At 34.5% G+C, this 72,089-nt stretch overlaps 1 long non-coding RNA gene across 1 annotated transcript; it reads right to left on the bottom strand.

Moving 5' to 3' along the window:
- Positions 1 to 27,500: 27,500 nt before the first annotated feature.
- On the bottom strand, positions 27,501 to 55,286 carry LOC120581171 (uncharacterized). The gene is made up of 3 exons (XR_005647169.1): positions 54,994 to 55,286; positions 29,282 to 29,380; positions 27,501 to 28,073 (listed from the first exon to the last, which is right to left on the bottom strand). It is a non-coding gene; the product is annotated as an uncharacterized LOC120581171 (long non-coding RNA).
- Positions 55,287 to 72,089: the final 16,803 nt, after the last annotated feature.

The raw sequence follows: 72,089 nt of genomic DNA, 5'->3' as shown, positions 1-72,089 counted from the left end.
CTGTAAAAAACTAGAGGCTTGAATATCATCCTCCTTTCCTTTTATCACCATGTTTCTTATCTATGTTTCTCTGTACTGTTGCTATCTCATAGCTTTTGCCATCAGGCAGTGATGGATAATTTTTCCCAGTTACAATATCAAGAACTCAATGATCATTTCTGGACTAATTATGTGTGGCAATGGGAAGGAGCAGGCATCTTCTACTGTGGCCATGTACTGGGTCAGGTGAGAAGGGCACAGTTCCCAGGAGAAGGCAGGGTGATGGGCGCATAATACAATACATTTCTATTTGCTATGCCTGGCAAGCAAACCACTAGTGTTTTCAAGTCCTAGACATATATTAATATTTAGGATTCAGGAATACGAAATCAGAATTCTTAGAAATTTCCAAAATTATAAGTTTTTCTTAAAGTACATGCAATGTTCTTCATATGCTTAAAACTCATTATTATGGCTATCTAGAAATACTTGATTAATAAATAAGAAATATTAAGCTTGGAAGTTATTTACTAAGGATCGTAGTTTACAGTAAATAATCGTAGTTTACGGTAAATATTTGAACACTGAAAAATACTAGAGAGCAAAGATAGAATTCAAGTAATGTAATATTTAAATCTTCTAGCAAGGCTAGCAATGCTACACCAAAACATATGCCTAATGCAAATTTAAGGTTTTATTTTGTTTCTTGAATTTTTTGTTCATTGCAACATCTTCCATAGGATTTCCATAAAGGATATGGTGTGTCTAGGCTAGGAACACAGAGTATGGCAACAGTTACAAGCCAAAGTGACTGATTAGACTGATTATTTCTCTTATGTGGTCTTGTCCAAGTTCCTGGAAAAGTTGACCTTAACCTTCAACTTCAAGTGTCAGCTATTACTTCTCTTGCTTTCAACTTGACAACTATGAGTTTCTTAGAAACAGTAAGGTTTCTGTGTTGATTGTTAAGGTTTAATTCCTGCAAGAGAATTATAATTAAGTCCTCTAATTTTCAACTGATTTTTCTTGCAATTTAGAATTTGGAAAACCATTTTTTTTGTGTGTGAAATTCTGGGAAGGAATCTCTACCTAAACACTCTGCTATTTAAACATAATTTCTATAGGGAAATGTATTTCAAATTCTAAATGACTGATTTGCCATTGTGAAAGCTCTTAAAAACGCCCTTTATGGGCAAAGGGATTTAATAATATGAACCATGCAGTTATTCTTCCTTTCCCTGCAGCAGAGATGCAATTATTATATTATTACCAAGAAGATTGCTGACAGGCTCTGAATGCCTGATCTAAAAAGAATTTTATACATCATTCAGCAAAGTAAGGGAGACTACTATCCTTTGCGAGATTCCTAGGTAAGCTTTGTCATATGTTATGCTTTCTCATAGTTTTAACACTGGTATTAGAGTATTAGGATAAAAGAAGCCTTTTTCAAATAAGAAAGTTTGATTCAATGTAGTACATCCCACCTATTCACCAGGGAAAGTTGCAAAAGGGGTCAAACCATTACCTTCTTTTGAAGCATTCACCCCCTTTCTCACCAGGGCTTGACTGTGGACAGTGGATAGAGTCTTCTGGGGTTGACCATTAATCCTGGGCATCCAAAAGTGCTGTGATAGTTGAATGAAGAAAACAAAAATCTCTCTAGCAGAGGGCTGAAATATTTGGACTTGGGGAGATGTTCATGAGAACTGCAAAGAAAAGAGAAAGTGACTAGTTACTGACACCACAAGATGGTTCTAGTAGTTCACTTGTGTGTCTGCCAAACACATGTACTGAGTGATCCCTAAGGGATTAAACACTGCAAGATGGGAAGGCAGAAAAAGAACCCAAGTCAAATACCTGGCATGCACACATTCAGACATTTGCCACATTGAATTAAAGTCAGGGCCTTGCCTTTGAAGTGCCTTACAATATAACCTGATCAATAAACTAAAGCAAAATTGAAAAACTCTTAAAATCACATCTAAAGAAATTTATAAGCAAGCATAAATGAACATAGAGTAAATTTACCATAGCAAAACCCCAATTCATTGCAAACTTAGAAATTACAACCTTAATACCTAGAGGTTTAAAGAAAGGACAAAACACCAAAAAATGAACTGACAGCAGTGTCTACTAATAATCTAACATTCTACTGCCTTCTTGATTACATCAAAAATAGTATATGGTGAAAAGTGTGTTCGGAATGATCAGTTTTAAATACTGATATGACTCATATAATGAATAAAGTGTGTCTGTTTCATAGATTTTTTTATTAAGGTAAGCAAATGAAAAAAATTTAAAAAGCATTGAAATAAAATAAAGGGTTTGTAACCAGAAAAATTAAATGAAGTGGAATAACCAAATCTCTATATATTCTGGTTAATTGAGGTTGTTTTATACCTGGGCACACCGGGGAAACTTGGAGCCATAACATCATAGCAGTTTTTAAGCCTTCTGGATTTGTAGGTACTTATGGGGATTACTAAGATCTGACTTTTGTGACATGACCATCCATCTAAAATCCAACCCTCCAAATGATATGGCTCTCTACCAAGCCCCTCAGCATCTTGGGGAATTTCCATTTGAACCAAGCAGTTAGTGATAAATGGAGCCCTTTGGGAAATTTCCACTTAGGGGTATCTTATATCCGATTTCTTTGCTCCAGTGCATCCTCTGGGGTACTCTCAAGTGTGGCTTAGAGTTATTTGAGCCTCTGTTCGATTTATCTTCCTATTCTATCTGTCTCAGCCCCAAGCTGCCTTGGCAGGTAGTGTGGTAACCAAGATCGACTGCAGAGTAGCCAATCTTCCTCCCCGCAGCACCTTGCCTACACCTGCTGGAAATGAGTACTGTTACAGCAGTGAGGCAGCTCAACTGCAATCAGTAAGAAGCCTTTAGGAAAGGCGGAAGCCTGGAATAATCTCCATTCCAACCCTCGAGTGAAACCAGAAACCCAGGGAAGCTCAAGGATGATTTTCAATTTCCCAACTCCTTCAATCTAAATGGAAAGAAAAAAAATTGAAATAAATAAAAGAAAGAAGAAAGAAGCTAAAATAATTTATTTCCAAAGCTACAATTACAAAGCTAATTATGGAAGTAACAAGATCTAAAAATGATAACTGGGCAGCTCTTATGGAAAGAAGTAATGTTCTTCTACTGAGAAACTACCTAGGAGCTATCCTTAGCTACTTTTAAAATGTGTTATTAAATAACATTTTAATTTGTTATTAAATATTACTGTATCAACATAATTTTTTAAATGATGGTGGTAGTGCAGGAGCTATATTAGTCAATCAATAAAATAATGTTGCTTCTTTTTTATACCATGGTAGCTATTAAGATTATTATATCATAATATAATGTTATATTATCTTATACTATACTATATTAAAATTATACAGCTGACTACAGAGTTTTTCCACAGGGAAAGCCATGGGGGCAGAATGACCACAGAGAGCATATTCATAAAATAGAAAATATTAAAGGTGCGACACCATTTATTGGAGACACCTCGCCCTAAACATTTGCTTCTGTTTCTTCTCAGAATATGTGATAGGGCATTAAATCAATTCAAACATCTATTCTCAACAGAAGACATTCTTTGATCCTTTACATGCAAATGGAATATCCTGTCTGGATATCCCAGTCTTTGAGTCACATATAATCCATTCTGTGTCTTCCACTGAACCAGTTACTGTCAGTGCCTCACACGTATCACCTCAGCTCCCACATTTCTGGACACCCCAACCTCTAAGCTCTTGTGACCCTTTCTCTGAGGGTTTTCTTGGGTGATGGGAGTCTACTTAATCTATGAATGGGCAGTCCAGAAATGCCTAGGAGGACTTCCTGGGAGCCACCTTTAACTAGCCATGGAGGAAAGTTGTGGGAGAATAACTGAGCTACCTCATCCCACAGTTGGGACAATGCTGGAGTGTATGCTACACAGCTAGTCAGAGTTCCCCAAAGGGACTGGTTCTTAGTTCTCTGCAGTAATAACCTGCTAAATTGGCTCTGTGCCACGTTCCTTGGCTCAGCATGTTTTGGGGGAGCATCAAAGGCCCAATTTCACCCATTCTATCACTTTTCTCCTTACAACTCCCACCTCCAATGACCTAGGGAGCAACAAGTCTCAGAAATACTTCAGTCTAAGGTAAAAATGGGAGCATTTCACTGCCTTCTTGCTTCTGGCTTGTACTCACTATCATCCCACCTATAAAACCCCTTTCTGCCTCCACTTTCTCCCTCACCCTGTCCCAACTCCTAACCTCCCACCTGTAAGACGCCACTTCTCCTGGAAATGACAATCATTACTAATTCTTGTTCTGAAAAATGAAGCTGCATTGATAAAATAGCAGATGGAAAAGATAGGTACATATCAACTTCCTGCATACACCCTTTCTCAATTCACCAAGACCAGAATTTCCGAGGAACATCCGGAAATTCATTCATTTCCTTTGATTGTCACAGCTGTGATAAAAGTAAGCAGGGCAAATCTCTGATTCTACACCCACCACTCCTCTTCCCCACTCCAAGATAATAAATTGTTTAAAATACTTTGCTTTAACTTTTATGATGTATTGCTTCTGTTATTGCTTTCTAATTATACCTCTAGTTCAACAGTTCCTGGAACTGTTGATGCATTAAGCTTAAACCAACTGCTGCAATTCTGAACAAAACTGACATCTCTCTCTGTGTTCTCTAATTAGGAAAGTCTTTAAGGCAAAGAACTGGGTGAAAAAAAGTGTACTATTCATTTCTAAGCAGGTAATTTTTTATTAAATCAGTTAGTGCTCTCTTCCTCTGTATGTCCTATATGTTGTTTATATTCCAAGATGATCATTCTTTAAACTTTTTATTCAGTGGGGCCTATAGCTTTGCCAAGAGCTGCATTTACTCTCTTCCTTAGTCATTTTTGTCCCCAACACATGTAATTTTGGACAGACCAATGACTTTGTAGAGCTTTCCAAAGCAAAGTCCTCGACCAACTGCATCAGTGCCATATGGGGTGGTGGTTGAAAAAGTAGATTCATTGGGCCACCCTCGACTGCCTCAATGCAGTTTTGGAGAGAAGCCCAGTGATTCTTATGCACAGTTAAGTGTGAGAACAACAGGTTTGGGTGTTCAAATTTGACAAGAGGATTTAGACTGTGACACTTGAATCTAAGATTTCTTGTCTCTTCCAAGCCTGAATTCGTGGCACTGACCTCACTAGTTGGCTGTAGCTAAGTAAGCTAATAAGCTTTTACACTAGCACCTATTCCTAGGAGTAACAAAGACCCTTCTTCTGTAAAGTGGCAAAAAGAAAAAAGGAAAAGAAAACAATGAAAAAAAATTGTTTCCAAAGAATAAAATGCACCCATGTTTCCTAATGGGAAAAATATGACATGTGTAAGCATAACACTTCAGGGGGTAAGGGCAGGGTTCATATTCTTACGTTTTCAATAGACTGTTTCTCTGGGAACAGATCTTTGAGGAAAAGAGTTCTAGTTTCCTGACTTAGCTGAAGGAGAAAAATCAAGGAGATTTATTTGCATTTGTATTAAGAAAGAAATGTTCTTATTTTCCTTTTTCTATAAAATCAGTGTTGTTGGTGATATCAACAATTCAAATCTCGTGTGGTCTTACGTAAATGCTCTTGATTTTAACGTCTGTCAGGACGCTATTAAATAAATTCGGTCTCTTCAGAAACAATCATTGTTTCCTGGACCTGGTTTTGGAAGGATTTCCAAAGAAGATGACAACAGTTTGGAACAGAATCTCACTTGGCATTGTCTGACAGGATTCATTATGGGCATATAGAATATAGCTCGGCTCAAGAAGGAGGGAGATTTAACTTAGGAATTCAATAATGAATGTGTCTGTGGTTGTCAACAAACCATTGTAAGAAAATGTACATGACTCTGGTAAGTAAACCAATACCTTCTTCCTGGAGTAGAGAACTGGTTGTGAGATCAGTGGATCCGTGGAAGAACAGAACAATAGCAATGTCTTTTAAAAGCTCTCAGCTTTCAGAGCAATGTGCAAAGTACACATCTTCTGATGAAGAGGCTCACATTTGCTACTGATGAGAGATGGTGGTATGTGATGTTTTCCCATAAAATGTTTGTACTGTTCTTTGGATATTGCAGTCTGTTCTTACACCCATGTAAGGACATCACAAAACGATAATGTCTGTGGCTCAGTCTTACTGACTCAAGTCTTTATGTCAGCTCTGGTTCTCTTTCAGAGATGTTTATTACAGGAGTTTATTAATAAAAATGTGGCTGATAAAAGGAGTATGAGCTCTTGCACCCTAAATGGTTTTATTAACTACACTATCTTTCCAACCCAAGTTATATACTCCTTTTGCTCCAGCTCTCTAATTCTTTATACCTAGCCAAGAATTTCCCAAGACAGAAGATCTGGAAATGCTTCTTTATCACTTGACTACATGAATGAATAATATTTTGCACAGCTTTTCTGTTTATGAATCATTGACTGGAGGAACATAAACCAATTTTTCAGTTTTTAAATTATTTGAACCTTTTGTTAGTCTCTTTCTAATTAGTGTCCATTGTGTTTCAAACCTATTTTATATATTTGTTAATAGCAAAAGTATTAAATGAAACCATAGAAACCTCTAGAGAAGAAGTGGCCCTATTTCTTTTTTAAAAAATTTAAAAAGCAAGCAATTCACTCAACTTTTTTTCTAGGCAAATCAAAAGCTTTAACAATTGGAAATTATCATTTGGTAACTTTGTTTTTTTTTCATCTTTTTAGTAGCTTTGCATTTCCACCACTGCACATAGTCTGCCAGCACCTTGAAAATAATTATTTCAATCAACCAACCAAAGGTGCTTTTTAATATGTTTATACATCATATGCTTTAAATTGTCTGCCTTATTCAATATTTGGGTTTCTTACCATTTTTGGAAAGCAGTTTCCACTTCTCCATCATGAATATCAAAATTGAACTGATTTCATTTGTTTGTTTTGGCTTTGATTTTTAAAACATTGACTTTTAGGTTTTCTCCTTCAATTTCATCCTAAACTCAGTCTTCAAACCAGAGCCAAATTTGATGACCTATAAATCCTTGCCACTCAAGATGAATCAGCCTCTCCTGGCTGATTCAGAATTTAAGTGTGCCACCCTAGATCTCCTAAATCAGAATTCACGTTTTAGATTTCCTTGGCAATTCTTGTGCACATTAAATTTGAGCTCTGTTCTGACCTAATCCTTCCACTACATGATAGCATTTCCAAATTAAAGGAACTTAGTAGCTCAGTCTTATAAATTATGGTATCTACCATAGTAACCTGATGATAGTGATTTCTCACCTTAGAAGACATGTTGAAGGTTGCATTTACTGCTGAGTATCCTGCTGGTAGCTCAATCTGTGCTTAAGGTTCTAAGTGCTCGGTGTTGACATGGCGACCCCCTGGCACTTTACTGGAACTGGAGAAAGTGTCAGAGTGTGTGTGGTGAGGATGCTCACAGTCAGGAGGAGAGACACAGAAGTAAAAGTATAAATATGACACACTATTGACAGTAAAGATATAGAAGTAGGATAGAGGAGTGATTAATTCTGTGGGTGGAAGGTGGGGCAGAGAACAGAACAAGAAGTCTTCTCAGAGAAGATGACTTGATTTTAAGCATTTCACCCCATGGGCAAGTTGGAGGCTATTCCAGGCAGACAGGTATAAAGACAATGAGACAGATAAGCATCTCTAAGGAAATTCACAAGGTTTGGTTTTGGTAAATACAAGATCTGTGTAAATAGAAGTGCGGAGGGGGCTGTAAGTGGGAGGGGACCAATGGCAGGATGGGAAGTGAGGCCCGAGTAACAGATATGAATGCCCTCCAGTGCTAAGGAGGTTGGCTTTTGTCAAAGGGAGCCTGAAAGTTTTAAACAGAGACAGGGCGTGACCAGCTTGATGCTTTTAAAATGTCATTCCGGATACAGTGTGGAGAATGGGCTGGAGGAAGACAGGACAAGAATAGAGTCAGAAAGACCAGTATGGAGGTGGCTGCAGTGGCCCAGATGAAAGATGATGATTACCTGGCATGAGGTGGTAGCAGTGGGAATGGACAGCTCAGGAGAGAATCCAAAAATAAAGAGGAAAAATTGCTTTTCTCTCTGCCATCAATCTTCTTCAAACATCTGAAGACAACAGTTCTTTGCAAGGTCTTTGTTTATTCAGAGCAAACACCTTCAGGTCTTTGAGTTGCTAAGCCTATGTCATGATTTTGCTTCCCTTTACAAATATTTAAGTTTATTTATATCCCGCATGTATTGTAGTGCCAAGAGTTAAAGAAAAAGTGAAATTGAGTGGAGAAAGGGGACTAAAAATTATTAGGTACTTAGGTATCATAAACATTAGCTCACTTAATTTCCACGACTCTGCAAAGTAAGTATCATTACCTGTATTTTAGAGCTGTAAAGAAAAAGGCCTTGGAGGCCAAGGATCTCTCCTGGGATTATTAGCTACTACCAGTAGAATCTGAATTTGCACCCAGAGACCTGAGATTCACATATTAAATTACCTGCACAGCAAGGATGCTTAGAACAGTTTGAACTATCACTTCTCCCATGGTTTGCAAGGTTATAGTCAATTACCTTCTCTTGCTACATACTTTACCTATTGAACAAGTTCACTAGAGCCACAGCAAAGCAGAGAAGACCCCTGCGTGACCAGGCAGATGACACAAAGTCCACATTCTCTATTTATAAGAAAGGACTTCACAGGCAGAGTTTGTTTACTTTGTTTGCAGATAGTTCTCTCAAGCTGAGCCATATGATTTTTGCAGCCCACAGATGATTAGAAATAGCAAACTAAGAATAAGTGGGAAGCAAGTGATAGCTAATAACTGACAAGCTGACATCAAAGGAAGAGATGAAAAAATGTAAAGAGCCATAGATGTAAAAAGTCAAGAAGCCTAAGCAATAGTTTGGTCGCTAATATACAGGCAGACAGTCCTACAGACTTTCCTAATCTCTGAGGTCATGACTGTATTGCAGCACACATAATTGACCCTAAGAGTCAGTGTAACTTTATCTCCAACTCAAAGGAGAAAGTCTCAATGTGACATCCAGGGTTAGAGGGTCTTTTTGGCCTGAGCCATTTCAGGAGTATGACAATGTGCATCTCTCTTCTGGTTAGAAATGGTTAGCAATTATAGAAGAGTTTTATAGCCTGCTAAACAAAATTACTCTCTTAGGAATGTCCACCAATCGGCTCATGTGCAGTGCTTCTTTACATGACAGTCATCCAAGTATTAGAAGACAAGTGTTCCCAGTGTGAGATGGTAACCAGAGACTCCAGCACTCAAAGTCTACAAAGAGCTGCTGCTTCTTTGTCTCCTACTTCCTTTCAAGCCTGCTCTGTGGTTTTCTCTCCTGCCAGGGCAGCCCATGACATTTCTGGTCAATCTGAGGGAATAAAACATTCTGTAGTCACTTTCCATTGTAAACCCAGACACAACCCTGTGATTTAAAGTGGTTCAAATATATTGATTGATCCTTCAGTTTGCATTGGAAGTACATCTTCTTCCTGTCCTCCACCCTCCTGCCTCCTGCCTTTGAGTGGCAGGCATTACCAATTTCTTCATTGCTCATCTACGTAATTCTGTAACTGCTGTTTCCAAACATGGAGATCTAAGTAGAGAAGGGAAGGAAAGTTAAGGGGGAACAGGAAAGTTCTTATTTGACTGGTGCTACCCTACACTGGCTCCTAAGTCTCAAAGTCTATAGTGCATATGAATTACATGGCGATCTCCTTAAAATGAAGATTCAGATTCAGTAGGCCTGACTGAGATCTGAGATTCTGCATTTCTAATAAGCTCCCAGGTGATACAGATAGTGCTAGGCCATGGATCATGCTTTGAGTAACAAGGATTTAGAGATTCCCCTTTGGGCCCACTCTCTGTAATTTCTTTAATGCAACTAATTAATGCAATTCCTTTAATTCAGCTAACTTCTTTCAAGTATAGCCCCTGGTGGTACACATCATTACCTTTTACTTATGGGGACCTTCACCCTGATGGGCCACCCGCTTGGTCAGAATACCTTTCAATATAACTTCAGGTTCAGTTTCCATAGGTAATTCATGCGGTCCCTGGGTTTCACATACCATTGACCTTTATTTCGACACACATATACTTACTTCCTAGACAGCCATTTGCTGGGCAGCCATAAAGCACTGTAACTTTTCAAATGACAGGTTAGGCACCAGCCTCTCTGTTCTTCATAGGTAGAGCATGCATATAGAACTCTCCCCACAGGGCCATGAAGCCCACACACTAGGCTTGAGATTAGAAGGAGGGAATTGCAACTGGCAGTCGACTCTCTCCAAAGAAATAGCTTCACAGTTCCTTTCTCCTTATCCAACAAGCTAGCTCTTTTAATTCTCAGTCTGGGAGAAGGGCCACATAACCTATTACCAGTTCTCCATATTTCTTTTGAAAATTTGCATCTTGCTGATTGTTCTCACAGCTAAATTTGGTATCATAAACTACAGTATACTCCTTATATTTTCTCTTCTTTGTGCCAACCATCTTGTTTCCATCTAATATAATTTCTGAATATTCATCATTTACTGGATGCCTTTTCATGTGTCGATATTCCATATAAAATAAGGTAACTAGAATCAGATATAGTACATAGTACTAGAGTATGTACTGCATAGTACACTGACAAGTACCTAGGATTAGACTCCACAGAGGGTCTGACCAGCCCAGAGTTCATTAGGGTGGTATGTTTCTTTCCTCTATGTGTTTGACTTCATTAATGCAGTCAAATGTGTATGGAAGAAAAAAAGGAAAAAAGGGAGGAATCAATAAGTGTATAATCTTGAGCTTAACTGCCTAGAAATTTGAGATACCATAAATAGGAAACAAAGAAATTAAGATAAGGAGATGTGGGGGGAGTTCCATTTCAGACATACTGAGCTTTAGTTGCCAGCAGGACACCTAGGTCGAATTTTTCAGTAGGTAGCAAGAATATGGTGCCTACTGAAAAACTGGACACTAGAATATGCTGAAGCTGAAATTTGTAGAGATTTGAGGATCATCCTTATAAAGACAATATCTGAAGTCTAGAGAAGAGAGGATATCTGCAGGCTGAGCTTAGGGGAAGGAGGTAGCCAGTTCAGGCTTAAAAATGAAAGCTTGTACAGGTTCCAAGAGAAGACAGCATAGTCTCCAGAACTGGGTAGTTATTTATGTGACCCAAAATATTGCTCCCACTGGCCTGCCACATTGTCTAAAAGTTACATAAGCTTCATTTCTTAGAATTCTCTCAACCAAGAAGTACATATGATGCCACCTAGGAGGGGGTAGTCACATATTGGTTGGCTGATACATCATAAGGAATACCTTTGCCTACTTAATAACCATTGCCACCCACCGCCTCCCAGGACAGAGTCATATGAGAATGGGACTTGGGAGTTCCGATGCTTATGAGCAATTAGAGGTGAGGTCTGGATCACCTGGGGAAAAAGGCTTGGGCACCCAGGGGTTGGGTGGGCAGGTATAGAAGGGTATCTGTAAGCATGACATGAAGTCTCCAGAATTTATTGCTTCATGGACATAGCATGTATTCAAACTGAGTTTATTATTTTGTTGAGTAATTTTATAAAAAATGTATATACTCCAGTTAAAAATCAACTTAGGTTTACTTTTTTTTTCACTTTAAAAAATTGAATTAAGTTCTATTCCTAATTATATTACATTTGTTATCTACAGTCAAAGGAGTAGGAATGGTGGTTTTACAGTAAAGCATGAATAAATGATAAAATCAAAACTTGTTTTAAAAGATATTCACAAATCTTTGTGCATTTTCCTATTTCAAAATACATGTTTTTACTTGAATCTGGCATCAAACATCTAAACTTCAAAATATAAATGCCAAATATAAGTTTTGATTATTTTAATTTCTATAAATAAAATACATGAGGCAATTATAATTTAATAATTGCATGATATAATCAGTTTACTAATTGCATAGCTAAAGAAATACACTGTTAAGTATATATGTAAAGGGTATACTATTTCCCATTTGGTTTAAACTCTTATAAGCTGTCATCTTAACTATCTAAGAAGACTAATAATATATGAATTATATATATATATGATCTGTACATTAGATATAGTGATACATTCTGAAAAATCTTTGTTCAGACCTGTTATATCTTCTTAGAAGAACTTGTTCAGTAGCATAATTTCTGGTGGAAACATTTTTAGCATTACACAAGATCCATAAATTGGTAATGTTTGGTAGCTTCTGATATTGACTGAAAATGCAAAGAGGAAAATCAGAATTATAAGGATTCTTTAAGGGGGTGTGAGGATGTACCAAAAATCTCAATAATGTACCACAAATGGATTTAAACAGCCAAATTTCTAATTTCCTAAAGTTAGTTATCCCTAAATACCAGAGTCAGGGTTAAAAACATATGGGTAAAGGCTGGGTGATCCAGTATTTAGTCAACTGGAACGAACGCTCAGCCAGCTTGCACAATCATAACATAATAATTAATATTCATAATGATGACTCTCAGGTTAAAAGTCTCAGCCACTATTTCTTTTATACACACTATATGACAGAAGCTTCAATGTAGTTTCTAATGTAGTATATTAAGTAGCAGAAAGATTCTATGAAATAAATTGTATTATCCCCATGTTACAGATGAAACGAATGAAGTTCAGAGAGTTTAAAAGTAATATTTCCAAGGTCACATGGTAAGAAATAGCTATCTTTATGTTCTCCTACATCCCAGGAGCACTTAAGTTCCAAAATTTTGTCACGTAGTAATTTTTGGAAAGCTGGCCATCCATATTTGATATGTCTTTGAGTACTTCATAAAATAGAGTACTTCATTTTCCATCATGTTTACATATACTGGTTGCTCTTTCTGTATGAATATAATGTCATTATGGTCAATAGAATACGTGCTGTAAGTTATTTTTTTCCCAGTGTTAATGATGGGATTGGTTGTAGTTATCGATCCAGTGTCCAGCCATCTCCCTATCAGACACCTCTAGTGACTAAGAGGCTTCTAATAATGGCAGTCTAGAGATGCGATTGGAGATGGTGGCCATGGCTTACATCAAAGTTAAATAATTACCTCATTGACTCCATGTTTTCTCTCTCTCCTTTTCTCTCCCTCCTTTCCTCCTTCCCTCACACACACATACACATACACACACACACGCACACACGCATGCACACACCCACACTAATGAGATGATTTAGGATTTATATATAATATAGATTTGGGATATATTTAGGAAGTGGAATCAGTAGAATCAAACATTTGACATTTGCTTCTAGTGATTTCATTTCCTAAATATATCCTAAATCCTACTTCCCTCTGTTTCCACAGTTACCACCCTAGTCCAGTTCATCATCATCTCCTTCTTGGACTTCAGTAGCATCTTAACTGGTCTCATTGTTTCTACTCATGCCTCTGCCCACCCCTTCCTACCTAAAACCATACTCTTCAGTGCAATCAGAGTGCTCCTAAAGAGCAGATCTTACCAACGGGCTTCTCTGCGTTGGCTGCCCACTTAGCAGCCGGCAGATCTGACCCCTGCCTGTCTCCACAGTTTGCCTCATCTTGAGCTTTCTTTACTCAAGATACTCTGGCTTTCTTGTTATCTCTCTTATTAATCTCTACCCAGCTTTGAGATCTTGGGGCTTGCTATTATCTTCATTTGGAACACTTCTTTTCTCCCTTTTTACTTGACCAACCATCCTTCAGGACTTAGCCTAAATGTCAATTTCTCAGAGCAACTTTCCGTGACACCCTGAGTAAGCTAAGCCCTTCAATTATACATTCTCACAGCACTCTGCCGCTTTCATAGCATTCGCTGTAACTGTACATTGTTTAATTAAACAATAATATGTTCTTTCTTATTAAAGTCTGTCTCCTACACTTAGTTGTTAACATCATAAGAGTCAGGCCTAGGTCCTTCTTTTCTTTCTTTTATTTTTTTATTTAATTAATTTTTTGTGGTGACATTGGTTAATGAAATCCAATAAGTTTTAGCCGTACACTTTAACAGTAAGGCACATATATATTTATACTGTGTGTTTACCTCCCATAGTTAGATTTCTTTCTGTCACCACATATTTGACCCCCTTTACCCTGTCTACCTCCCCCTCCCTCTAATCCCTACGCTCTGGTAACCACTAGTCTATAGACCATGTCCATGAGTCTCTGTTTGTCCCGTTCATTTGCTGCTTTTAGGTTTATATCTCACAAATAAGTGAGATCATGTGGGTTTCAACTTTTTCTGTCTGGCTTATTTCACTTAGTATGATTATCTCAAGGTCCATCCATGTTGTTGCAAATGGCAGTATTTCATCTCTTCTTATGGCTGACTAATAGTCCATTGTATATATGTACCACAACTGCCTTAGCCAATCATTTATTGTAGGACATTTCGGTTGCTTCCATGTACTGGCCACTGTGAATAATGCTGCTATGAATATCGGTGTTCAAATATCTTTTTGGATATGGATTTTCAAGTCTTTGGGGTAAGTACCCAATAGAGAGATTGCTGATCATATGGTAGATCAATTCTTAGTTTTTTGAGGAACCTCTATACTGTTTTTCATAGTGGCTGCTAGGTCCTTCTTATTCAACACTGTTGCCCCATTCTCTAGCACAGTGCCTGGTCTTTGTAAGCTCTTAAAAATTTTTGCTTATGCTTACAGATAGTAAGTTTTTCACCCTTTAATCATACAAGATGACTGTTGACCTATGTCTTAGAAATGACAGCAATGTATTATGGAATTGAATATTTTAATATCAAGAATTTGACCAAAGGGGCTCAGGAATTCATCTCTAGGGCTGATACACCATTGTCAGCTGGATCTCCTTGACTAGGGAAAAGGTAGCAAAAGGTCATGAATATAAAATGGAGATAATATAAAATACTGAGAGATAATATCAGGCAGGGGCTAAAGAGAAAGAAGATACATAGGTAGAGAGATAAAAATAAAAGATGTTTTCTGAAAATAAGAACACTGAATAGACTGAAAGGTTAGAGGTAAACTGACAAATTTAGACCAGAAGAGGTTAATGAGAAAGTTCAGGAGTTCTCCCTTCCCATCTTCCTTTCTCTCCCTCCTTCCTTTAGAAATGAATACACTGCTTGTGAGAATGGAATCACTTTATTAGCACTGGGGTAAAGGTTAAGGCAAAAGTAATGTTTATAGAGAAACAGGGGTTTCGATGAGGTAATTTGCTGATAATACTTTTGGTAAATAAATGTAAGAATAATACAGAGTTTTTATCAAGACAGTGAGTTTTTAATCAAATCTATTCACTAAAAAAGCTGTGAAATAATCTGCAAAGTACTTTCTGATGAACAACTATATAAATACAGTCTTATCCTAGCAACTGAAATTATAAAACTATTTGTTTTAAAGAATTTCAACTCTGGCTTTTATTTCCCTTGAGTGGTGACAGTAGATTGATTTATAAAACTCAATGTTTCTTCAGTTGAATTAAGTTATTCTAGATGTATTTATACTGATTAGTAGGGGATGATTACTGCTTGCAATAACTTCATATTTGCTTTTGAATGTCATTTAAAAAGTTTCAAGATTTAAAAAGTAGCTTTTTTTGCGAATCACATCTGGTGTCTGGGACATGAGTGAGATTTAAGCTTGCGCTGTTGGACTCGTGTCTATGTCAAAGCATACAAGGCACACGCAGAAACACGACATTGCTGAAGACTGTGACTGCTCCCCCGTCCCCCAAGAGTGTTAAAAAGAAAGAGCTATTGGCTTGGTAAAAATGAGAGAGAGAAAATACAAACGAAAGCCTTGGGAACATCTAAAATGTGATCATCTCACTGCATGGTATATTACTGGAGATGAGCAGAGATTTCTAACAGGCTGGATGTAATTTTTATTTCTTTCTGTAATCAGAGGAAGAGCTTCTTCATCCAGACTCACAGTTCAGTTCTCTTTTGTATAATTTATTTACTAAGGGCACGTTGCTGAACTGGAGATCCCCAAGGTTCAGAGAAACCATAAACCCAGACTGCAGTTCTGGCTATGAGTTACTATGATAAAAGTTCATAGATAACCTACCTTAGGTCCATGACTAATTTATCTGCTTGTTTACAATATGCTTCATAGGAAAGATAGCATCAAACCTTCATTTCATTTTTAACTTGATGGCTCCAACTATTTCAACATAGTCCACAGAATTAGAAATCCACTGTATGAGGTTTTAAACTGATCATCATGATGTGTTGGGAGTATCCTACCTTTAGAAAAAAAATATGCCCCATGACCTCAGTAAAAATGAAGTATCCATAGAAGTTTAATCCCATCTATTGTCCTCTAATGAGGAATGTGTCATAATATCCCAGTTTCCTGATATAATTTTAGGGGAATTAAACTGGAATAATTAGAAATTCCATCCTTAATATATTCAGTGTCAATTGAAATTACTAATTGACACAATCCTGCTAACAGCACATGAGAATGGGATACGCCATCCGTACTTTCATTGGTTGATGGGCCCTCCTAGCCTGCTCTCTCACTACATGTTAGCTAATGAGGAAACACAACACACACACACACATACACACATTTTTTTCCTCCTAAATGTCTCGGGTTAACAGTGATTTAGAGACTGGGCCCTTGCTCTTACATATTCTAAAACTTGAAGCGTTTAAGAAAATATTGATGCTGAGGCCACACTCTCACAGAGCCTGGGCTAAAACAGAACAATTGGGCTAGAATAGGGCCTAGGCATTCCTATATTTTAAAAGGCTGCCAGGTGATTGTAGTGAGAGCCCAAGGTTGAGAATCACAGAAAAATACTTTTTCATTCTATTTTCTTGATTCCAAACCCAGTAGGTTGGCTTTACAATTATAATTTTGCATATCAAGAAATTCACATTTCTTAAGACTTTCGGTGAGATCAAAGAATTTTCATAGAAAGATGCTCATAATTATTGAGAGAGAAAGGGAAAAGAAAATTCAATTATAGTGGTTAGGCTAAAAATAGAAGGTTTATTCAAGGCTTAGCAGAGTCTCTGAAGTTCTACAGGTTTGCTGTTATGGAGAGCTGAATGCATCTTACTCAGTTACATAATGTCACATTGAAAAAGCTGGCACTGATGTATCAAGTCTCTCTCATCTTCCCCGTCTGCCCAACATGTGAACTTTGAAAGCAGGGCAGAAAAAGATGACATTTCAAAGTTTTCTCCACATGCATTTTAACTTTATAGAAAACAAAATTTTCAAGCCTTTTTTCTCTGACACTCAATCTCTTCCATAGAAAATGGACAATAAAAATAGTTATATATCTATCATTGCTATGTTTGAGTATTTCCTTTTGATCTCTCTGCTCCTCATTTCTATTTGGCGGGGGTGATAAGAGGAGGATGTTGAACAGGCAAAATATTATCATGAGCATCTTATCCCTACCACATCCTCCAAACACAAATAATGACCTAGACATAAAACTGTAAATCTGAGCCTTAGGCAGGTCGGTTTTGTCTAAGATCAAGTACTAGTCTAACATTCACTTCTCCTTATTTTCATTTGCTCTCTTTGGCAGAGCCTTCTGTAAAAGATGAAGTAAGAATGTGTAGAGGTGCCAATATGATTAATCAAGTCCTTGTGATTGTTGTGGTTGACACCTCAAATTTCAGATTCAGTAACACAACTTTATCAACTCATCCACAAAAGGTTCTTGAAGAATAATTCGTATTAACAAAACTCATGAGCAATTAATTTATTAACCATGATGCCAAAATATTAAACTGTAATGGCCCAAGAAGAGGTGGCTCACTGAGTCTTATTCTTTTTGGTTTATTTTTTTCAATAACAGCTAATGGAATACCTCTTTATTATAAGGTACTTTTCCCATTAGGCTGACCTTCCCAGGGTAACAGAATAGTTTATAATGGTTGTTTATTGGTTAAAAAGAACAGAAACCCACTCAGCCTTGTTTGAGTTAAAAAGAGGTTTATGAAAAAATAATGGACACATTCAAAAATAAAGCGTAGGAAATGAGGAAAGTGGGAATTTATTAGACATCTCTTGTGTTCTCAGACCAAAGGGTCTCTTGTGTCTACAGCTCTCTACACATCTGCTCTCCTCTATTCAGGCTTCCTTTACTTGCACTCAGCCCCTCATGGCTTCCACACCAACAGGATCACCAGTGTACAAGACCTCATAGCCAGTGGCAGTAGCCACCCTGCACAATCTGCTCAGTCTCTAGGCTTCTTAGTGTTTATCTTCCTGAAAAGACTCTGATTAGCTTAATATAGACTGTGGCTAGTTCCCCAGGCCAGGTGTCTAAGTTTGGTTCCATCACAATCCGTGTACATGACCTAGGCCTACTAGGGCTGGGGATTCAATTTCAATGAAGGAAATGTGGATAGGAGACAATGGAAGAACACCTAATATATTGGTAAATAGGAGGCATTCTCCAGGCATTCTCCTGGTGGATATAGGTGCATGTTGAGTGAAGACTATAGGAATGGGACCAAGCTGACAGGGCAATGAGATGGGTTATTCTTTCTTCATGCCATTGTATCATGGAAGGATGATGAGGCAGGTAGGTAGGGCCAGGAGAAGAGGACCAGCACTGCAGCTGTTTCCATGCCTCTGGGGTACACAGCTAAAGTGAAATACCATATTCAAAGGGATCTTTCACCTGGGTCCTCCTTCCCTGCCCCAAAAAGTCAGCTTTATAGAATCATTACAATGTATCCGGAAGACAGGCAAAGAAACCCACAGAAGGGAAGGCACAGGGGATTTCTGGAAAGGATCCTAGACACTGGGTGTAGTGGGTCGAATAGCAGTCCTCGAAAGAAATGTCCAAAGCCTAAACTCTAGTACCTGTGAATGTGATCTTGTTTGGACTTTGGATCTTTGCAGATGTTAATAAGGTAAAGAACTCAAGATGAGACCATCTTAGATTAGGGTGTGTCCTCAGTCGAATGATGATAGATGTCCTAACAGATAGAAAAGGAGAAGACACAAAAAGACATTGGGAAGATAGTCGGATGAAGATGGAAGCAGAGATTGGAGTTATGTTTACACAAGCCAAGGAACACTAGGAGCCACCTGTAGCTGAGATGGGCAAAGGAGGCTTCTCCTGTAGAGCCTTCAGAGGAAGCAAGGCCCTTGATTTTGGACTTAGGCCTCTAGAACTGTGAGAGAATAAATTTCTGTTGTTTTAAGCAGAGAAGTTTGTAGCAATTTGTTATGACAGCCCTAGGAAACTAATTTACAACAGGTAGAGCTCTTCTGGGAAATCCAGTTTGAGCCAAAGGAAATAAGAATCAGGCACCTCAGAGCATGCCTTGGCTATTTTCAGTGGCAGCTCCCAGACCATGAACATAAGGGTGTGAGGTACTGGGGATATAGTGGTGGGGACTCCAATCTCAGTGACAATATAGACTCTGAGCCCGAGGGATTGAGAGGTCTTTGCTCTATGTTGAGGTAGCAATCCCGTATCATGAGATTGTGAAAAGATGACCCAAGTTCACCCCTTCCTTTGCCACTGACTCCGCACTGCATACCCTTGCACAAGTGTCTCACATTCTAAGACCTTAGTGACAGCAACCATGTATAAAAAGCTTTCATAGGATGGCCTCTAAAGGTCCTTGTGGTGGAGCCTTCTGGTCCATAGGCCTGTATGGCTAGGGTATACAGAGTCAGGCCTGAATTTGTAAGATGTTGCCTGTGGACTGCTTCTCTTAGTTGGATACACCAGCTCGATGGAGGTTTTCCTTTTTCCTACCAACCTCCTGGGATAGGTCCTTACACATGATCCTCCCCAGGTCTCAACTGCTACCTGGGAGGATTTATTCCTTGAGTTCTTACTCATAGTCAATGTCTTGGGCTTTTAGGGACAATTTGAGCACTCTAGCCATAGAGCCCCATAGAGGCATTGCTAGATGTCCCTTAAGGTATATCCTCTTTTGGGTTTATGGAAATGCTGGACTGCTCTAGGTGACTTTGAAAGCTTATGGAAGTGAGCTACAAAGGTTCCACCAGTGACCCTTTTCCAAGGGCAGAGACTATCACTGTGTTCTTTAATATGGTAGCCACCAGTCACATGTGGCTTTATAAACTTAATTTACATGAAATAAAATTAAAAATCGAGTCTCTGAATTGCACAAGTCACAGTTTAATTGCTCAGTAGTCACAGTGGCTAGTTTCTACCATATTGGACATTACAGAGAGAGAACTTTTCCATTATTGCAGAAAGCTGTGTTAGATAGCATTGTTCTAGATCAGTGTGGCAAATCATGTGAAGATCTTGTCAAAATACAGATTCTGATTTAATTGGTTTAGATTAGGGTCTGAGATTTTGCAGTTCTAGCAACTGCCTCAACGATGTTGATGCTGCTGGTTCATGGACCACACTTTGAGAGGCCAGGATCTAGGGAATATCACTGTGGATTATTTAGGGCCATTGTGCTTGTTGTATGCTGAGGGGCGGGGAGTGGTGGGAAGAATGTTTTATCTGCAAGAAGTAGAAAAGGGACTGGGCTAGCTTGGTTAGAGTAGAGGCTTCATGGAAAAGAAGAATGGAAAGTCACTTGGTAAAGTAAGTTGGACACTATATTTCAGCTCACTGTAGGGCGAGGCCTTCCAACTAAGATGAGAAATCCAGTCATACAGGGATTGGCAAACTTTTTTTTCTAAATGGCCAGATAGTAAATATTTTAGGCTTTGTGAGTCATTACAGTTTCTGTCTCAATTACTCAAATTTGCTGATATTGCATGAATGCAGCTATAGATGCTATGTAAAGAAATGAGTGTGGCTGTTTCCAATAAAACTTTTTTTTTTTTACAAAAACAAGCCACATGTTGGATTTGGCCTATGGAGCATAGTTTACTGACCCTTGTACTAGTGGGAGGAAGTTTAGAATGAAGTTGCAACTCATCAATTAGATTTTTACAGATATAGAGTCTGTTTTAACTATCCTTATTATTAGTCATTACTGATAAAATAGAAGTGAATGTCAATTATTAGTATAGTTGGTTTAATTTCAGTTTCAAAGCAACAAACCCCTGACACATACAATAAATAATGACATTTTGGTGGTACTGAAGTCAAACTATATGTTTTGTGCTGGTCTCAGCCTTTCGATAACCAATGTTGTGGCTGGGCCAGCCCTTGTGGTTCTTATTACAATCGCATGATGCACTTCAGCAAATAACCATCTGGAAACTTTAAAAAAAAAAATAAAGGTTTATTACTTACAGCACACCTGGAGCTACACAGCTGGGTTGTGAGTAGAGAGGGAGTATGCAGAGGCCTGGGGGAGGGGAGTCTGCTTTTATTGGGGTAGAGGGTGTGGGCCTAAGATTTCTGGGGCTCGTTCTTTATTGGTGAATTTAAAATATAAGAATTTAAAGCTTGGAAAGAGAAAAAAAAACAAGTTGCCCAAATGGTCAGTTATTGAAATTAACCAAGATCTTTGAAACAAAGGTGCCCCAGTCAGGGGAGGTGGCCCGGCTCTATCCAGTCCTGTGGCTGGCAAGGTGTTTGTTGGAGTTGGCAGTCTTTGAAGTAGATATCTCTTTGAAATAGATGCTTCAGCAATCAAAACTTATATCAGTCACTTGCATTACAAACAAACAAACAAACAATCAGAGCTTACACTATACTATGATATGTAGAAATTACCAGGCTGCCCAGAAACACCAAATAAAACAACATCTAGACGATCAATAAAAAAGCAAAAATCCACTACCTGGCCCCTTCTATTATTATGTTATAGCAGAAAATAACAATCTAAATCCCAGGTGGTAGAATTGCCTTATATATCGTTGAGGGTAAACAAAGACCTAGGGTGAGTCACTAGTCTAATCTCCACAGCTAAGCTAATGGTTGACCAATTCAAGATAAAGCCAGGGCTCTTATTTCCTAAACAGCATTTAAACCTTCCCTGACATTAATTCTGCAGAGTGGACAAAGCACTGTTTAAATACTGTAAGTACAGAGCAACTTTAGTCTAGATAATGCTCCTTGAGCTCAGGCTAATGGTACTGAATTGTGGCTGTAAACACAACCATTGATATTGCAGACATTCATTGAATATTTCATAATCATCTCCTTGTTCTTTTAGAATGTTGGGAGAAAGATTTGGATGATGATTGTTTCTCTAAAGAGCCATCCAAGAAATTTTAAATGAAGTCTTTAGTCATTCTGCAAGAATTTCTGTGTTACAAGCAAAAAAAAATAAATAAATAAATAAAAAAATCAAGATAATTTCATTTATAATTTTTTCTTTTTAAAAAATAACGATTCCATGAAATAGTTTTGTTGAAGGAAACACTGATCTAGATATTAAGAGATCTTAGGTCCAAGGAAAGTCTGTTGAGGCTTCTACTGATTTAACTTTCTGAGACCTGAATTCTAGATCACCTTTATTGATCCCTACTTTACCTCTGCCCAATTCCCTAAGATCTCTTAACTGTAAACACATTATCCTCTCAAAGACTTAGCTTTCTTCATATAATGCACTTGGCTGTCATTCAGCCAAGTCCTAGCTCACTATGGACTTCGGAACGGGTCATTTTAACAGGATCATGAAGGCCCTGGGGTTTGAATTAAAGACATGATTCCATGACACCTCTATGAGCTATGCAAGACAAATGATATCAATCTTATTTTATAGATGAGGAAATCAAGGTGCAGATTGTTGCATCAACATGCCAAGATCATTTGGAAGGAAAAGACCAGCCTCCACCCAGATCTGTCTCCATGTCCAGGCCTCCTTTCCCACACTTAGTTATGGCACTTGTAGCCTTGTTATTTCCAGATGTCTGGTGGGAACTTGGACAGGGTACAATCATGATAGAAACTGAATGTCCTAACAGCCTCATGTGATGAAAGAATTCAGGAGCATAATACTTTGATTTGAAAGAAATAAAATAATATTTCTTGAACCTTACCCGTAGACTGATATTTATCCTCTGTATAAACAAGAATTTGTCATGCGAAAATATTTTATTGTCAGTGAAAATGTCTTTCATCTCTATGAATGGCACAACATAGTCAATCAATTGACTTGATTCTTTATTTGTCTTAATTTATCACAATAGTCAATCACCTATTTAATTTTAAGGCAGGGCTTTATTGTTTGATTTTTTAAAAAAAATTCACAAAAGTAATAAGTTCTCATCGGGATAAGTAAAATGCTATGACTATGTATGAAGTAAGAAATTAAATTTCTCTCTCTCTTTTTTTTCAGGAGGTGGGGGTTCAGTATCTTCTCCTAACCCTGAGGTATTTAATTTAACATTTTGGTGAGTATCCTACAAAACACATATGTGCATATGCGCACGCACACCACACACACACACACACACACATACACGTGGAGTCGGGGGGGGCACCTTCCTTTCTTAAAAAAAAAGCCCTAACTTGCTTTTTTTGTGTGGTGAAAAATTGCACCTCATTGTTTAATTTTCCAAACTAGAGTGTTATTGAGAATTTTTTTGGAGTTTCAGTCACTGTACTGCATATTTTTTGCTTGCTTTTATATTTTACTTATCAATATGTTGTAGTTTTTAATATATCAGGAATATTAACCATTTGGGTAGCCAATAATTCCTCTCAGTCTACAATTAAAAAATGTTTATGGAAACTTTGCTACACAGTTTCACATTTTGATCTACATTGTTCAACTCTTTTATGATGTCTAGTTTTTGGTGTTAGGTAATAAGACGTTTTTCACCACTCTTAAATTATGCACGGTCTCCTATACTTTCTTCTTATAGTTTTATAAAAAATATTAGATCTTTAATCTATATGTTATTTTTGTTTCCATATGGTATGAGGAAGGAGTCTACTTTTATTTCTTCCAGGTGAATAGGCAGTTGGGCCAACTGAATTAACTAAACATCCATCTTTTCCCAGTGCATTGGAATGATGGCTTTATCATTTATTAAATTCCCATATATCATAACATACATTTTTGAACTCTTCATGTTCCACTAATCAAGTTATTGGTTCATTTGGTGGCTGCTTTCTTGTAAAAGTCTCCAGAACAGAAGTTCCTACCAACTCCCAACTCCTATTCTATGCATGATCTCTTTAGGTAACACATTTTCTCATTCCTCGTGGGAGCCTGAAGGACTGAATATATTTTTTTAGAAATGTAAGGGTAGAGTTCCAATGTTTTAAACTAAGCCCTCTACTTTCTCATGACTTCCAATAAACACTGACATTCCATCTCAATGTTCTGAAAAGAGGGAAAGGGGAAATTTTCTCTTAGGAAAATGAGCATCAAGATACCATGTTCTCTCAAAATGCTAATCCCATCATCAACCTTTCTCCCTTATTGCTTCCAGGCCTTCCTTAATCTCATCAGTTCCAGGGGTTATGGCCTAAATCTGCAGTCTTCTCCATTCTCTAAGTACTCTCAACCACCCATTTAAGCTCACCCTGATCCAACTGTCCCTATAAATCAAATATTACAGAATGTAAGAAGCCCACAAAACTCAAAGCTTTTGCCTTAAGTGCTTTGAAAGTTAAAACAGGAAGTACAGCAAAACTTCTCCCCTGTATCTGAAGACCTATTATAAAAGCATTTTAAAAACTTGGATTGATGATAACCTCTGAGCTACAGTTTCTAAGGTAAAAAAGTAATAATTGTAATAATGATAAAAATAATATACCCCCAAAATGAGAAAATTGCTTTAAATTGTTCTAAGTAGAGAAAAAAATGTCTCTGAAGCTTTCTCTCTCTTCTCCCTGCCTCTTCTCCCCTTACTCTCACCAGGTATCTTCAGTTCCTATGTAAAAATAGATTTTAAATGTGCAGAGATGATATCCTCTGGGGCTGAAAGTCCTGGTATAGAAAGCAAATGTCTCAAATTTACTAACTAGAATAGAAAAAAAGGAGCCTGCCTTTCATACTCTTAAATCTCTCTAGAAATTCTTTCAAGATAGCTTAAAAACTCAATAGCTTGTGAGGGAGTGACACGGCTTCTAGCCATAAAAGCTGGCATCCAATCCAGCCTGTGACCATTCTCCACCAGCCCTCACCTGAGACTCCAAGATTTTAGGGTCACCTAAATGTACATTTTCACCACTGCAAGGGTCTTGTATGCAACCACTTCCCTCAAAAAGGTTGAATTGGACATTTCTGGTTTCTAAACCTCTTCTAAGTGATATGAAAATGGATATAAAATATGATGCAGACTTATAAAAAGACCCCACCTCTGACTTCTCTAAATCTTGGGGACATTGTGAAATTTATTGCCCACAAGGGACAAAAGAGCAAAACAGATGGTAAAATTTCATGTGGTTTTTTTTTTCTGAAGAGTTAAAAATATCATCAATTATGTACTTAGAAATTGGCAGTAACTGACTTTTTGTTATTCCATAAGTTAGAGCAGACAGAAAATATTTTAAGCAAAAGAGCATGGATGCCTATCCTGAGGTAGACATCATTCTTGATTTCTGGCTGCTGAGTACATTAGTAGAACCCAGAAAATTCATTCTCATCTGCCCTTGTAGCTAGTGTACTGTGTGACCTGAATTCTACCAGTTAGATACATTGAATATGAGACCCAGTTTGGGAGTGAGCAACCTGAGAAGGAAGTGCCAGATGGACTCCCCTATGTTGATGGCATAGGCCTGCAGCTTTTGGGGTGACCATGATTACAAGTCTGAATTTCTGTCCTAGGAGTGACATTGATAGGTGGCAGTGGTCCTTGACTCCTCACCAGGCCAGCTCTACTGCAGGGTTTTGGACCTTTTTCCTGGAAGATTAGCTCGGGTAGGTCTTTCCATTCCTCCCAGTGATTCTACGAGACGTCCAATATTGTTTTCATAAAATCCTTTTCTGTTTTATAAACCAGAGGCAGCTTCTGTTGTTTGCAGTTAAGAATCTCAAGTAAGTTAGCACTTATGGCTTGTATTCATGTATATCGGATGTGAAAAATATTTTGGTTCATCCTATCTGGTGAAAGTCATGAATTAATTTAATCTGTCAGACATCGTTTAAGATGACAAAATTGCTTCTGGGGGAGGCAGGTTTTTGAACTCCTGGTGATCTTCCCTGGGTCCCTGAAGAAATCCATAGAAGCTGTACAATGGAGTGACTGATTTCCCTGAGTCCAAGCCCTCACAACATTTTCACTGAAAGGGAGCAATCCTGCTCAAAATATCTTATGTGCCCCAAATCTGAAAAATTTATGGGCTGAGGAGATAATTGCTTTGGGGATTTGAGCCCCCTTCCTATTGCCTTTCTTTAAACCATGCATGCACTACTCAAAGAATTATGCATTAATTATTTTTGGTGTTGTTTCTTCTATATTGGATTGAAAAATCTGATTCCATGTGTGAAGAAGAAGGTGGATAGAACAGATGCCTTGCATCTGATGAGATGCTTGAGGAAAACTGTGGTGGGCTGGATGCTCTTATTTTCTCAGTATAAATTGTAAGATATAACACACATATAAGAAAGTATATAAAGTGTTTATGATTTTTAAAGAATAATAAAATGAACACATATATTGCCATTTCTTAAAATGAGAATAAAGAATATTGTCAATAATCAACAAGCCCCAGTGTTTGTCCTTGAGGACATTTCCAATTATTTCCCTTTAAGAATAACCAATATCCTACCTTTTATGATAATCATTCTTTTGCTTTTCTTCATAGTTTATCATCTATATATGTACTCCTCAAAATACTATTTTTTTTAAACTTTATACAAATTTATCACATGTATTCCTTTGTGTCTTTTATACAATACTATGATAGTAAAATTAATCCATATTGTTGGATATGGTTGTAGTTCATTCATTTTCACTGCTAAGTAGTGTTCTATTATGTGAATGCACTACTATTTAAGTATCCTTTCTAGTGTTGATGAAAATATGGATGGTTTTCAATATATGGCTATTGCAAATAATGCTACTGAAGACATTTTGAGTGTATCTCCTGACATACATATGTCAGTGTTTTGTATATATATGCCAGACAATGGGATTGCAAGCTTATGGACATCTTCCACTTTTCTGAGTAATGCTTAACTGTTTTCTCAAGTGTATCAGTTGTATCAATTGACAGTGTTAATGGCAATGTAAGAGAAAGTTTCCACCTTATTACCCACACTTGTTGGAGTTTATCATCTAGAAATTTATTATGACATCTCAGGATGGTTTTAGGTTGCATTTCCTTGATAATACCAGTGAAGCGTGTGGTACATATTTTTGTTTGTCGAGTTATTGGTAACTAATTAATTTGTTGGTGAGATTTCTCTTCTGTGAAGTGCCCTTCCAAGTCGTTTACTTTGTCACCACAGTTTATTTTCTCTGCTTAAACAAGAGATACATTATATAGTTATGATGATTTTAATAACCAGTCATAATATTTAAATAAAAACATTGCTTAAGAAAACTCAATATTGTGAAGATATAAATTTATCACAAAAATTTATCAAAATTCAAACTTACTTTTAAAAGAAATCTATGGAGTTTTTTGTTTGTTTATTCAGTTTTTGTTTTTGTTTTGCATGAGGGCACTTGGAGAAAACTAAAGTTAAGAAATAATTTAAAAGAAAAGTAATGAAGTTGGAAGACTTGCCTATCATATCAATAACATATTAGCTGGCACAGTATTTAGACACATCAATAGTAGAAAAAGGACCATTTAGAATCAATGAGAAAAAACAATCACCTCTACGTGTGATTCCTGTAGAGCTGCCTTTCACAGTCCTCCACTCCAGTAGTGATCCTGTGATTCCAGTTAGGCCAATCTCATTTCCTCTGCCTGGAATGAATTGCAATATTTGTGTGGAGACACACCAGGACAGCAGGTAGTCAAGGTTACATCATCTACCTGGTACAGGAGATCCCTGGAGGTGCCATGGTTTTTGAGGGGTAATCAGCCATCCATACCTGACTATTTACCCCTTCTTAACCCTGTCCAGCCCCAAGTTTACCATATTCAGTGAGAAAACCTCACATTAAGCCTGGGCTTAGTTCCACAGCAAGAGAATAGTAGACTGTACTTGTTTTCAGTCTTAGTGCTTAGAAAAGTCTCTTTTGTACCAGGTGGAAACAGGGTTGGCTGTGCCTTTAAGTGGAAACTTTAACCTGAAACAAAGAGATATTACCTTACTGAAAGCCAAAAACATGTCAGTAGTGAAAATGAGACATTAGCAAACCCAATAGGATTTTCATTGAGTAAAATGCCCCCACATATACCATGGTCTCTATGAAATTAAAGGTGCAAAGTTTGAAACACTGTGGGCCAAATTACAGCCACTGCCTTGGACGAATAAACCAGAAAAAAATGGGCATGGAGTGGATGGGCATCAGCAATGGTATTTTTCTTTTCTAGCTAGAAGAGATCCCCAAACAGAAATTTTTTGTTCAAATTGACAGTATAATTTCATTACTGTAAGAATAATTTTGAAGCATAGTCAATTAACTAGATTTTGAAAAACCCATCAAATCTTACCAGATTACTTTGCTTTATTTCTAAGGGATTAGGACTTCTATATTTCTAAAATAATCTTAAGTTTTATTGCTTTGAATCATTCTAAGGTATGATAATTTCCTGATGTTTATACTGTTGCTGTCATATATACTGATTTCTGCTTAAAACATCCAAGCGTAAAAGCAAAAATTAATTCTACCAGGTGGAAACCCATGGAGATGAAATTACTTACTTGCCAATGTCAACTGGCCAAACGACCCACAAAATTAGAATAAAAACTCATCTTCTGAATTGTTTTATTTCCACCATGGCAGTTATCAGTTATCATGCCAAGTTTAAATCAGATGACTCATTAAATTAGCATAATTGAAGCCATACTTCACTAAAAATACTTAGTACTTGGTATAATGCTGGGAGGAAATGTAGTTTGTGAAGAAATTACAGGATCTCCTCCAGCTATTCACAAAACGATATAATGATTCTACTGCTGATTTAAAAGGACTGGTGGTGAGAGTGGAAGTCTGAAGATTGTGAATAATTGGAAATTGAATACAGGATGTTATTTATATGGTCAGAGTACATGGGGAAGTAATATATACATAATCACTTTTAGAAACTACCCAAAGTAGAAATAAATAGCTGTCACCTGCCAAGATAAACCTGTGAGTGGACACTTGACTATAATTATATGGGAACTGAGAGTTTTCTCGTTGAGGTCAATGTTTGGGGCATCTGGCCATTAGTGCCTCCATTAAGAAATAAAAGCTTTAAGCGGGCCACCCAGAATGGGCCAGCTCCAAGTATCATCTCCCCTTCTGAGAGCTGTAGTCTCCTCCCCCTTCTCACCTGATAGTAAACATACCTGACAAATGGGACCAGGCTGCTGGAATATTTCAAAGCAGGTCAAAGTGTTGGTGTCTGTTTCTTCCTTTCTCCTTTGGAATCACTTTTTGATTTGTAACTGAAATCAAAGATTATGAGGAAGGTAAATAATTATAAAACCACTCTTTAGAAGTCACAGTGTTTGAAATTTTGATTCCATCTTGTCTAGTCTAAAGTCTACTAAACCAAAGGACAAATGAATCTGATTGGCCAATTGGACTTTTAAAAAGAAGAGAACTTCTAAATGTAAAACTTAAGATCAAACATGCTGATAGGATGACCAATTATCCTGAGACCCAGGACTCTCAGAACTAAAATGGAAAAGTCATCCTATCTGCTTGTCATGATAAAAGAGGACTAACTTTCTTGAATGGCTGGTGAAAGTAGTCAGTATAAAGTCACTTTGCCACTACCAAATCTAAATGTGATTTTGTTATACTTAGATTTATATATTGATCCTAAAAGAATCAATGCTAGACTGTCCTTAATTTTAATTCCATCTAGAACCTTGAAAAAAATCTCCCTTAAAAATTGAACTCTCTTAGAAAATTGATAGAAATTTGGTATAAACTCAGAATCAAATTAAATTTCTTCAGCCACTAGGTGCCATTTGACTAACTGGTGTACATTAGGTGACCAACCATCCCAGTTTGCTTAGGTCTCAGGGGTTCTCCAGATCGGAGTCTTTCAGTGCTAAAACCAGAAAATCCTAGGAGACAAGGCTGTTTTGCCACCCTACTCATAATATATTTCTGAAAGAATATTTAAATTAAATGCAAGAGAAAAAAATTTTAAAGGTATAATTTGTGGAAAACTGAAGATCACACAGTGGTCGAACCTTCATTTTATATTTGAGGAAATCGAAGCCTTTAAAGGTTAAGCCACATAGGTTCATCCCATATTATAGAGTCAGACTCACACTGTAGGTGTCCAGAGCTCCTGGCTGCCAGTTCAGATGATTCTTTTTTTTTTTTTTTGCTCCATCTGGTTTCTTTTCCAAGGCTAAAAATATCGATTAAATCACAGTGTGCTAGAAAGGTATCTTCCCCAAATTTAATGCTAAATTTGTGGAAGGCTGGGGAGATCTGTAAATAATTCCTTGCTATCAACACAACTCTGCCCTTGATTTACATACATCCTTTGCCACTTTGAGGGGTGGATGAGTACAGCCTCTGAAGCTTGTTGTGTTAGAGTTGGTTGAATTGCTGAATCCCAATGGCAAAACAGAAACCTGCCAGCCCTGATCACTCAACAGAAGTGATAACAAAGACTTGACAATAATGAATGACACTGCATCCTACTAGTTCTCAAATTTCAGTGCATTAGAATCACCTTGCTTGTTCAAAACCAGGCTGCTGGGCAACCTCTCAAGTTTCTGATTCTGTGGCCTTGGGGTGAGCCTGAGAATTTGCATTTCTAAGAAATTTCCAGGTGATACAGCTGCTGGTTGTCTGGGGCCAGACTTTGAAAACTATTGCTCTCTCCCAGTGAGACACACACACACACAGAGCAATATATTCATGTTAGTGGAGAGTCAGGTTAGGTACCCATTTTAACAAATACAGTAATACCTAAGATTTGTAAATTAGAGAAGGATTTTTTTCATATCTTTTTTTTTTCCCCCTCAGCATCAAGTCTCAGTTTTATGGAAGTAAAGTTTTTACAAATCACATTATTAAAAATATTTTACTACAGGAAGAAGAGAACTGTAGGATAGCTCTTATAATGACTTATTTGCAGATTGTGTTTTTATAGCTTTTTAGTAAAATATACCTTTAGAAAGGCTTACAATAGTTACAATTTTTAACTCATTATTAATTCTCACAATAGCTGTTGTTCTATGACTCAAGTAATTGAATAATGTTTCATAAGCATTTTAAATAACTAGTTGTATCAAAGGCTCTGATGTATGTAACAAGAAAGTAAATTAACAGGTTTATTGTCACTGGAAAAATGCTTACCTTGTCTTTGGGTGTCAAGAACTTAAGAATAGCAAGGTTAGTCAAATTAGAGATGTAGCTGAGACATTCTCTCAGCTTTCAAAATCTAGCTATTAAGATATTTCAGAAACTGACTTCCATTCTTAGTGGAAAAACATGTTTTCGATCTTCAATTTTTCTAAAGAGGAACACATGTGCTTTTCTTCTACTTTCAATTTCAACACCATCTTTCTAAAGCTTGTTTCAATACCATCTTTCCTCAAAACTAAATCCCCCATATTGCCTTTAAAGTTGCTCTACCCAGCTACCTGTATTTATCCTACAAGGCTAGGTTGAAGTGACACTTCCTCAGTGAAGCTTTCAGTGTTTCCCTCGGTATACTTTTCTAGAACATGAACTCATTCTTTTCGACAAGTTTCATAATAGTGGAAACATAACTCTTTGTTTAAGGCCAGTTTTACTTTTAAAATGGAAGCCCCATGAAAGAAGGATTCATGTCTGCTTTTCTTCTAGTGCCTCATACAACTCTTAGCCAATGGAAGGTGCTTGTGCCAACCTGCAAGATGGCCCACACTGATCTTGCCTTCTGACGTCCACAACCTTATTAGCGCTCTTCTACATGTAGCCAAGTTGATTTGTGTGACCAATAGAATACAGCAGAAGTGATGGTATATTGCTTCTGAGACTAAGTTATAAAGTACTGCAACTGCTAGGGGATGCTCTCTTATTGTTACTTTCTTCTCTGTGCAAAGCCAGCTGCCGTGTCGTGAGAGGCCCTGTGGAGAGGCCCATGTGGCAAGGACCGAGGCTTGCCCATGGCTATGTGAGTGAGTTGAGAAGTGGGTTCTCTAGCCTAAGTTGAGCTTTGAGAAGACCTCAGACCAGGTGGACAGCTTGACTGCAACCTCCTAAGAGACCCTGAGTCAGAATCACCAGCTAAGGTGCTTCTTGTATTCCAGTCCTTAGAAACTGTGTGGTAATTAATGCTTGTTGATTTAAGCAGCTATGTTTTGAGGTAATTTGTTAGATACCTAACACAGTACTGAAAAAATGTGAATGGAAGATCTGAAACTACTATGATTCATATCAGAACAATCCATTACAAATAATTTGTCTCAACCTCTGTGACATTATCTTGCTTATATCAGAACAAGGTCTGATACAGATCTAAAACTGATGACTTGGAGTTGTAATGATTTGTGGGGATTACTTTTTTTAAAAAAAATCTTTTATAGATTTAACCAGTTTAAATAGTTCATTCAGTATAGAATTTCTGGTTAGCCCTTTAACAATTCTCAAATACAGTAACTAGCAAAACTACCACTAGCCCAAAAGTAGCAGAAAAGGTGGATATATTATTTATTAGTGATAGCTGGGTCTCTTAAGCAATGTTACTATATATGGATTATACAGATCGAATGATTAAACATGAGTTTATTTTAAAATGCAAAATTTTAGTCACAGTGATTAGGCATTTAAAGTCATAGGATTTAACAATTTGTTATAAAAGTTACAAATCTTGCTTTAGTGGCAATAAAATTCCTTATGATAGTTTCAAACTTTACTTTCTCTAATAGCTAAAGTCACAGTCACTAGATATAACAGTTACTTTAACTTTCTTGTGAAGTTATAGTAGAACTTGCATAATTCCTAATACATTTTAATTTTGAGAAGCTACATCTTCCACTGATGAAGTTAAATATAACCCGAGAGCTTTAAAGTATTTATAAATATGTCATGTAACTTCTTGCTCTAAATATACTATAGTACTTCAAACGGCATCATATTAGATTTTGGAAAAACAACTTAAAGGTTGTTTATTTCTTATGCATTCAATGTCTCATAAATATGCATTCCTTAGTATGCTAATCAATTTAAATTGTATGTTTTTACATAGTTAAAATATCTCACACTCCCTTTAATTCTTCAAATTTCACAGGTCATCTGGAAAATGAAAAAGGTCATAACATTCTTTTAGTTTCTTAAACTTTTCCTTTAAAGATGATATTGTAACATATGTGGGTTAATAATCAGATCTGCAGGTGAATTTTTTTTTTTTTTTTTTTACAATGAAGAAATTGTTATTAACGTCAGGGGGTGACAATTTGTTTATCATATGTGGTATATTTGGTTCCCTAGAAAGCACACTCTGAGATACAGATTAGAATGCAAACATTTATTGGTGAGCACACTTGAGATTAATACCTTTGGAAGAGAGGGAAGGGAAGGGAAAGGCAGGGCAGGAAAGGAGAGGGAAAGAAGCAGGTTTGGGAAAGAGGAAAGGTAGGCTATGATGTGGTCTCAACAAAGCCTGAACTGACAGCAAGATTTGGAGCTGGGATGGTTCTACATAGTTGTTTGAAGCTGGGGTGAGAGATACTGGCCATTATACCTCCATATTGGTCAGATTTTGGAGTGTTGGCTGCCCCAGGAGGGAGGTATGTCCTAGGACAAGGTAGGTCTCTTAAGCAAAGGCAATTCAGGAAGAGGGTTGACAGCTGAGAGTCATCTGACAGCTACCTCCTCTACCAACCCCAGCAGATGGGATACTCTTGGGCCCACTACAATGTTAATAATTTATTTATTTTGATAAAGATAGTTTTATTTTTGTTTGAATATCTTTACTCTTTATTTAAGATGATTAGGTACACTGAATTCTTCTTCTCGCATCATTTGTGTGTAATATTTTGCCATTACACCAAATTAATCTTGAGCAAATAAATTTAAAGAAAGAATATAGAGACATTTTCTAAAGTACATATTCTATAGTGTATACTTTTAAGATAACATCAGTAATTTGTAAAAGAGTGCTGCTTGCTGTCTCTAGTTAAAGTTATAGTGATAGGACAGCATTATTTTCTCTTTGCAATTGTGTAATTGGTAACAATTTTAAATTTATGTTTGGCAAATGTGTTTTAAATAAATATTTTCATTCATTATATCCAATAATTTACTGAAGCCCCAAACTTCATTGTGTAGTTGTTGGAAACTATAAAAAAGTGTGAGTGGAATTGAGATATTTTGTTTAATTGTTCATTTATTAAGTTTTAAAATGTGCAGAAAAGAAATAGAGAATTCCCTATAAGTTCTACATATATATTTTTTAAGAATTTTTGTAATAAGTCTTTGATTTTCCACAAACATTTGTAGCATTGTTGTATCCCTGGACCCACAAATTATTTTTGTCTAGATCTGGTTATGGAAATTATTTACTAGTATATATTTATGTGTCATGTTATGCTACTGTAAAAAATCACAAAATGTTCACATAATGATTTTTAATTCTATCAGTAATTTTATTTATTTTACATTAAGACAGGTGTTGAAAATGATAGAAACATTTATAATTTTTTACCTTATTCTAAAAGATTTCACTCACTGCATATTCTATAATTTTATTTACTTGTTTTTTTTTTTATACACTCAACTATTATTATATTTTGGTTTCATTGTTGGTATTCTGAATTAATATTCTAACATAAAATAATCAAGTTTTTTTACCTATTGCATCAGGCTTAACAGTGACATACCCATATGATTTTTTACCATTCTTGTTCTGTAGCATTAGAGCTAGATATTTTTAATTTAATTTTGAATATTAGCAATATTTTTGATGGATATTTGGATTTCTTTATTTTACTAAGAATATGTGATAAATTCTGCTGCTAATACTTGAGTCTCTCTTTCTTAATCCTCAAAGAGTTTAACATGTAGAATTCTTAGAAGTAAGAATATGTGTTTAATATGTTTCTGAAACTTACCTATCCTATATTTTAGAAAATTAAAATTTCATGCTTGAAGTGAGTAGTAGTCAGTGAGGGGCTGCTGTTGTAATTGAGCTATGCTGCCATGTAGCTCTAGGAACAAATAAATATTGATTTTGATGGAGAATTTTTTTTTCTTATCTACTTTTTTTGAAATTCATCTATTATGATCAAGATAGAGTTAAAAATAAATTCATATTCTGCTCCATTAGTGATGTTACTATGTTATTAGCTCTAAAAATAGAAATATTAGAAATTACCTAATAGAAATTAACTCTAAAATATCTTTCTTGCCTTTCAGCTATTCTCTCCTAAACTTATTTAAAAATACAAATATTATTTTTTTATTTTCCTTTTTAATGACATGTCATTTTTTGTTTTCTGAGTCTGATTTTCTATCTGAATATTTCTCTTTTATATCATGAAAGAATATTTTATCTTAGAATCCTTATCACACTTTAACACACTTAATCTTAACAGTGATTAATTTTTATACTAGTGGAATTTCCATTAAAAACAATTTCTAGAATAAATTCACATAATTATGTTTATATAATGTTTATTTATAGATTATTAAAGGTAAACATATTCAGTTGTTGCATAATATTTAACAACATAATTAAAGTACTTGTAAATTTTATTTCGGTACCCAACAGCTCCATTCAGGTCTATATATAAATGGCAGAATATATAAATAGCAATCTGAAATGGCAAATTTAGTCCAGGCACTAAGAGCAACATTGAAGAATAGCAGCTCCTTATTTAGAGGCACAGGTTACTTGAAATATTAGAACAACAAGGTTTTTTTCTTTTTCCTTTTTTTATGGTGATAAATATACATAACATAAAATTTACCATCTAAGTCATTGTTAAGTACAGTTCAGTAGTATTAAATGAATTCATAATGTTGTGCAGCCATCACCACCATCGTCTCCGGAATTCTTTTCATCTTGCAAAACTGAACCTTTATACCCATTAAACAATAACTCCCCAAGCCCCCTCACCCAGTGCCTGGCAACCATCATTCTACTTCCTGTCTCTATGATTTCAACAATGTATTTTAATTGTTAAACTTGTTCCTACTTTGTGAATTTTCAATATGAAATTAAAAAAAATTTTTAACCCTTTTAGAGTTAAGCACTTTATTTCCATCAACCAGAAAACTGGCAAACATATTTATTTATCTAGAAAATGAGAGTTTATTGCCATCTGTCAGTTTTCAAATTATTATATAAAATTAATTATAACAAAAAACTTCTCAAAATAATAAAGATAGTAATGATATAAATGGTGTTCAGTTAGATGTGGCATCTGTGTGCAGGGTATGACCTGAATAACCAAAGGTGTCACCTTTGCAAAGAAGTTGGAGGCACAAATAGTACAAACACATTCTTGAGAAGATGTGCATGAAGACATTATTTTGGATATAAAACATATATTTATAATATAAAATTAAAAATCCTTTCTGCTTTGTGTAGACAAGGTGAAAATATTTGAGCTTCAGGATTCACAGTGATGTCTGCCTTTATATTAAACACTTAAATGCTAATGTTTCCTATGCTTTTGAATGAATAATTTATCTTTAAACTTTTCAAAATATAATATATATACAAGTATATATATATATTTGTCTATCTATATAGTATACACATGGTTTAAATATCAATGTTCAAGTTAATATTAATAATTTAAAAATTCAGCTTAAATATTTAAAATTTCTTATAAAGTTTTTATTTACTATTCTGAAGTTATGTGCAAATACATGTACATATACAGAGAAATCAGTGAGTTGACTTGAAAGGGAAAGAAAAGTGAAAGCAAATAGTAAAAAAATAAATTTAAAAAACATTAACTTTTAAAGTTAAAACTAACAGGTTAATGGCAGAGAATACTAAGAACCCTTTATTTTTTTTCTTATTTCATAAAACCTTGACAGACGCCAATCTAATAGTCAACAGATAATTTTATCCATAGTACTTGGCACATATATATTTATTAAATATGATCAAATAGAAGATACTATAATATGTCTTATATTTCTTCTCTTCACAATTTTCACTCTAATAATTTTTATAGAAAACTATAATTTACTTCTCTCCATGTCTTCTGGTCTTTTCTGCCATCAGTTGCCTTCAGAACTTCTGAAATATTTTGGAATATTAAAATTCCACACTATGTATACATATTTTTTATCCATCCCTTGATGATTGCCTTCAAGTTCTTGCCACCATAAGCAACAGTGAGATAATTATCCTTTTAGGTTTCTTTGATTAGTTTCTATTGCCCATGTTCTAGCTGTCTCTTTCTTTTTGATTTATAGGAGTTCTTTGTGTATTCCAGATATTGGTCATTTGATAGTGTTTTCAATCTGTCCATTGGCTGTTAACTTTGTCCATAGTCATTGAATAGAGGCTCTGAATTCTGATATAATCCAATCTGTCTCTTTTTTGCTCTTGTAAGTCATATTTTTAGGGTTTTAATCATGAAGTTCTTTTCCTTAATTCCACTTCAAGTTACAAAATTGTTCACCTACATCATCTTCTATTAACTTTAAAGTTTTAACTTTCATGCTTAGGTTTTTAATATATTGTGAGTCTATCTTTATAAGGTGGTAGCCAACTACCCATTTTATTTTTCTCCATGGATGAGTCAGTTTTTTTCTTCACTATACTGGGTTTTGTTCACATTTGTTTGTGATTTCATCTTAATAATAAAGTTTTGTTGTACATGTAAGTTTATTTTTCTGAAATCCTTATTTTGTTTTATTGGCTAACTTCTCTCTGTTCTTGAATAAATATTATACTGTTTTTATAATTTTGACCTTATATGTGGTAGGACAAGTTTACTATGTGGTAGGACAAGTTTACTTTCTCATTCAAAGCTAACTTAGCTACTTATGTGCCTTTATTCTTTCACTTACATTTTAGTTTATTGACTTCTTTAAAAACATTTAATAAATTTTTATATGGATTACATCAGATACTTATTATTTTAAATTGACATTATAAGATGAAGTTATTCAACTCCATAGAAATTTTTTAAAAAATTTCTGTCATATCAGTTAAAAAATTTTTCTCTTTAGAGTATTCATATATTTTTATTTCTAGATATTTTAGAATTTTTATTTTTGTTGGAATTGGTTTCTTATTTTTATTTATAATTTTCATTTGGTTATGTATAGGGTAGAGAAATTTTTCTGAGGGGATCTAATGATTTTACTAAATTCTATCTTTATTTTGGTAGTTTTAAAAATTCTATTGGATTTCTAGGTGTATCATTACTATCATTTGCAAACAATGACAGCTCAATTGTTTTTATTCACAGCATTAGTTGGGACCTAAGCAATAGTGATGAAAATGGGCATCCTTGTCTAGTTCTCCATCATAAAAAGAATGTATCTGAAAATTTTCCATTAACTGTTTCCATTAACTGTATTTTACAAACCTTAACAAGTAGGTGAGAGTTTTGCTTTTACCAAGCATAAATTGATGTTAAACTTTATCAAATGTTTTTTCTAAATCTTCTGAGATAATCATAGTTTTTCATTACTGTGGAGAATCACACTGATCGCTATTCTGAAGGTGAAATATTCTCTTATTCCCAAGATAAATCCTACTTTATCACAATTAAGTATTTTTAATATACTTTTTGATTTATTTAGCTTGCATTTTGTTCAGAACTTTTTGAGTCTCACATTTATTGAATAAATGAAAAAGCTTATATTTTTCCTGTTCCAATTTTGTTTTTTTATGCTTTTTCAATAATTTATCTGTCTAGATTTTATATTTATTAGCACATATTTTTCACAAATTTCCTTTTACCATTTAAAACACTTCTATTTCATTTGTGATTATTTCTCATTTTTTCATTTCTATTTTTTATATTTTCATTAGCTCTCATATTGTTAACCACTTTTGCTATAGTTTTATTAATCTTTTAAAGCAACCACCTTTTAATTTTGTTAATATCATCTATTGATTTTTAAAAATTATTCTTATTTCATTGTTTTTTTATCTTTATCTTTATTATTTCTTTCAGTCATGTGTCTTTGGATTTCCTTTGCTGCTATTTTTTAACTTCTTGAGTAGAATTTTTAGCTTGCGGGCTTTAACTTCTCTTATTTCCTAGGTCAATATATTTAAAGCTATAAATATCTCTCTATGTGTTGCTTTAGCTGTGTCAAATAAATTTGGATATGAGTGTTTTATAGACATTTATTTGTAAGTGTTTCATTATTCCCTTTTTAGTCCAAGGGTTATTTAGCAATATATAATTTAGTTTCTATATTACAAGAATTCAAAAAATCTGGCCTTTTATTATTAATTCTAATTTTATTACATTATGACCACAGAATATAGTCAATATGATAGTGAGTCTGTGGAATTTATTGAAGTTACCTTGGTGACCTAATCTGCAATGAATTTTTGTAAATATTTCTCTTGAGCTCAAAAAGAATTTGTTTTCCTCTTCTTCTTTTTTTGATTGAGGGTTTCATATATATCTAATACCTAGAACTTTCTAATTGAATCTGATTTTTCATATATCTGCTTACTTTTTTGCCTGTTAGAGCTCCAAGTTCCAAGAATCCTCAACTAAAATTATTGATAACCATATTTCTTGCTAAATTTCTGCAAATATTCTGAAGCTATATTGTTTTGAGAGTATAAATTTTATGGTGGATAAAATTATAGTTCTATTATGTCTCTTACCAGTGCATAATGTTTTTGCTTTATCCCTTATTCTATTGTTTTTGATGTGAATTAAATTTTGCCTAGTACTAAGATTTCTATTCTAGCTTTTCTATGGTTAATATTTTTATACCTTTTTCATGCTTTTACTTGTAGTCTTTTGGACCTTTTATTTTAAATGTGTCTCTTGTAAACATCATGTTGTTAATTTTACATTTTAAAAAATCTCTTGTCTGAGTTGCCTTGTCTCTAGTGCCTTCAAATAACTGCATTGTTTTGCTTTGTTTTTTGCATGTTGCACAAGTTTTTACAGATGTTCTCAGCAGGAGGGTTAGTCTGATACTAGCTATTCTGTCATATCTGAAAACAAAAAAATGCATTTTTAAATGTAAAAAAATTAATTTTTATTCAACTAAATGAGATTAAGACAATTTTTGAAGGAAACAATACACTTTTCAAATAAAGATCTTGGTAGCAGTTAGGCATAGGGAGGATAACACATAAGTTAGTTCAGAATTCTTTGAATATGAATGAATACAATTCATCAATTATTCTTATGTTCCATGGGGGTTTTAGCCTCAGAATCTTCTTTACCTAATATAAATATCAGATACTATTTTTGAAAATTTGTATTATAAAGACAACATTAAAATCTGTATCATTGTGCACAAGGGCATTACATATGACAGAAATAACCTTGGATACAAATGTAAACTAGGGGCTTCAAAATACACGAATATCAAATCTATCATATTACCCATTATTCAAAGAAAGGGCCAAGGATTTCAAAACTAATGTTTACAAATCTTCCATGTCTCTATCATTATGAGCAAAGCTAATAGATCAATTTCCATGCAAGATATTTTGGCAGATCTCTGGTGAAAATGGCTTTGCAAATTTTATGTCCTATAAACTAATACTGATTGGCCTAGGGCATCAGTGTATATTAAATGTGTAAACTGACTTTCAAAATCTTCTCATAAAAGCTTTTTTTCTTTAAAAATGCACTTAATCCATTTAAAAATACTTTTTTGAATACACAGAATTGCTAAAAATAAATACTGAGAAAACAAGGTAAATATAGACAGTTCATCCTCTCATCTACGCCCACACTCTCTTGAGCTCAACGCCCCATAAAGATGGTGAAGGGGCAGGGAGAGACCAATAGAAGACATTTCTAAAATCCCCATCCAGTTTTTGCAGAAACCCAAGAATCAGCCTTGAGTTTCTCAATCCAATTTCTTTCAGGGATAACATGAGATAGAATAGGCGAGACAAACCTATATTTGAGGATACATAATTTACTTACACTGGCTGCAACAAAGATGTGGGGGAAACAACAAATATGGCTGGTATTCAGAGCTTCTCTGTGCAGGGGTCCAGTTTAATCACTTCTATGCCCAAAACCAACCCCACTATGTAATTATGCCCTGTGTCTACTGGACAAACCTCCCAATCTCTTCTTTAGTCTTTGCCTCAGGATGGAATTGACAAGACTACTTGTCTGTGTTTAGTTATGTTTTCATGTGATTTACATAAATCTTTTCTTATTTTAATTTCATGACATATGGGTATTTCTTCTACCCATCTAATTGTGATCGAGGTAATTTACTGAGGTGATATATGTGTGCAAGTGCAGTCTTTACTGGGACCTCAGCAGTATTTCATTGAATCCCTACTGTGATCTTGACTCATCACATACTTAAAGACATGAATGTTGAAAAATTACAAAATCAATCTCTTTCTTATGTAACTCATTGACTGGGAAAACATTCTTCAACATTTTAACTAGCACATTTTATTTTTCATTGGTTAAAAATATAGCCATTATAATCTTTTTAAACATCTATGTTAAATCACGTATACACAAAACTCTAGTACTAACAATGCATAATACTTTAATAATATATTTTCTAAAATAATATTATTTCTTTCTAGAAAAATAAAATCTGATATAATAAAATTTTCTTCTTCTTTGTCCCATCTCTCATTATAGATAATTCCTTTGTTCTTTTTGATTAAAATGGATAAAGTACAGATTAAACATTAGTCGCTGAGGTTAAATAATAAGTTTAAAAATATCTATTATTATTTCACTCAGGCATTACAAAGCATAAAGTCATCTTATGTATGTGGTTTGCACACAAGAATAAGTTTTTTTCTTTATACTTCTGGCAGAAATTAAACATTGTCCTAAACACTTTTTATAAAAGTCTGAGTTGTTAGACTCTCATTTAGTACAGTGCTAATTTGACCAAGTTACATATATTATTTTACCAGAAAGGTGTAGCCACAGAGAGGTTATCATGTTTAAATTTAAAGACAATGCAGAATGTTTTATTCTCCAAATTCAGAAAATATGATTACTAAAATTGTTAGTGTCTACAAATGATAAATACAATTTATCAAGTTCATTCACATATGTTATACCATTTAGAAAAACAAAGATTAAAAGAGAAGTTATAGGAATTAAGGCTCTTTATAAACCTAGAAGTGGGAGTATATATGTAGCCCAGTTATATGGTGCCAGTTTTCAAATTGAGGAGAATTTCCACAGAAGATGCTCACCAGAAAATAACAAGAAGAAAAAACATATGAAAATTTATGTAATTTGGTTTACTTTAAGAAATTATTTTTCAAGAATATGGCTTCCTTAAATATGTGTCTGAGATGAGGTAAAAAAAAAATCCATTATTAAAAGCTTCATTTCTAAGATATAATTTTTTGATATATGCTGAAATTCTAATGTTTCCCATCTTTGAATTAATCTTTTGCATCTTGATCCTACAATAAATGTCTACTCACAACCACAAATAAACAAAAAACAAAAACAAAAAACCCCTCATTTCTCAGTTCTGTTTTAATGAAGGATTAGATCAAGAACCCTTAACCTGAAGTCTTTATTCTGAGGACTTTATTTATATTTGGGATTCAGGGTCCTTGACTCTCTTGAAATTATATGCAAAGCATATGCAAAGAGGAAACGTTTTTGTGGAGTGGGCTCATAGTTCACAACAGATTCTCAAAAGGGTCCATATAAGACCCCTTCTCTCCCTGTAAAGTTACAGCACTAAGATGAAGATATGTGTACATCTCGTCCTTTAATGCTTTATGACTAAAAATAATCCTATAAATTGATGTGAAAGGCAAAAAGGAAAAAATTGCAGACAAAGAAGTTCCCCGCTTTAAAAAATATACCTAAATTAATTGCCACTTTTTATGATTGTTAACTGACAAATTTCCCAGATAAGATTGTGATATACAGCCAGGAAAGTATCTTTTTACTCAAAGGTTATACATTCTCATCTTCTTGGGGATGATTCCAACTTTAAATCACTAAGCAAGAAGAAAACCAATTTTGATAGTGTAAACCTAAAGATTTGGACTAGCAAACAAAGTTGAACTTAATGACATTTAAACTAAATTTCCTTTATCTTGCCAAAGTGCTGTCACAAACACTTCTGATATTGTTGTACTTCAGCAGCATTGCTGAAAGATTAAGACTCATACTTAGATTATTAGAAAAACTAAAGCATTGTTATCACTGCTCAGTTTTACGTTACATATTTTTCTTACAGATAAGTAAGCCATTAACAAAATAGATGAGTCACTTATCAAGTCTGTCTATGACCTTTTCAAATTTAGAAATGCTGCTGTCAATTTATTTTTTGTCAAACTTCTAAGTCAACATGTCTTTATGCCTCTTGAGTAATCCTTGGCAGGGTTCAGAGCAGTAAATCATGTTTTATTACTTCTGGACAGCAGAAGCTACAGGGTTTTCTGAAACTGTTTATCATTTCTCTTGGTTATTTGCAAATCTGTGATTTAATAATTCTGATAAAATTTTAGTTAGGCATTTGCCAGTAATTATTTAAAAAATGGCTGATCCTTCCCTACACCACACACTTATCCCTCCCACACACCTTCCCCTGCCCACTCTAATTTTCATGTTCAAAAGTCTTCACTTCCAGTCTTTAAAGGACAATTTGGCTTAATGTGAAAATGTTTGGCCTGCACATTCTTTTTATTGGTGTATTTTAGTTGTTGGACCACTGTGCTCAGGTATTAAATGTTGCAGTGGAAAGGTCTGATGCTTAGCTTTCTCCCCTTTTTAGAATTGATCTCATCTTGCTATCCAAAGGATTCTTTGTTTATTTTTAAATTTTAATAATTTTAATAGTATATGTCTTAATATTGACTGTCCTGGGTTAATTTTACTTGTATTATGGTATTCCTTTTAATATATAAAATTTAAGTCTTGCTTTAAATATCAGGGGAGTTTTATTGAATTATATTTTTTCATATTTGTTCTATTCTATTGTTTTAATATTCGTTTTCAGAAATTCCGCTTATGTTTTGTGTCTTCTATAGCTATCTTTTTCTTTTTAAAAGTCTCCTTCATTACTTTTGTGTCAATTTATTTGCTTGTTTCATTTCTATCCTCTGTGTTCTGTGTTTTCAATGGTATCTATTTTCTTTTATGATCCTTACATTTATTCAGAAATGATTTAATCTCTTCCTTCTATATTTTTCCTGAGTTTTACCAGTTAACCGTTTCACCTTTTCCTGTCGTCTGACCCCATTTTCCCTGACTCCTCTATCTGCTTCATGGTTTATATAGCTAAACTTATGTTGTCAATTTTTTAAAAAAATTTCATGTTGAAATAATGGTATCATTTTCATTTGTAGGGAAATTTACTGCTTTTTTCACTTTGGTTTATATTAGCTCATTGATAAGGATATGTTTATCTTTTTACTATTCTGATTCTTGCCTTTTCTTAAAAAAATAAACTTTACTTTTTCAGAACAGTTTTAGATTTGCAGAAAAGTAGTGAAATTAATGAATAGAGTTTCTGTATATTCACACCCCAATTTCCCCTATTATTAACATCGTACATTGGTTTGGTACATTTGTCACAATTAATGAACCAATATTGATACACTATTCTACCTAAAGTCCATACATTATTCAGATTTCCTTATTTTTATCTAATGCCCTTTTTCTGTTCCAGGATCTCATCCAGAATAGCATATTCCATTTAGTTGTCATTCTCCTTGGGCTCCTCTAGACTGTGAAAACTTCTCAGACTTTTTTGTTTTGTTTTGTTTTTGTTGACCTTAATGGTTTTGAGGAGTATGTAGTCAGATATTTCGTGGAATGCTCCTCAGTTAGGATTTGTCTGGTATTTTTCTCACAATTAGACTGGTTTATGAGTTTTAGAGAGGAAGGTCAAAAGGGTAAAATTTCATTTCCATCAGATTACATCAAGAGTACATCCTTTCACTTGTCATTGTTGGTGCTGACCATGATCACCTGACTAAGATAGTGTTTGTCAGGTTTCTCTACTGCAAAGTTATGCTTTTCCCTCCTTTTCCATACTGTACTCTTTAGAAAGAAGTTATGTGCAGATCACCTTAAGGAATGAAGAGTTATGTTTACCTCCTTGAGGGCAAAGTAGCTACATAAATTATTTAGAATTTTTCTGCATGGGAAATTTGTCTCTCCTCTCCTTTTTACTTATATCAGTATTGACTCATGATTATTTATTTTATACTTCAAGTTTTAATCCAGTACTACTTAATTTATTTAGTTGCTCAAATTGTTCCACTTTTGGCCATTGGAAGTTCTTTCAGTAACTCCTGTGTCCCTTTGGCATATCTCTATTGTTATGTTATTTATGTATTTACACCTCATTACTTTCTGGCATTACAAGATACTCCGGGCTCGTTATTTTCATTTTCTGTCCCACATTGTCCCACATTTAAGAGCCCACCATTTCTCCAAGGAGTTATGGTTCTTTTTATTGGAGACCAATATTGGAAATCAAGATCTTGGCACTACGTGTGCTTGTTATTACTGGAGAGTTGATGCTTCTAGTCCCAGTCAGATGACAAAACAAAGAAATATATGTATGATCCTAACCTGGATATGGACACATATCTATAAATGTTTCTATATGTAACTGTTGTGTCTATATTGAACTAAACATGAATTTATTCTGATGATTCCAACCTCAGTCTATTATATCATAGACCAGTCTAGACGTAGCCTCTTGCTTATCTGAAGTCTCCCACTTGAACAGTGGTAAACAGATCCAACAGTGGATCCACCATCATTTATTTAATTGTTTAATTCCAGTGTTTAATTCCAGATAAAAGATTTTATTAACTAGAGTAAAATGGTTATGTATCATTTCATTGCCTTTAATTTTACAGACTCCTTCATTTCCAAAGTTACTCAGGTCAGGGACTCCCCCCACCCCACTCCCTTTAATAAAATTGCCTTATATATTTTTAATACAGTTAGGTTATTCTCACCTTATGCATTCTATCCGAAATAAAATTTTTCAAATTGACATACATTAAAGTTCATTCTTCGTGATGTAGACTTCTATAGATTTTGACAAATGCATAGTGTTATGTAGCCACCATTATAGTATCACACAGAATCTTTTCACTTCCTTGAAAAATTCCATATACTTCACTTATTTAATCCTTACCCCTTCTTCCTGAACTGCTGGCAACCACTGATATTTCTACTATTGCTATAGTTTTGCCCTTTGCAAAATGTCATATAATTGGAAGTGAGTTGTTCACTTTCTTATTATTGAGTTTTAGAGTTCAATTTTTTTTTCTTTCTTGGATCATGCTTTTGGTATTTTGTCTAAAAAATTCAGCAAACCCAAGGTTACCTGAATTTTCTCCTACATTTTCCTGTAGGTGTTTTAAAGTTTTGCATTTCACATTAGGTGTACAATTCATTTTGAATTAATCGTTATGAAAATTTTAAGATCTGAATCTTAAGTTCTTTCTTTTTTTGCATATAGACATCCTTGTTTGTTGAAAAGTCTATGTTTTTCCTCCATTTAATTGCTTTTCCTCCTTTATAAAATATCAATTGACTATATTTTTGTGGGTCTATTTCTGGACTTTAGATTTTGTTCCTTTGATGTATGTGTCCACTCTTACACTAACATATTACTGACTTGATTACTTCATAGTAAGTATTTAAAGTAAGTATTTAAATTAGGTAGTGAGAATTTTCAAATTTTGTTCTTCAGAACTATCTTGGCTATTCTAGGTCTTTTGCATCTTCATATAAACTTTATATTAGTTTGTCAATATCTATAAAATATCTTGTTGGGATTTTGGTTAGATTGCATTAAATCTATAGATCATTAGGAATAATTGACATTTTAACAATATCGAGTCTCCTAACCATGATCGTGAGCTATCTGTCTATTTAGATCTTTTACTTTTTTCATCAGAGTTTTATAGTTTTCAACATATAGATACTACACATATTTTGTTAGATTTACACCTAAATATTTCTTATTTTGGTACTATTTAAGTAGTATTTTCTTAATATCAAATTCCAATTGTTCACTGCTGGTATATAAGAAAACAATTATTTTCTATATATTGTCCTATGACTTTGCTATACTCAGTTGCATGAGGTTTTTGTTGTTGTTGTTGTTGTTAATGTTTTCTGGGAGAATTTTCTACATATAAAATCATGTCATCTGCAAGCAAGAACAAATTGATTACATCCTTCCTAATCTGTATATCTTTATTTTCTTTTAGTTTCTTATTGTGCTAGCTAGGAGTTTTAGTATGATGTGAGTAGAAGTTATGAGACAGGATGACATTTTCTTTTATCCAGTTAAAAGAGGAAACCATCTAGTTTCTCACCATTAAGTGTGATATTTTATAGATGTTCTTTATCATCTACAGGAAAGTTGCCCTATTCTAAGTTTGATGGGAATTTTTATCATAAATGAGTGTTGGATTTTGGTAAATGTCTTTCAGCATCAGTTGATATAATCATATTATTTTTCTTCTTTAGACTTTTTATTATGTCTTCTTGGTGAATTAACCCTTTTAACATTATATAATGCTCCTCTTCATTTGTAATAACTTTTCTCATTCTAAAGTCTGCATTGTCTGAAAATAATATAGCTACTCCAACTTTCTTTTGATTAGTGTTAGCATGTTACATCTTTCTCTATCCCATTACTTTAAACCTATATGAGTCTTTATATTAAAAGTGAGTTTCTTGTAGACGACATATAATTAGGTCTCATTTTCTTATCCATTCTCACAACCTCTGACTTTTAATTGATGTATTTAGACCATTCACATTTAAAGTAATTATTGATATAATTGGATTAATGTCTACTATGTTTGTAACTATTTTCTATTTTTTGCACTTGTTCTTTATTCCATACCACTTTTCTGCTTTGAACTGATTATTTTGTATGACTTAATATTATACTCTCCTAGCATATCAATTATACTTTTAAAAAAAATTTAATGATTTTCCAAGAAATTACAATATATATTTACAACTAATCTAAGTCTACTTTCAAATAACACTATACCATTTCTTAGATGGGGGAGGTACCTTATAACAAAGTATTCCCAATTCCTCCCTCTCATTCCTCTTAAATTATTATTATTTGTTTCATTTATTCATATTTTATCATCAATATGTTACAATTATCACTTTGAACAACCATTTATCTTATGAATAAGAAAAATAAAGATTGCATTTTACCTTTATTTATTCCTTTGCTAATGATTTTCCTTCTTCTATGGAGAGCTGAATGTCTGACCAATATTATTTTTCTTCTCTCTGAAGAACTGATTTTAAATTTCTTTTAGAGCAAGTCTTCTGGCAATAAATTGTATTGGTTTTTGTTTCTCTGAGAAAGTTTTTCTCCTCTTTTGAAGGATAATTTTGCTGGTTATAGAACTCTAGGTTGGTGGGGTTTTTTTTCTTTCATCACTAAATATTTCACTTCACTCTCTTCTTGCTTGCATGGTTTCTGATAAGCAGTTTGCTTTACTTGTGCTTTTCCTTTACAGGTCAATTATTTTATTTACTTGTTTACTTGGCTTCTTTTAAGATTTTTTTCTCTTTCTTCTTCTTTTTTTTCTTTTTTTAATTTGAACGTAGTATATGTAGGTATAGATATTTTGGTATTGATCCTGCTGATACTCTCTGTTTCCCAGATCTGTGATTTGGTGTCTACCATTAATTTTGGAGATTTTTCATTTATTATTTCTTTATTATCTCTTTTGTCCTTGTCTCTATTCTCCTTCTGGTAGTCCAATTACAATTATAACATTGATAATTGCCCCAGTTTTTGGATGTTTTGGGCTTTCCTTCTTTTCATTTTTTTATTCTTTTTTCTCCTTTCATTTCAGTTTGAGATGTTTCTATTGACTTATCTTCAAGCTCACTAATTTTTTCTTGCCATATTCGATCTACTGATGTTTCCATCAAAGACAATCTGCATTCTTTATTTATATTATGAAGCTTTTATTTCTAGCATTTCCTTTTGATTCTTTCTTAGTTTCTTCATCTCTCTAACTGCATTATCCACCTGGTCTTGAATGTTATCTACTTTTCCATTAGAGTTCTTAACACATTGATTACATTTATTGTAGGTTCTTTGATAATTCAAAAATCTGTCATATTTGAGTCTGGTTCTGATGCTTGCTTTGTCTCTTCAGACTGTCTTTCTCATGCCTTTCAGTCTGCCTTATATACATTTTTTTTTTTTTTTTTTTCGTGGAAAGCCAGACATAAAATATATCAGTTAGTGGGAACTGGGTAAGTTGACTTTTAGTGTGGGGTTTTACATTAACCTGACTAGGAGCAGAATAACATTTCATATTTGCTGTAGCTATATATACCAGAGACTTAACAGTCTTCTAGTGTTCTTGTTTTTTGTCTTCCTGTAATCTTTGGGTTTCCTTAAGAAATCTCAAGCTGCATCTTGCAGCTCTTTTAGTTATAATTCATTATTATACTGATGTCTAATTGGTGTAGTAGTAAGATATGATTGAAGGGAATCATTTTATAATATTTTATAAAATTTTTAAAATAATTTTTATAATCAATTAAATATCATTCTATTAGTGAGCCTGTGTTCATTGACCATGACCTTCTCAACTGTTATGTTTCCCCATCCTCACCCCATCCCCCATTTAGTTGATATAGTTAGGCTAGAAGAGGTGGTGTTGGAGAATGCACTTTGCATCAGGTGAGATAAAACTCTGGTAATATATGCCACCGCCCCTGCCCTGGAGACTAGGCTTTTGTTACGGAGAACAATTTGGGTATATTTCACAGTGGTTATTCTTCTGCCTTCCTTTTCCCAGAGTCACAATGAGCTCCTTTTTTGGCCCTTCTCTGTGAGAACTTAATGGAGTTCCTAGAGATAAAACTTACAAAAGGGTAGGGTTTCCCCTAAGACTGAGGCATCCAAGAATTTCTCTTTCTCAAGCTAATTCACACTCAGCCTCTAGCAATTCATCAAAATTACAATTTATGTGTTTCTACCAGTTCATGTTTCTAGCAGCTTTTGCTCCTGGTAAGAAGATCTTGGCTCTGAATCTCCTGATTCACCTGTCTCTCCAGATTTCAAGGTAGTGACTTGCCCTGCGACATTAGTTCTGCAAGATCTAAGATAAGTCATTGATTTTTAGTTTATTCAGCTTTTTCTTATTATAAAGACAGAGTAATGATTTCTGAGCTCTTTACATGTCATAGCTGAAAGTGGAATATTCCACAATTACTTTGTTCATTCTTTTTGTTGTTACCAAATTTGAATGACTTGTATTGCCCTGGACTATCTATTTTGCAGGACTATCTCTACATGTGGAGAGTTGGGGATAAGCAGTGGGGAGATGTGAATTTCCAAGGTTTTTCTGCTTTGTTGCTACCATATGGACTGTTTCTTGATAATAGGGGTCTCTGTGTTGCCTAGCTTCTTCTGGCTCTAGAATCTACATGGTTTTCAATGTCCTTCTATTACTAACCCTGAACTCCCTATCTCTTCACTAGCTGCTACTACTGAGAGACATAGCCCCTGTCTTCTAAGACATCCCTTTTTCTTTTTCTAAAGTAGATACTTTTTGAAATTTTCCTTTTCTGGGTTTCACTCAGAAGTTTCATGACTTTCTTCTCCTTTTTCAGCAAGTACGCCCTGGTATATTTAATTTTTTGTTCAAATATTTCTTACTCAGAACGGGATATTTGTTGATTTCTAACAAACATTTGATATCAAAAGGCCTCTCTATTCTTCCCCACTACATCTGGCAGCTTCCTGCACAGGACTTGGTCTCAGTTTCTTTTGGCCACATTTACACATAATTTGGAGTTTGTGGAGTTTTCTCTGTCTCCTACTTTCACCAAAGATGTACTTCATGGCTTATTTTTGTTCTCTCTGGTGTTCTATTTGGTTTCCAAGAGAAGTGGGAAGATTTAAAACTAAGCAGTTGCCATGTTCCTAACCTCTGTACCAAATGCGAACATAATAAAAAACGTTAAGAACAAGGCAGTGAACGACAGTCGTTGTGTCGCTTAATGTGGAGTGCAGTGTATATGGTGCCCTCTGGAGTGGCCTAATGTAACAGCCTTTATAAATTTACAAATTTTTGTCAATTGTCTTTATTCCTGTCATCTAAATATTGTGTGTCCTTTTTCTTACTGATTTTATATGCTCCCAGATGAGATTTTGATAAAGAAAAAGGTAGTGATGTAAATGCAAAGTAATTTGCTATTCCTTGGAAGAGTCAGGCTTTGAGAATTTGACTTCGATGAGACAATAAAGGAGAGAAAGACAATTAAATTGGACTTTACTTTGCCAAGGTTTTTTTTTTCCCCCTTCACCTATGAACCATGACTGTATAAATGAATGATTGTAAATGGTTCTAAAAGTCTCTTTATCCACCTAAACACATGCATTCACGAAGGGAAAATTTTTTAAAATCTATATAGGTATTCTGTTAAAGTTTTGAAGTGAAAAATGTTTCTCTAAGAGTTTATGCCAGTTTTCTTTCTCAAGGCTGAAAACTTTAAAATAAAAATATCTTCAGTCTATGCAATTACATGTGGTTTTTACATTGCCTCTAAGTAATTACTTAGACAGCAATAATAAAATATTTTAAATGCATTTGCATTTAAGCATATAATTAACAGTGTCCATGAAATCTGGCAATTTATTGAAGAAGTTAAAAGAAATATCAAAATCTGTTCTCAATAAAAGCTATTTTATTGAGTTTTTATAAGAATGTGTGTTGGAAGAGAAATGGAATTTATGTTGTGTCAGTCATATTTTATTATGTTAGGAATAAGTAACATAATTTTCAGTGCCTCATTAACTCTCCCATAAAACCAGCTTACTCTTACAATATGCGTTAGCCTCAGAGAGCAAAATTTCTTAGAGAGACTTCCAGAGTCTTCTTAAAGAGTTGCAGAGGACTTAATGCAGCCTTTCTAGTCCTAAGAAGTGCAGCCTGGCTAGTGACTTTGCAACTGGAAACAAAATGTTTAAGACTATAAAACTTTAATTTGTTTCAATTTCCCATACTAGATAAAGATTCCTTTGGGCTTGGGAAAGTAGAGACAGGAAGTATTGAAGTAGAAGGTCCTTGAGCCCAACATCCGGGACAGAGACATTGGGAGGAAGTGAGAGTCTAGAGAGGAAGCAGCCTCTCAGAAGGGCCATGTGCTTGGTTTAATGATTCGCTGCTGCCTTCTTGAAAATGATTTTATCTTTGAACTTGTGTTTTGTAAGTGAAGTCTAATGGAAAAACAGAGCATGTGCATGAGCACAGGACCATTTTCCAATCCTGCCTGAGTTTAGAATTCCAGTGGACTCAAAGTGTATTATGTCTGTGACTGAGTAATTGGGGGCACTGATGGCCCTGAGTCTATGCTTCCCATCAGAACCAGAAGGTGCTTCAAATGCAGAAAGAAGTCAATTGCACCCTAAGAAACAGGAGTTACCTCAACCAAGGGATTTGATATATCCTTCTTACTGTGTACTTCCCCTTATTAGTCATCCACCTATGCTGAAAATGATAACGACGAAGGAAAAGGAGTGACGAGGCAACCCACTGCTCCTTTTTATTTTGGTCCTTCCTTACTCATCACCAGCCAGAAGGTAAAGTGTACTGGTGAAATGTACACATATCAAGAAGTGAACTAAAAACAGTTGAATTAGTTTTGTGCAGAGTTTCTGCTGTTCTTGCAAAAACAAAATACATAGGTATGTACTAGCTACAAGTGATGAAATGTATAATTTAAGGATTGTACATATGTGTTAGATGCTCCTCTACTTGCACTTAAAACTGCCATTGCACAACATAAAGATGAACAGTGAAATTCATAGTAATTATTTAATATTTTACTTTTTCTTTATTTAGACTAGCATTAAATAGCAAATAAAATATACTGTGACAAGGTGAGAGAGATACAACAGAAAAAAGGGAAAAGCTTTATATTTAGGACATTTAATAACATTTTTCTCTACTTTTTGTACAAAATTATGAAGCTGCCCTAGAAGTAGTAGAGTAGTTATCCATATAGATTCTTCCAGAGTCTGTGCTCTGAGGTGGGAGGGCAGAGAGATCCATGAAGCTGAAGGGGCTACACAGATAGGAATGGCTGCACGTCAACACCCATGTGTGGATGGATGACTGAAGACCAAGTGGACCTCTCTCCCTGCATCTGAGCACTGTGACAGATCCCTAGGATCCTAAGAGATGCCTATAGACAGTGAGGATCCTCAGTAAGACTGAATTTAAAGTACTTTGTAAGTTTCTATTGCTGCTGAAACAAATTACCACACATTTAGTAACTAAAACCTACACATAATAAATTTATTATCTTACAATTCTGGAAGTCAGAAGTTTAAAATGAGTCTGCAGGGCTGTGTTCCTTTGGAGGCTCTAGAGGAGAAGCTGTTTCCTTGACATTTCCAGCTTCTAGTGACCACCTACATTCCTTGGCTCGAAGTTCTTTTCTCTATCATCAGAGCTATGTAGCATCTTCTCTCTCTGCTTTCCTCTTCGCAGTGCCTTCTGTCTTACAAAGACACTTGTGATTACATCAGACCTACCTGGATAATCCAGGCTTACCTCCCCATCCCAAGGTCCTTAATTTAATCACATTTACAAAGTCCCTTTTTGCCATATAAAGCAACACGTCGACAACTTCTAGGGATTAGGACTGAGAAATCTTTGCATGGCTGTTGTTCAGTTTACCACACCTACCATCCAGTGAGTTAAATGTTCAACATAGAAATTAAGCTTAGTTTTAGCAAAATAAAACTATTTTGTAAATGTGTAGACTGAAACTCATACCCTCTACATTAAAGTTCAAACTAATCAAAGGAAGAAAATAAAATAATCATTGTTAAAACCTCTGTCAATGTTAGTAGCAAAAAGAGAGTTTGTATTTAGCAGAGGATTTCCCTCTCTCATGATTATTGTTAAAGGATCTGAACAGGAGATGCAGAATGTATTTTTTCAAGCATTTCTTAAAAATACAATTATCTTTCAGTTCATTTATGATGCTATCTAATACACCTTTGACCCTCATTCATAGCCATATAGAATAAAAATGCACAAATATTAAGGAAAAATCAGTAATGCCCTTGGTCCTAAAAGGTTGGAGAGTTTATCAAGTCCATTACACTTAGAAATTTCTCTTAGTTTAGGCTGCTGTCACAAAGTAGCATAGACTGGTGGTTTATAAACAATAGAAATTTATTTCTTATAGTTCTAGAGGCTGGAAGTCCAAGATCAGGATGAGAGCATGGTTGGGTTCTTGATGAGGCCCTCTTCCAGATTTGTGGATGGCAATCTCTTCGCTGTATCCTCATCTGGCAGGAAGAGGGCAAGAGAGCTCTCTGGGTCCTTTTTAGAAGGGCACTAATTCTATTCACAAAGCCTCTACTCTCATATCCTAAGTACCTCTCAAATGCCTCACCTCCTAATACTATTATATTGATGGTTAAGATTTAACACATAAATTTTAGGGGAACAGAAATATTTCATCCATTGCAAAATGCATCTGCAATTAGAAACATTGTTATTGTAAATGAATGGTATGGCAGCACAGTGCAGACCTGGCCAGTGACTGTTTCCTACCACCCAAACTGTTCATATTGTATTTGAGTATCTGCTTTCCATTGACCTTTAGGGCAGTGCTTCAGAGTGCATATGAATCACCTGAGAATCTAGCTAAAAATTCAGCTTCCAGTTCAGCAGGTTTGGGGAGAACCTGCATTTCTAACGAGCCCCAAGGTGATGTTAGTTTTGCTTCTCTGTGAACTAAGACTTTTGGGGATGCTGAACTCATTTCCAGCTAAAAGAGGTGGATCCTGAGTTTTCAAGCAAACATCCCCTTACTAGTATTTGGGTTAGAAATGGGAATGTGACCCAACTGCAGCCATTTTATGATGCTAAGGTAATCCTGCTCATAAGTAAGCAACAACTCACCTTGCTGAGTCTGGTTGAGAGTCCTAGAGCTTCTGTGTCCACCCTGGGACCATAAGGTGAGCCAGCCTGGGTACAAAGCGGCTCTGTTGAGGAGAGTGTAGTGGAGTTGAAGTTCTCAGTGGAGTAAATGTTAGCCATAGCAATCATGTATGATAAAAATGCACACATTTCTGTGAAGAAGATTTACATTCTGGTGACAAATTTATTGCCAACTTCAGAATCCTGTGGCAACTGGAAAGCATTTATGTAATTTTATGCTGTAAGATTTCTTTTGATTCATGTTTAAAAATATACTGCACATGTAAAATCTACTTGAAAATGCCCAGACTAGAGAAAAAAATTTCTAAAAGTGACTCATACCACCAAAATGTAAAACTTTGATTGCCATAAGGTACAAGGAAAAGTTATGGTTCATTCCTATTTAAGAGAGTGAAATCCCAGTGGGTGAAGGGTAGATCGAACTGATAATTTAAGGGATTGTGCTCGGTGGGTTGGAAGTGAGGGTAATGGATTTCCTTGTTCATCATCATATAACAAGGTATCATTCCATTCTACTAACATCAGTTCTTGTGGTTTTAAAATAATGTTATTTGTCAAATAGCAGTCATTTCTGGGGGCACATTCAGAGGATACTGGTAGGAAATCAGCTTTGAAAAAAAAAATGGCCACTTGTCTCTGAACTTGAACTGCCCAATTGGCTCACCCCTATCTCTTGGCCTCCCTGTTGTCTACTCTCTCTCAGTCCTTCCACTGGCAGATTTTGCTCAATGTTTCTTAATTCCAGCTCCACGCTGAAATCTCCTGGAAGATATGAAAATACTGATGCCTAGGGCCTATCCCCAGAGATTCTGGTTAAAGTTTCAGTAGGACCCATGCACGAATCTTTGTTTTTTATAACGCTTAATTTTGATATAATTTCAGACTTATGGAAATATCGCAATAGTATAAAGAATTCCTAGACACCCTTCACAATTATTAAAATTCAGGAAGTTAACAATACTACTATTTAATCTATAGACGTGATTGTGATTTGTTTTGATTGTTTTAATAATATACTGCATAGCAAAAAACAAAAAAAAAACAAAAACAAACAAACAAAAAAAAAAAAAAACCCACCATCAGGAATGGTCATTTTTCAAACAGTTCCAGGGCGACATCAGTGTGCAGCTAATTGGAATCTAAGTTTGTATTTAGCTGAAGCTGAATGCAGCAGGAAATGGGCTCAAGGTTACAAATTCTGGAAGATTCCTGGTGCCCCAGGAGGAGGGATTTGCAGGGTAGGATCTGAGACTGGTGTCTGCATAGCAAAGACCAGGAGGGGCAGGCGCTGCAAGGAGTGCCCAGCAGCCACCACCAGGTGGGTATGGGGACTCCACCCACAGAGGATCTAGGGGCTAGGCATCCACCTACCCTGAACCTCTCCATTAGCCCTGCCATGAAGGTGTGGAAGAGGAGTCTTCAAAGTGTTGCAATCGTTTATTTCTCTCCCTGAGTCCCATATAGTCTATAGGATAGAAGCAGGTAGATTGTTATAACTGAAGCCACTTTCCCCAATAGTTGTCAAGAATGAAGGCACCTCAGCAGGGACACAGGGTGCCATGGGGTGAGGGGGTGGGTGTTACAGCCTGGGTCCCTTCACTTCACCAGGAGGCATGCGTCCTGCTGGGGGAGAGCTAGAGTGCCCGCTAGTGCACTCCAGCCGTGCTGCATCCACTGCAGCCTCCCCAGCCAGAGCCTTCACTGTTTGTACCTGACCAGCCTTCTAGGGCCATACCTGGAGTGAAGTGTCACCTTTATCTGAACTTGAACTGCCCAACTGGCTTATCCCTATCTCCCAGCCTCCCTATTTTCTATTCTCCTTATTGTCTACTCTATCCTTGACGGGGGCTTAAATAAATAGATTTTAATTTATTTTTATTTTTCTGTTGGTCTAAGTTGCAGTCTCCTGGGCAACTGCAGTCAGGTGGTGGCCAGAAAGGGAACATCTAAGGTGGCTTCATTCGCAGGTCCTGGGAGTGATAGCTGGAAGGCCAGGAAGCAGGACAGCTTCTCTGTCTTTCTGCATGTGGTCTCAGGCCTCTTTTTCTCCATGGGTCTTCTCTCCCAGTGATTCATCCACGTGGTGTCTGGATTCTGTGCATGCCGGGTCAAGGCTCCCAAATTTACAATATCGAAAGCTGCCAACCCTTTGGGCTTTCATCCAGATCTGGTACAGCATCACTTCTGCCATATCTCATTGATGCACGTGAGTCATGGTGTCAGCCCCATTCATTGTAGAAGGGATCTAAATACCAGGAGTCATGATTCCTGCAGAGACCATCTTTGGAGACTAGTTGCCACTTTATTCAGGGACCACTAATGATGTCACAGCCAGGTACCATGAAAATGATTGTTACTGGCAACAAGTTAGAGCGAATGCTCTCTGCTGTCACCCTGCTAGACGTCAGCAGGTAATGGTCATGTGGTACATCTAGGGGTTCCACATTCTAACCCTGGATTTTCAGTGTCTGCAAATATTTCTATGTCTCAGAGGCACTGACAGAATAGTGTGTGAATTGTGTGAATTGTGTGAATGGGAATATTTGCATCTAGGAGGAAACCTGTGCAAGTCAGTTTGATGATGATGTAGAGATCTTTCCAAAGCTTCCTTGCACCCTAACACACAACTAAACCTTGGCCCAACGATCTCTGCAGTTGCTGTGTAGGGGCGAGCTGGGGGAAACCTTAGAATGGCCAGGGTTGAATAGCTTGCCCAGAACAGTAAACCTATATAAAGAACATAGAGTTAACTTTTTACATTCTTGATCTTGTAACTTAAGACTGGATACATTTTTTGTTTATTTCATAAAGTATAATTAAGTGTGACCTGACTAGTTTATCAATAATTTGTAGATCTATATACCAAGGAAGATAACATTGATATTGATCTTAGCCATTTCTAGACAGCTAAAATTTTTAAATGACACAGCTGAGCTTGAATAGGCATTGATGTCTGACATCATCTGTTCTTTCTTTATCAATAAACATTTACATATTAAAGTATCAATACTTTCACTCAATTTTTTAGTTTTTATTTATCTCTGTGAAGAATCCCTAGGTTGTACTTTCATTATTTAAGTTTAAGATCTGCTAAGCCACTCTAACATTTGTTTTTTTTTTTTTCCTGGCCAACATGAAACCTTTCATTATGTTCCCAAATATAAATTAAATGCCATAATTGTTTAAATTGAGATTCTTTGTGATACTATACTGTAAAAAATTAAAAAGGTCAAAGCTTTCCATTTGAGAATTCCTACCACTGATCATCTGTCTTGAGAGGGAAGGTCTCTGAGACCAGAAGAAATAACAGGGGTGAGCTTGTCCCTCTGCTTCCTCCTGACACCCACTTACAGTCGTTGCTGGTCCATGTTAACGCCATTTCTAAGCAATTTATTTCCATTGCTTTTGTTAGTAAATTATTCTCTAGCAGCAACATCCTCTGGCTTCTCCATTAGAGCTGCTAAAGAATGACAGACTTTATTGTATGGGGCATCTCTGTGAGTAACGAATGGGACTCTTTCATTTCTCCTGGGAAACTAAATTGTACTGGTCTATTCTCAGTAATAAACAATATTACTAGTCTTACTACATAGGAAGTACATAAAATCTGCTTTGAATGATGGATTTTATATCTCTAAAGAGGGATACACATTGTATTTAAAGCTCTTATTATGCTGCTTGAATTCTATGTTATATACTAGAATTTAAAAAATGATGTAATACAAAGATAGAAAAAAAAATAGAAGAGGATTTCATATTTTCCCAGGATCAAGATTGTAGTATATTCTGAGTGAGAATTTTTACCTTTATTTCAAGCTTTACATAAGTGGTATAATTATAATTCTGTTGGGTAGATTTATGTGATGTAATTTTTTATTCCTCTGATAACCATCTTGGTTATCAGATTGACCAGTGCAGTATTGCAGTGCTTGTGTTCAAGTAATTCATTTTACTTATTGGCCTCAAAGCATGAGAGTACTGATGCTGGCAATTTGGATGTACCAAAAAAGAAGCCATAAAGTGGTTCCTTTAAGTGAAAAGATATATAAGTAAAGGAAAAAAACATAGTGTATTTAGGATTCAGTTTTATTAGTAATTTCAGGCATCCACTAGGGGACTTGAAACATATCCGTTGTGGATAAGGGAGGACTACTGTAACTTGAGAGATTTATACAAAACAAAATTTGTAAAATAAGAAATATGGTTTAGGACTTTTAAAATGATAATTAGTTTGCAATGTGAATAAAATATGTAGTTTATTTTAGAAGGTAAGGACTTAATATAATTTGCAAATTACTTTCATAATGAGTCCATTTACAATGAATATGTTTTACTACTTTATTTTCATAATGAATGAATGAGGTTAATGAATCACACATTAATATCCTGCAGAATATGGATTAATAGAGAATTAAATTGAAATATGCCTTATAATAGAATTAAACCAAAATATTCTTTATGAAAACTTTCAGGTTTTAGCATGCAGATTTAAAAAATCTCTTTTTTGCCTTTTAAAATATATCCTTCACCAAATTGGTTTGACGTTTGGTTAACCATCATGTAAAAATAAACTAGTGTCCAATGGAAAAAAGCAAATACATTTTGTGGTACTGCAAATTAAAAAAGAAAAAAAGTATATATCTTTAAACACAGGGCAGGGTCGACGATATTTCCGTAGACAACAATAATTTGGTATCCCATTTCTCTTACATTTTATGTAGTATGGTTTATTCATCCATTCCACAAGTATTTACTGAATGTCTGCTATGCACCACCCCTACACTAGGTACTGTGCTTACAGAATTGCGTCTGAGGAGTTAGAGGCCAGTTTGTCAAGAGATCCTCAGAGTACTCCCATGACTTAGGGAGATTAATTGTATAGCATGATGCCCTAATGAAGATTAAATTCTATAGAGAAGTTTTCTCCATCGGAAAAGTGTAAAATTCACCTTTGATGGATCAAAGATAATTTCTGATCTCGTTCTCTAAGCCATTTCATCCTCATCTTTACCCTCTCTTCCAGAAGCAAAGGACATTTGAAAAAGGGAGGGTTGGCAACTCTAGTGTCTGGAAATGTGCTGTAATGATATATTTTTCTGTTTATAATTCTAAAAATATAAGACAGATAGAGGATAAGGAGAGTTATGTGGTATTTGTGTCCTTAAAGTTACAGTAACTTAAGTTCTCATCTCATGGAGGTAGTATGTGCACTCAAGGGAAGACTGCTGTATACAGGCCTGAAGCTACTGCCCAGGATAGAGATTATTGTCTTCTTGTGGCCCAGTGCTTTTCAATTAGGGATGATTTTGCTCCCTAGGTTACATTTGGCAATGTTTGAGATACTTTTGATTGTCATGACTAAAGGGAGTGGTATTACTGACAAGAAGTGGATAGAGGCCAGGGATGCTGCTAAACATCCTATAATTCACAGGACAGCCCCCACAACAAATAATTGTTCAATATGTCAAAAATGCCAAAGTTAAAAAGCTCTGTTATAACCTGAGGGCTTAAGTGTAGTGCCTTGTACATAGAATGTACTCAATAAATGTTTATTGACTGCATCAATTAATGCACGAGTGACTAAACTACTTAACTTTGGATAGTAATTACTTTATCAAGTCAATATTGTACTCAACTCTATGTCCAGTTGGACTGGAGGGACCAACTCCAAATTGGCACAGGGAGGCCACAAAAAATATATTTTACAGGGTTCTACTATTATCCTATTTACTAGAGTTTATGTTTTATTTAATCAACTTTTAAGGATTATATTCATGTAACATGCTTCTTGAGCACCTACTATGTGTAAGATACAACTCTAGAGGGAAAGACTGGCATATTTCCATAGATACATATATGTAGATGAATCTGGAACATACACATGAATTTCATGACAAGATTTAGTTGTAGAGAGTGGTCTTAGGGCGTTGATTAAAGAAAGTTTTATCTGTTATGTTTGAATATTTTTTATAAAAGTGTACTTGTGCGTATTTGTGTAACTAAAAATTAAATATTAATTCCAGAAAGTAGTAACATATGCTTTAAAATATGCACTTATTTTTTGGTTAACATTTTTGTCCTTCACATTTTCCCAACATTTTATTTTTAAAAATTTCAAACATACAGAAAAGTTGAAAGAATTATACAGTGCCCAGACATTCACTACCTAGATTTCACAATTAACGTTTTAAAGTATTTGGCTGTATCACACATCCCTCTATACCTGTGTCCATCCATCAATATATCATATTTTTTGATATATTTCAAAGTAAGTTGTGTATATTAGTGCTTTTCTCTCTAAATACTTCACCATGCATATAATTAACTAAGACTCGGTATTTGTTTAAACATACTTTTTTTGTTAACACTATCATGTTATTCAACACAAAATGTCTGAAATATAAAGATGAATTCCATTTCAGGTGTCAGCCACTGTTTTCCTTATGTAACTTGTTCAAGTAAGATCCACATAGAAGTCTGACCTCTAAAACAATGATTGTTGTAAGATTTTTTCTTAAGGTACACCCTCTTTCATTCACCTTATATTAAACTCTATTAATCAATCGATCATTGGTAGCGCTAAAATTCCCACACTGAAAAAATAACAGACTCTATAACATCATTAGCTGGCCAGTTAGGTTACTGGCTGAGGAAGAGGTGGTTAACACATCCAGAAAGCACTTCAGGGACTGTTCTCTGTGACTTTGAAAATCCTGCCACACATAGATCTGATAGCCTTTCCAGCAGGTACTCAGGGCCCTTCTGGGAGGAAGGCAGGAAGCTTATCTCTTTTGTTCACAATTTTACCCCCAGAGCACAGTTCGTAACTGGTACATAGTAGGTCCTCAATAAATATTTGTTGAGTGAATGAATGATTGAATGAGAATTTTGTGCATGGATGGGATGCAGAAAGTTATTTGCGAAATTGATTAATAAACCTGGAGGTGGGTAGAAAGAGCAGGTCAGTGATGACCTGCTGGCACTAGCACTGACAGAGTCTTTTATTCATTTTCACCTCCTTCTAAGACTTCAATGTACAGAATAGAATGAGTGTATTTTGGAAAGTATTTAATTAATAGCTTCATCATAAAGAAAAAACTACGAAGCATTGCTATAATTTTGGGAGACAATATTGGTTAGCTAACTACAATTATCATAAAAGACTATATCTCCCGGCTGTTACATTAAACACAGTATATAAACTTGTCATGAAATTAGTATATAAACTTGTCACTAATTTAGATTGGAAAGCGTTATAATAAAATAACATTGATATATTTTTTTTAAAATCATATCGAAGTGTCAAAAGGATATTTTGGGTGAGTATGAGCATTTACATAAATGAAAACTGTCTATTCTTAAACAGATTAATAGGAAAAGATAAATAGCGTGAAAGGAGTGAAGGCTTTGAAGTCAGAAAGATGAGTTCCAGCCACTGCTCCCACACTGTCATATTTCTTCATCTACATATGAAGATAATGCTTCTACTGCATTGTTGTTTCAATAAGTACATGAAACAAATTGCTCAGCAGAGTTTCTGGAGGTAGGCATTATAGATTTTTTAGTTTTCTTCTTTTGTTAAAAAAAGTTTGAAACATGATAACAGCAACAAAATTATTTAGCATCTTTTTTAGAGTGATAAGTTGGTTGATTAGTTTTTTAAAATTTTTATCAAAATTATACATGTAATATGTTAAAAATAAAATATTACAAGCTTAGTGCTATTACAAATATCTTTTAAAATTTCATTTTCTGTTTGTCGCTGACACATGAATATAGTTGACATGGTATCATATGCAGCTTTATTAAGCTCACTTATTGTTAATAACTTGTCTTTAGATCCTTTTGTGTATTCTATGTATACATAGTATCAGCAAATGATGTCAGTTTTATTTTTCTTCTTCCAATTCTTTAATATTTTGTTTGATTTTATTGCCTTTGACTTTGGTCAGGCCCTCCACTGCAACACTGAATAGAAGGGGTCAGTCTTGTCATGTTGCTTATGTCAGAGAAAAACCTTTCAACATTTTAACTTTATGATGTTAACTATAGGTTTTTTTGGGGGGCAGGAATAGCTACCTTTTATCATGTTACAGAACTCTTATTATATTCTTAGATTTCTAAACACATTTGCTATGAATAGATATTAAATTTTATCAAATATCTTTTCTGCATCTGCTGAAATAATCATATATTTCTTTTTTTATCTGTTAATGTAGAAAATTATATAATTGATAATCTGATGTTAAAATAATCTTGTATTCCTGTAATAAAATCAATTTAGTCATGCTATTGTATCTTTTTTATATATTACTGCATTCTAATATTGAGTGTATTAGCTAATATTGAGTGTAGAATTTTTTCATTTGTGCTCATGAATGAGAGTGGCCTGTGATTTTCTTTCTAATTCTCTGTTGGTTTATGATATCAAGGTTTTGCTACATCATACAATGAATTGGTGAGCATCATTTCTTTTCTTTTTATTGTCTGGGGTGGATGTTATTTCATCCTTAAATGGTAATATTTTCTGGTACAGATATCAGGGGCCTAGAGCAGCTTTTTGTTTGTTGTTTTGTGTGTATGTATCTGAGGGTCATTTAATTATAGATTCATTTTAATGTTTATAGGATTAATCAGGTTTTTAAATTTTATCTTTTGAATTTTGACAAAATGTAATTTTCAAGGAATTTTTCTCGTGTTCTTAATTAATCTTGCTGCAGATATGGAAATTATGTTTATCTTTTCAAGAAGAAAATTTTGGCTTTATTGAGTCCCTTTATTCTGTTTGTTTTCTATTTTGTGACTTTCTGCTTTTATAGTTATTATTTTCTTTTCCCTCCATTTTTATGATTTGATATACTATTCTTCCTCAAACTTCTCGAAGTAGTTAAAGTCTGCTGATCTCATGATGTTCGGCTTTTTTTTTTCTTTTCTTTTTCTTTAAGCATCGCTTTAGAACAGTGGTTTTAAACCAAGTGATTTGGGCCTATTGTAGGGGAAATTTAGCAATATCTGTAGACATTTTCGATTGTCATGACAGGGAGAAATTGCTACTGGATTTTAGTGGGTATATGCCAAGAATACTGCTAAGGATCCTACAATGCATAGGACAGACCCCCTGCCTCAAAAAGAAATATTATCCAACCCAAAAATGTCAATTGTAATGAGGTCGAAAGAACCTAATTTAGAGCATTCTATAAGGTTTGAAATGTAACATTTTGTTATAATTCAGTTAAAATTATTTTCTAATTTCCATTTTGATTTCTTCTCTAACCAAGTGTAATTTATAAACTTTAAGCTTTAATTTAAAACCATATGAGAATTTTCTCTCTCTCTCGTTTTTTTTTTTTGACTGACTGAAGTTTTAATTTTCTGCTTAAATGAATTGTGATTGGAAAACATTCTTTGTATGTTTCCAGCCCTCTGAAATTTCTTGATACATGATTTTTGGCTTAGTAAATGATTGTGTATATGTTCAGTTTGTTTTTGAAAAAATGTTTCTGCAGGTATTGGGTGAAATACTCTGTATATATTAGATTGATATTTATGATTAGATTATTATGTCTTAAAAATTTTTTTTAAGCTGTTTTAAAATCTTTTACTATGATTGTGAAGTTATTTACCTTCTCATTGTACTTCTCTCAGATTTTACTTTATATATTTTGAAGTTGAGTTTAGGTATATAAAAATATAGGATTGTTATTTCTTTCTGGTGAATAATCATTATGAAGAGACCATGAATAGTGATCTTTTGATCCTGAATAATGTTCTTTTTTTTTTTCACTTAAAGTTTACTTTGATATTCATAAAGCTATACGATATTTCTTTTGTTAAGTGATTATATGGTATACCTTTTGCCATTGTTTTACTTTTAACCCTGTGAATCTTTATGTTTTAGGTGCCTCTTGAAAATAATGTATGTATACATGTGTAACTAAATCTAGTGTGACAAGCTCTATCTGTATTTAATTTACATTTAATATAATTAGTGAAATATTTGGATTTGCATCTATTGTTTTACTATATGCTTTCTATTGTCACACCTATGTTCTTTTACTTTGCCTTTTTTCTTTTTTTCATATTGGTAATTTTTATTTTTTTCTATTTTATCCTTTGTTATTTGGAAATTAAACACTTTCTTACTCCATCTTTTAGTAGTTACTTGAGAAAATGCAACCTATATCCTTTACTAATCAACCTTTAATGTTAATTTGCTCTTATACCTAGTTCCAGACAGTAAAAGGACCTTGGAATACTTTATTTTTCTTTCTCCTTACTATTATTTTTATATATTTTAATTCTTTGTTTATTTTACTTTACACAAACACCATTTTCATCACTGCTTAAATGATCACATTTTATTTAATTTTACTGATATATCCATTATTTTGTTTGTTCTTCATTTCTCCCTAAATTTTCTATTTCAATTTGCAATTATATTTCCTTCTGCCTTCTATTTTAAATTTTAATTTTTGTAATTTTTTTACCTACTATTTTTGCTTTTTCTTCCTTTTTTATTTTATTTAGTGTTGGTCTGCTGGCAGTAAATTCTCTCTTTTTTTTTACTAAATTAAAAAAAATTACCTATAATATTGAAGGATATTTTTATTGGATCTAGAAGTCTTATTTGATAGATTTAGTAGAGGTAGACACAACAAAAATGTCACCCTACTGTTTTCTGGTTTCTATTGTTGCTGACAATCTAACCTGTATTATTTGAAAATAAATTGTCTTTTGTCTTAGGTTATTTTTTATGATTTTGTTTTTATCTTTAAACTTTTTGGAGTTTTGATATGTGTTGAAGTGTGGATATTTTCTTTCCATGTGCTCTGCTTGTGATCTTTTTGTATTCTTGAATCAGTTCATTGGTGTCCTTCATTAGTATTAAAAAGTTCTCATTCATTATCTTGTCAAGTATTGCCTCTTCCTCATTCTCTCTCTTTTTTTCTTCTAGGATTCTAATTAAATGTTTACGTTTTTATGGTAACCTCTATATTGCTCACCTTCTCCTCCATATTTCTCATTCTTTTGTGTCTATACTTCATTCAGAATAATTTATCTTGGCCTATTTTTCATTTGACTAATTTTATCTTCAGCTCTGTCTAATCTTCTGTTAAACCCATCCATCAAGTTCCTAAATATGTTTTAATTCTACAATTTCCATTTATTTTTTCAAAACTTCTATCACATTTAGCATATTCTCAGTTCTCTGACAAAATTTTCAAATTTGTCTTTAATCTTCTTAGCCTGATTAAAAATAGTTGGTTTAAAGTGTGGATCTGATAGTTTCAATGACTGAAATCTTTATGTATCTGTATAGGTTGTCTTTAGTGTCTGATTCTCATTTATTCTTTAGTTTGCCTGTGTATCTATAATTTTGAAGCAGATATTATACTTTATTATCTGTGGAAATGATTTAGGGCTGAAGAAGATGCTGTAGTTGTCTGAGAGGATTTTTATAATGTTTGCCAAATACCTGTAGCTACTAGGAATCTGAGATAACCTTAATCCAATTTCAAGGCTTGATATTTTCTGGTACAACCAAATTACTCAAAGTCAGACTACAGTCCTTGTGAGATCTGGTTTACTTTTACCTCACCCTTACTTCTAAGGTACAGTTTTTCTGTTCCTCTGTAACTGTGGAGTGATTTATTAGCATCTCTATTCTTGGCAAGCCCTGGACTTCAATTTCATTTAACTAGTCCTAAGAAGCTCTTCAAAATGAGCAATCCTCAGGGCAAATGTGACTCAAAATACCAGACTCGTGTCTACAGATTTCCAGTTTCTTTGGAATCTCGGCCTGGTAATTTATTACTTCCTTTAGGAATTTATTGGTTTCGAAATAATTTTTAAAATAGCATGTTCAACATCCAAGTTTTCTGCAGCAGAGGAATTGGCCTACATATCCTAGTTCACAATTCCTGGGATCTGAGGTATCTCTTCTTCATTTTTATTATTTTCTCCCTGCTTTGATTTATTCTGCTTTTTTTTATTCTAACCTCTTGAATCAATTATTAGCAAATTAATGTTTGCTTTTTTTTACTCTTTATTAGTAGTTATATAGGACTATATAATTACCTTCTACCACTTTGACTATATTACATAAGTTTTGTTACACAAATATATACAATATTTTTATCATTAAGTTCTAAATATATTCTAATTTTTACTCACAATTTTTTTTCTTTGTCCTGGGTCCTTTGATGTTTAGAAATGTATGTGCTTAATTTTCAGATTAATGAAAATTTTTTCCAGTTATATTTTTGCTTTTGATTTATAATTTAATTGAATTGTGAACATGGTATGTTTGATGTCAGTATTCTAAAATGTGTCGAAGCCTTCTACATAGCTTGGTTAATGATCAATTTCTGTAAATGTTTCTCATGTCTTTTAAAAGAATGTATATCTCTAATTGTTGAGTGCTATCTTTATGCACACAAAAGCTTTTCCTTTACATTATATAATATTTTTTGATTGGATGGTTCAAATCTATATCCTCAATGACTCATTTTGATCTATTGGTTACAGAGAAAGTTATTCTGAACAGTCCCAATATGATGGTACATTTTCTAATTTCTTCTAATTTAGTCAGTTAAGGAAGTATTTTGAGGCAAACATATTAAATGAATACAACTTTAGAATATTTTTCAGTCTTCCAGAAGAATTGAATTAGTATCATTTCTCTTGAACTTTTTATGGCTATTTGCCATTATTTGACTTATTACTGTTCTATCCTTGTACTTTGAATTTTTCTATGGTTTTATATATTGCATATGTTTCCCAATAACAAATAGAAATAGCCGGATTTAGTGTTTTAATTAGGTCTAATAGCGTTTATCACTTAAATAAGTGTTTATCAATTTACATTGGTTTTGAATACTCATGTGTTTGCATCTGTTTCTATCATCTCATTTTGTGCTTTCTATTTATTTTGCTTATTCTGTTTTATTTTCTCTTTTTTTATTTTTGAATTTTTAAAAAAATTCCATTCCCCACATCTTATGTTGGAAATTATTGTATTCTTTATATCCATTTTTCAGTGTTTATAACTTGATTTGTACCGTTAACTAAACCTATTAACATTTTTGCTTCTTAGAATATAAAGAGGGACATTAGAACATTTTAGACTACCCTCTGCTCACTTATGTGCTGTTGTGTTACACTGATGTAAGTGGTAAACTCTCAATTTTTTTTTTTGTCTAAAAATGTCTTTATTTTATTACCATTTTTTAAAGGTAATACTTTTGCTGGGTATTTAATTCTTGGTTGATAGTTATTATTCTCAGATTCCTGAAGATATAATTGTACTTTTTTTGGTTTCTATTGTTGTTTTTGAGAACTTAGCCATCATTGTATTTACTCTTCATTTTTAGGTAACTTGCCTTCTTTCTCTGGCTGCTTTTAAAATCTTATGCTTTGCTGCTCTACAATTTGACTATACTATGTCTTTGTATATATATTGTCTTATTTATCCTTTTTTGAAGTTACTGAACTTTCTGAGTGTGAGGATTTCGCCTACCAACAGATCTGGAAAGTTCTCAGTCATTTATCTGTTCAATAGCGCCTCTTCAACATTCTCTCTCTAATCTCCTTCTAGAATATTTATTTGACATATATTATACCTTCTCAATACAGCCTCTGTGCCTCACAGTCACTAATATTTTCCTTCTCTTAGTCTTTCTGTCTTTCCGTGCTATTCTTTTGGAATTTCTTTAAATCTCTCTTCTAGTTCACTAATAACGTTAATCTTATTTGCTGTTTAGCCTATTATTTAGTTTTAAATTTGATTGCATTTATTTTTTAAAGTTCCATTTGATTCATTTTCAAATATGTTTTTTTAAAAAGTCTTTTGTTCTTTGCTTATATTTTCCTGCATGTCTTTGATGCTTTCAAATGTATTCAGCATACTTTTTTAATATCCCATATTTCATAATTCTAATATTCCATGTTTTTTAGGTTTCATTCTAATATCTGTAGATTTCTTCAGGCACTCACACACAGTAAAGGGGAAACATGTTGAGATAAGATTTAAAAATTAATTCATCCAGAGGAGATTTCAATGTGCTTTTTATCTAGTTACCTGAGGGGCACTACCAACTAGAGGCCACTTTAAATTAAATGTATAGTTCAGGCTTTTTGCACTATACATGCAGCTGGAATTCTAGCTGTCAACGAATCTGAAGGTTGTCTTGAAAAATGAATTTCCTGGGCAAATAATGAAATTTAGCTACAGGTTCCTGTGGGAATCTTCACTAGCAAGGGCCAATTCCAAGGCCTGGAGGAGAAATAGCAGTGTGCTTACAGGGGCATGTTTTATCAGTATTGTCAAAGTATGAAATTTAAATAACACTTGCTTCAAACCACTGTCTCTTTGCATTCCAACATCTCCTTTGTCACACTTTTCTTCCACTTGGGTGGTGTTAGAATTGCCTTGGGCTTTTTTGGGATACCAGTAAGAATTGAGTTGGGAATATAACATTTTTACTGCAATTTGGAAGGACATTTTGGAATGCTTTAACAAAATAAGTCATTAATTTTCATCCTTTCTCAGATATATTTTATGATCTTCAAATTTATTTCCTAAAGAAATGAGAGATAATTCAGATTAAAAAATGAAATTTGAAACAAATACAACAAAGATGATTAATGATATCAAAGAAATTATCATGACATCAAGAAGTAAATTATAACAAAAAAATTTTTATCTGTCATACCAAAAGCAATATTTCTTTAAGAGAAAGACAGAAATGTCAAATAGAAGTAGAGAATAGAACTTTGATTGTTTTATAATCAACTGGTGAAAGGAGATAAGACATATAAACATGTTGGAAAAAGATTTAAATTCCACAATTTTTTTGACAAGAGATATTAACACTGAAGACGAAAATATAAGACTCATAATATGTCAATATAATGAAAACACAGGTGACAAACTAGTTAATGCATATCATCAATTCAAATAATGTTTGATTGGTCACTGCATAAGAAAATGTACAAAAGCCTTGAAACCCTCCAACTCATTAATGAACAATAGATGTTTTGCCACATTTCACAGTGATCTTAAATTTTTTTATGTTATGAATAACAAATTATGAAGTGGAAGGAGACTTTTCTAAAGTATTGACTTAAAAAATTGTTTTTGATCAAACAAGCAGGAAAAGACCAAATTATTTTTTTATCCTTTCAATAGAATTAATATGACGAAACTTTTGTCATGTAAAGAGGTGATCAAGGAATTTGCACCAAAAATTATAGGAAAAAACTACTAAAGTGCTATTGTAGGCAGTTCTTAATAGAACATGTTATATTCTTCTTCTGGATTTTCTAATCATTGTGATATTTGTCAGTTCTTAAAATTTATATTTTGTTGTGATTTCTTTTTTTATTCTAAATAAATGTTTTAAATACTTATCTTCATATTTATTTCTTTTGAAGAAGACTCCTTTCATAACTAGCTAAAGTTTTGAATTCTAGAAATTCTGGGTCCATACCTGGTAGGCTCTTTACGAATCCTCAGAGAAGAACTAATTTTCTGTACACACAAGGTCAAGATGAGACAGGCACACATCCTTGTTTCTCTTTTGGTTGTAGGTTTATTTCTCACTGAGATGAGCCCTTTGGGTTCCTGCTTATGTATAACTCTGTCTCCTGTATCATCATCAAACACCAGCATTCTAATTACCAGGATTCTACAGAACTCAGAAGTGGACCTGAGTGCTTACTTATACCTTAGAATTGCCAACTTCTTTCTATCTCTCTTTTTACCTGATTTTTACCTGAATTCACAAGAATATTTTTCTTGATACATCACAATTTTTTTCACTGTAAGGTTATTATAATTACAATGTACACTATATATTTTCCTTTTCATTCTAAAACAATATTTAACATCATTCTTCATTTATTTTATGACTTTTACATAATACTGATCATCAGTTGTTGTAATATGCCAAAGTTATGGCTTTCTATCAGTTCTCAGCCACTGACAACCTAATAGAGTTAAATGGGTCAGGCCCTTGATTTAATTTCAGATATGAGTCATAAAAATATTAAAGATGATATATAATGATACCATTCATGTTCATATTGAGAACGCCTTTAGCAAGCTGATTAGTTCTCGCCAGCTATTCTGGAAGGAGACCAAGGCAGGAACCTCAATCTCCCTAGTCCCAATCTCCACCTCAGGGTTTGTGGAAGAGGTTGCTGTAATGATTGTGGTATTTAGGACTATGCACACACATACATATACACGCACAAAATACGAAGGTGAGTAAGAAAAAAAGTGACCCAGAATCAAGGAAGAAGGTTTAAGATTTCCTTTTCTTACCTCTCAAAGATAGACTTCAGAAAGGATAGAATCTTCCTACTATTTATAGTTTGGAACAGGTACTTATATTGTGTTCAGCATCCAAATCGAAGAATAAAACATGTACCCTTAAGAGTCAGAACAATCACTGTTTCTGTTTCCTCAGGTAAAGGGACAACATCTTATCAAGCTATTGTTAGAAAAAATAAATCAGCATATCATTAACCTGTATCATCCAAGAAATCTTAAAGTAAGTCTAAACAAAGCTAAGCTAAAGCAAATTTGGTACGTTTCCATACAAAATATGAATATGTTGGTTATTTTTGATAACTGATTTTTTTTTTACTGTTTTAAAATTGACTATATTTTACTGCAGTACATAAGACAAAAGGGTAATTGTCAGTGCTGTGTTTGTGGGAGAATGCACCAGAATCATCTCGAATAACTTTTTATACTTAAAAAAAAATTTATTTCTATCCTCTCAAACTGCTCCCCTTTGGCAACCATCAGCTTGTTCTCTGTATCTACGGGTCTGTTTCTGTTTTATTTATTCATTTATTTTTTTATTTTTTAGATTCCACATATAAGTAAAATTGTATGGTATTTATCTTTCTCTGTCTGACTTAATTCATTTAGCTTAATACCCTCTAAGTCCATCTATGTCATTGCAACTGGTAATATTTTATTCATTTTTATTGATGAATAATATTCCATTGTATGTATATACCACATGTTCTTTAACCATTTGTCT

The sequence above is a fragment of the Pteropus medius genome, unplaced genomic scaffold (assembly GCF_902729225.1).
Source record: "Pteropus medius unplaced genomic scaffold, Ma_sr-lr_union100, whole genome shotgun sequence".
Lineage (NCBI taxonomy): Eukaryota > Metazoa > Chordata > Mammalia > Chiroptera > Pteropodidae > Pteropus > Pteropus medius.
The sequence above is the reverse complement of the archived record's forward strand: the minus strand, read 5'-3'. Positions and strand labels throughout refer to the sequence as shown.